Below are 72,089 nucleotides of genomic sequence, written 5' to 3' on the forward strand. Positions count from 1 at the left end.
GAGTATATACTAGTGGCCGTTGACTATGTTTCGAAGTGGGTGGAAGCAATTGCTTCACCTAAGGCCGATGCCAAAACAGTGATTAAATTTTTAAAGAAAAATATGTTCTCACGTTTTGGTGTGCCTAGGGTGTTGATAAGTGATGGAGGATCACACTTTTGTAATACACCTCTAGAAAAAGTTTTGCAACATTATGTGTAAAGCACAAGGTGACCACCCCATACCACCCACAAGTGAATGGTCAAACGGAGGTTTCTAACAGGGAAGTCAAGCGGATCCTTGAGAAAACAATCTCGAATTCAAGAAAAGATTGGTTTTTAAAATTGGATGAAGTTTTGTGGGCGTATCGTACCGCCTACAAAGCACCTATTGGGCTAACTCCATTTTAAATGGTGTATGGGAAGACTTGTCATCTTCCGGTGGAAATGGAGCATAGGGCATTATGGGCTCTCAAATTCTTGAACTTTGACTCCACTTTAGCTGGAGAAAGAAGAAAAGGACAACTCCATGAATTGGAGGAATCAAGGAACAACGCTTACCATTCGAATAAACTTTACAAGGAAAAGGTAAAAGCATACCATGATGGAAAGGTCCGTCATAAAGAGTTTCATGTTGGACAAATGGTATTGCTTTTCAACTCAAGGTTGAAGTTATTCCATGGTAAGCTGAAGTCAAAGTGGTCAGGACCGTTTGTTGTCAAAGAAGTGCGCAACTATATGGCCATTGTGGTCGAGGATCTCAAGTCACAGGAGAGCTGGACTGTAAATGGACAAAGACTCAAAGTCTACCATAATGGCGAAGTGAATCGGGATGTTTGTGTCATCTCCCTAGCCGGACCGAGCTAATCATTGAACCGTCGAGCTCAAAACGATGTTAAACAAAGCGCTTGTTGGGAGGCAACTCAACATTGTAAGTCTGCATTTTATATTTTCTCAATTCTGTTGTTATGATATTCTGTTGTGTTAATTTTTGTGAAACTTGAGTTCTGTCCACTCCCAATTAATTTTTTCAGAAATTCCTTCAGTTCGCCCCGTGAACTGAATGGAGAGCTTCAGCTCGCGCCGCAAACAAGGTTCGCCCAGCGAACGGTGCATGGCAGAACCACTTAAGTTCTATTTTAGGTTATTTTTTTAGTCATTCCTATTTTCACAAACAGCAACCTCTCTTTTCCACTCCCACTACCAAACTTCCAAAACTGAAAAAAATTCCCTCTCTATCTCCCAATTCATAATTGTTAACAAAGAAGCAAGTCTACTTCAAAAAGGTATGTTATTTTCTTCATTTCCTCTCCATTCCTTTTCGGTTTCTCACTTAGGTAAGAGTAGGGTTTTGCTAAGATTGGAATGTGTTATGTGAAACAACCTTGCATGTCTAAAGTGGATTCAGATTAGGATTAGGATAGGGATTGTGATTATGACTGTTGGAAGTGAAAACCTTAAAACCTTTGGAACCCTAGAAGGCTCCTGGAGATTTCCTGGTTCGCAGGGTTCGCGCCGCGAACTGGGAAATTCCAGTGTCATATTTTGTGCTGTTGATTGCTAACTCCCTTCATGTTTTATTGTGTGGTTGTTCTGATGTTTATTGCAGATGTCTAAGAGGACAAAAACCATGACTTCCGGTCATCCTCGTTCATTGAGACGGTTCACAAGTGACGAACATGAAGAACGATTTGAAAACTTAATCAAGAGAACTATCCAACCGGAAAGGTTCACCTGTTTATCACCGGGTGGGACTTATCGGAATTTGGTATCAAATTTTGAGAGAAGAAGGTGGACCAAACTTTGTGAACCAGAGGCGGCAATCAATTATGATATTGTACGAGAGTTTTATGCCAACGCTATGCATCTTGAAGAGGGAGTAGCTTTTAACTACCAAACAAGAGTAAGAGGCAGGATTATTTCTTTTGGCAGAGATGTAATTAACTCATACCTTGGTAATCCTCTAACCTTGGGAGAGAATGAGCGGTGCGAGTATCGTACCCAGGAATTGGCTAACGTTTGGGATCTTCCAGCGGTGAGTGCTACCTTATACCTTAAAGGAAAGACATTTGACCTAAAGGATCAAGGACTTCCAAAGTAATGGAAAAGAGAAAACCTGAATCTGGAAGCAAGGGTATTTCTGGTGCTGCTGTTGAACAATATCCGGCCAAGGAGCCACAGCACCACGATCCCTTTGGATGTAGGGTGTTTGATGTACTACATCATGATCGGAAAATCTGTGGATGTAGCATCAATCATAGCGGGAGAAATGCGTAAGATGGCTATAAGCGGAACAAAATTTGGTGGTAAAGCAGGTGTGCTTGCATACCCGGGGCCGATCATGGGACTTTGCCGACGGGCGAATGTTGCCATTCCGGATGAAGTACATTTCTTTATCACTAGTGTGATTAACGATGCTTATCTGAATAGGTTCTGCCAAAGCCAGATGGACAGAGCCGAAGGAGCTGGGACTTCGTCCTCTAGACCCCGAGCCCACACTACTTCAGTCTTCGACCAGATGGCGTTTGCTAATTATTGCTGTGAGAGCTTTGAGGCCTCTAGGAGGTCTCAATCATTTATCTTTGATGCTATGCAACAACAATTTCAGAACACATTCCTTGCACCCGAAGCCCACACATTTCCTTCTCAGGCGGAATATGTTGCTTATGCTAATTGGCCTGAGGGCAGGCCAACTTTTATGGGGGGTGCAGGAGGTAGTGCAAACCATAATGATGAGATGAAGGACGTCCTTGGATCTGTTGGTGGTGGCCAAGAGGAGGAAGATTGAGGAGTTGGTGAATTTGAGGAGTTGGTTTTATTTTGAGTTTTCGTTGTATTATTTTGCTTTTGTAAAATTTTGATTGTACTTTTGGGTGGCTCTAGTTCACCAAAACTTTGGTTTGTTAGTTGTTTTGATAATTGCATGAATACTCTTTGAGATTTAAGTGTGTTACAATCAATTTGGTTTACCAACATTTTTTTGGTTTAATTGTTCTTACTCTTAAGTCAAGCTTAAAGCAACCAAGAAATGTTCGCAAAGAAAGAAGCATAGGACACTTCGAGTGGTGATGATAAGAATTAGTGTCGGCATTTCAAGATACACTTTATCGCTTTCTAGACTTAACATGAGTAGTTTGATGGTGTGTGTGCAAATTTCATATCATAAATTCATTGAAATATATGTCATTTTTGAATCAAAATAGGACTTAACCAATTGTGAGGTAGATTTCCATTGTACACTAAAATGCGGGAAACCGAGCATTATTTCAACTCATTCTTATCATGCTAAATCATGCATAAATCTATTTTTGTGTGAAAATTTTGAAAATGATAGAGGCATTGTTTGTTATGAGAAAAACCACTTGACCAAAAAGTTTGAATCAACTAACCTTGTGAGGAGTGATCCTTAGTTAACCCCCTTTGAGCTTATTTTAGGATTCATTTGATTGATAAGTGTAAAATCAATTGAAAATTTTGTGAATAAATGAATCCTAATTTCTTTCGTGTCAATTGAACCCTCAAACCGAGTTGTTTGAATTTTTTTGCCTTTTGCTTATGTCTAAGTAGGGAGCATTATTGAATAGATTTGGTTTTGGAATCTAAAGTTGGGGAGAGTAAAGAAAAAAAATAGTTAATTAGAAACTTGGAGAAGTGAGTTTTTATGAAAGGGTGAAAGTATGAAAAGAAACAAGAAAAAGAAATCACCCTTGAAACCATAGAGCAAAGAAAAAGAAAAAAAAGAAAAAAACAAAGAAAACGCTCATGGTTGTGTGGATGTGAAAAGAAAAAGAAAAGAAAAAAGACGGGTATCAAAGAAATGGAAATTGTGTAGAGTTGAATGTTTGGGAATGCTCCCTTAAGATAGGCATTTTTTGTTAAAATCTCTTAATCATATCCTTTCTTGTAACCTAAGCCATATTACAACCCTTGAAAGACCTCTTGATTCTCATTTTTCACATGATTTGGTATTTGCTTTGATGACCGCATGATTTGAGTTATTGTTGATTTAATTGCTTGGATGAGTGAAAGTAACCATTCATGTTATTCATCATTATTATGATGTGTGTGTAAGTTTGATTCAATTTTGACATACATGGCTTTGAATTCCTTGGAATGATTTTTTCACTCAACCATTTCTCTTATTCATGTTTTGTCTAGAATTGAGATAGGTGGATTGAGAAAGTGCCAAACACTTTTGAACCATTTGAATGTCCTTGGTAAATCCTTGTTTCAATTTTTTGTGTCATTGCTTTGGTTGTGATGGTGGAAACTTTTGTTTAGGGACAAACAAAATGCTAAGTTGGGGAGAGTTGTTAGGGACCAATTAGTACTACTTTTTATATCATTTTATTGGTCCCTTTTACCAAGTTTTGATGTAATTACACACTTTTATTCTCACTATTTTGTATAAATGCAATTAGGTTTAATTTATGTTGTTTTGAATAGTTATTTCACATATTTGTTAGTTTTGTAGAATTTTTGGATAAGAGAGTTTTGGAATGCATAATCATAATTTGGAAGAAGTGTTGAATGCAATTTGGAGGCCTAATTTTGAAGAATACCACTTGGAAGACTAATTGGATGAAGCTTGCAAGGCAAGGAAGCTGAAATAGCTTCAGTTCGCGTTGCGAAGCTTGCGAATCCAACAAGCTGTTTTGGCCAAGTGTGTTGTTTTCAAGGCCATCTGTGTTTTGCCATTTTTTTTGTCTATCTTAGGGGGGCTTTTCAGCTTTAGATGAAAATGATCATTTTAGGAAATGTCAACCCTTTTAGAAAATCAGATGGGAAATTATTCATGGACACATTCATTGATAGTTTGATATTTTTGTAAGAGAAAAACCGAGTTTTATTCTCCATTGCCTTTTGGTTTCCAAAATGATGATGAAGAGCTAAACCCCATTTTGTCAAGATTGGAGGTAGTAGCTATTCCTATTTGTGTATGTATTTCATTTGACTCTTATATATGATAAAAGATTGTTGATGTATTGAATGATATTTTTGCCCTAAGTTGAATATCAGATTTGAGTAGTTGTTGAAAGAGATTATTTAAGTCTTGACAGAAAATATATTTTCAAGTAGTGAATAAGTTGTAGAGATAAATTTATTCACTACTCTTCTTTTGTATCAACCATTAAAGATTGCTATATTGATAGTTAGGTGGAGAGATCGTCTAAGGATCAATATAGTGATTATCACAATATCATTTAGACATAAATGATATTGAGAGGATACTTGAACATCATCAATAATCTTAAATCTATATAGTCATCATAAGGAATCATAAGCACTTGGAATAGTGAACTCCAATCTTGCCAAGCTTTTACATTTGATTAAAACCATTTTATTGTTTTAGTGACATTTTACTCAAAAGATAACTTTCCAAACAAAACAACTTGGTTACTTTCTAAACTTATAATAATTTGGATTATAGAACGGCGGTAATAACAACCAATCTCTGTGGATACGATATAAAAATATTTGCCGAAAATATACTTTTCAACAACCATATAGTGAATCATTCGAATATTTGGGTGTACACGACACCCAAGAAAAGGAGAAGGAAATATAGTGTTTGGACCATCCAGGAAGAAAACACAAAAGGAAGAGATAAAATCCCCACCTTGATCAATTTCCAATAATGGGGACTAGAGCATGGGAGATTGCATATTTCAACAAAATCCTTAAGAGACAGAGATATCATATGCTTCTTGACCTCATATGTGATGATTCCGTTTGCATATTTGAAGTTGGCGTAGAACATATTTACAAAAGTTGGATAAATATCCATCAGTGCATCACAGATGAAACTCCTAAGATTTGCTTCGTTAAACATATTAAAGAATTCACAATCTTTAAACACACTTACCTCCAAAAAGCATGAGGACAAGATTTCTTTGGAGGAATACTCCATATTGTATTTGACTTCTTGCTCCATGGTTGAGAAGTCTTGTGAGAAGTATGATGGAGCCGAAGAATTGATAGAGGTCCTGATTCTCTTTGATGCCATGATGATGGACAAGGACCAGAAGACGAAAGTGCACAAGTTTGCAAAAATATAGTAACTATTTGGATATATTTAGCTTGATCAATTGCTTTTGGAACCCTTATTTTTAATCATTTCACCATTTTCCTGGATATTTTAAATTTTTCTTTGCGGTCTTGCTAAAGGCTCATTAAACTCAAACCAAAAATATGTTAGTGATAAAACAATTATTCACTAAGCATGAAAAAACCATTTGCTAGATAATTTTCTCAAAGTTTTTAGATTCATTTTCTACCAAGTGTATCACCTATGAAACCTAAATATATCTTAATAAAACTCCCCCTTGTGAGGGAAACTACTAACTAATATCGAATTTTCATATCTACGGACCACTTGATATGCGAGTTGGGTAAAAGAGTTTCTCAGGAATGAACCCCATGACTCTTTAGCACCACCATAAATGTCAACAAATATCTTGGTCAATCACGATTGTTGAACACCTCCATCAATGCTAACAAACAACTTGGTCAATCACGATAGTTGAGCACTACCAACAATGTCAACAACTTAATCAAATTTTATCAGGATCATTAAACACCACCAATCATTGTATTTCTCTTGTATAAACATATTTTGCAAAACTTTATAAAATACATTATTTAATTAATGAACCTAAAAGTCAAAATTTGCTTATAAAAGAGAATTGAGAGAGTATTCATTTAGCTCATTCAAAACTACAAAACAATCCTGCAAAACAACTTAATTTTCACAGTTGATACCCAAATCCTTTTGGGTCTTGGTGAGTTAGTGGTTCTAAGAGGTATGTAGCTATTTAAATTAGACCATCTTAGTTCATTTAACTTTACATAATAGTAAGGATCTAAATGGCCGAGCTTATTACATGATTGTACTTAAAAATCAGAAGATTGGATTTCTTTCTATCATGACAAATATTTTATAACGATCTATTAGGTTTATAAACTAAACCATTTTTATTAATGAATCCTTTTGATTTGATAAAATTAAATAAATCTATATTCGCCCTTAGTAAATTTCTCTAAGGTTTCATGCAAGTTGGTTACTTTAATTTTCACAGATTACATGATTTACATTTTTTATTTATTTTACGGATTCACTTCTAATGCTAGAAATTTTTTCACAAAGAATATTATTGTTATTTTATAATAATTAAATATACTCCTTAAAATAAATAATTCACTTTTCTATTTTGTCATTATCTTTACTAAGCTTAAACATTTGATCATATATTAAAGAAGTTACCTCAGTGTCATTTTCTCTTGAAGCTTAGAGGCACTTATGATTTTATTTATCAAAGTTCCTTATTTGAGAGGATACTTCATGATGTTGGGACATCAATTTGGTGGTCAACATGAGGGATCATTTTTATATTGGGGTATTTCTTTATGAGTAACACACCTTGTGAGAGATACACCATATATTCACCAAAAAATTTAAAGTGATATGTGTGTGGGTTCTATCACTCATAACATACTCAATCTCCATTTTTATAAGAAATGTGGGACTTACCCACACTTGTTTCTCAAAACTTCCAACTCACACTTGTTTTTCTCAATACTCCTCATCAAGTACGAGTTTATCGACAATGCCCCCCCCCCCCCCCAAGTGGAAGCTCGTTCATCCATACACACTTGTACTGCCGTTGACACTTTTTTCAATGGGACATGGCTCCTACTCACCACCATGCATGGAGGACTTTTGATACAAGTGATCTGGTTCTTTACTCTGACCAATGGCTCATGATACCTCGTGTTGACCCGAGAACATGTATCACATGTTACTTGATAAATTATGATAAATTGAGGGAAAATTAAAGAGTGATTGAGGAAAAAGACATTATTGATTATTACGTATTTTGTGCATGTTTCAATTATAATTAAAGTTGATATTTATAGACAAACTAGTTACCCAAATCAAAATTAAAACAAACTGTCTAAAACAAAACTGATATACCCGCCCGAGTATATGATATACCCCCCAAGTATATTCTTAAAGTAGTTTCTCTAACTAAAACTGATATACCCGCCTGAGTCTATGATATACCCCCTAGGTATATTCTTAAAGCAATTTGAATTAAACACAATACCCTTCCTAATTCATATTTTTTATGCTTCTCATTTCCATTGACTTCTTCCTCTAAAGATCCATTGAGGAATGCCGACTTCACATCAAGTTGGTGCATATTCCAACCTTTGTAAGCAGCTATGGCCACAACCAGTCTGATTTTTTCAAGCCTAGCCACACATGCATAAACTTCATTAAAGTCCACTCAGAGTCTTTGAAGAAATCCTTTTGCAACCAACCATGCTTTGTACTTGGCAATTTCACCATATGGTTTCAACTTCAGTTTGTAAACCCACCTTACATCAATTGCTTTCTTACCTAAACTCTCAATTAACTCTCATGTATGGTTTTTCTCAATGGCCTTGAGTTCCTCAACCATTGCAACTTTCCAATTTTCATCCTACAGAGCTTGCATGTGATTGATTGGTTCTGCCTCATCCATCATTACTTCTTCAATCAACTCACCATTTTCCCTTATTCCTTGATCAGGAAATCTCTCATAGTCGTTTAGCCTGACTGATGGAGCTCTAGTTTTGCATGATCTTCTCACTCCTTGAGTTTGTGAAGGCTCAGCTGGTGCAATCTATTCCTCACATATCTACTTTGGAACTTCAATCTTTGGAAGTCTATACACCATCTTCTTAATATGCATCAGGATAAGACTCATGAAATTGAGATGGAAAAATCTTTGATACCAAACCCAATTTTTATCTTCAACTGTGGTTGATGCAAGACATTGGTGACCATGACCTTAAATTTCATGTTGGTTGACAAAGGTACCTTTAGAGTTAGCCTAGACATTTCATCAAACACCTCGAGTTTCCTTCCTTACCATTGAGGGAACATAGAAGACATCACTAATGATATCTTCATGTTTATCCTTCTTTTTCACCATGATGTTGCCCATTCTTTCGATGTTACCATGTTATTATCTTCAAAACATATTAATCTTCTAACTGATTCATCCACCTTGACAAACCAGTTCTTGTTGGCTGTCATATGATTTCTCCAACCTATATAAAGGTAGCACACATTTGCTTTCTTTGAAGCCAAATATGTTGCAGCCATCAAGATAACATCTTCAGATTCACTTCTACCAACATGAGTAAATTGAGCCATAACTGTGTCCTCATCATTGTTCTTATTGTAGTAGCAGTCTCTAGCATAACGACCAAGCTTCTTACAACAATAAACATCCTCCATGTCAACCTTCTTCTTGACTTTTTGATTTTGATTTGCACCATTCTTGCTAGTTTCACCTTGGCTTCTTGAAGCCTTACCAACATCACCATTATCATTCAACTTCTTCTTCCATTTTTATTTCACTTTGTTATTGCTTGAGAAATTTTCTTTCATCTTCTTGAAGAAATTTGCTTGTAATTCTTATTCAGGTACCTTTTTCAGAATCTATTTGCTTTAGCCTCATCTCATGCGCCTCAATAAATGCTTGCAGTTCTTCAAACTTCATCTTTGATAATTCTTTAGATTCTTTAATTTCCACCACAATGTGATCAAACTTGACTGGAAGAGCCCTCAACACCTTTTCCATCTTATGCAATTTAGAGGTTTTTTCTCCACATGACTTCATATGATTTGTCAAAGCCACCATCTCTGAGAAGAACTCATCATCTTTCATTTGCAAGTTTTCATATTGCTTCCTTAAAGATTACAACTTCACTTTCTTTAACTTTTCATATCCACCATACCACTTCTTGAGAGTATCCCAAGCCTCATTGGTCGTTTCTTGCTCGATAATCTTCTCAAAGATATTTGAATCCACACACAAACAAATCAAGAACAAACCTTTCCCATTTTTCTTGCTCAATTCATGATGCGCAACCCTTTGTGTCTCAGTAGCATTTGCCTATAATTCCGAGAAACCGCCATTCACGATTTCAAGCACATCTTGAAATCTGAATATGACTTTCATATGTGCACACCATCTATCATATTTTTCTCCCTTGAAAACTAGTATTTGGCTGGAAATTGGTTGAAGGTAGTGCTTCCATTTGCCGTAGCTAGAGATTGAGGACCGAACCGGTGCTCTTAATACTAATTTGTTGGGGAACTTGCATAATAAGTTACTTGACAAATGGTGATAAATTGTGAGAAAATTAAAGAGTGATTGAGGAAAAATAGATTATTGATTATTGTGTATGCTTCAATTATAACGAGGGATGTGGTACTTATAGACCCATGTACACTAGACACTCAAATCAAAATGAAAATAAACGGTCTAAAACAAAAACTGATATCCCCGTCTGGGTATATGATATATCCCCAAATATATTCTTAAAATAATTTGTCTAACTAAAACTGATATACCCGTGATATACCCGCCTGAGTCTAATGAACGCCTCATCCTATATTCTTAAAGCAATATGAATTAACCACAATACATGAGAGTCCTATAATGTATCATCGGATATATCTATGAATACATTGAATTTTTTGATATTAATCTCATTTGATAATTAGCTTATTTAGATTTCTCTAAGGGACCATTGGTCCATTTAGATCCATCGAGGATATTAAATTTTAAGTAAAATATGTTATTTCCATGTTACGAATATTCATATTATTATTTTTTATTCTCTTATTTTATTTCTTCTTGTTTCATGATTAATTCTAATTAACGGCAGTTGTGGAACCCACCATTAGAAATATTTTTTATTTAAAATTTAAAATATTAATTTTTTATTATTTACCATTTAAATAAGATATAGAACTTTGACTAAACAATTTGTAACGAAAAAATTGACTAAACAATAAAATATTTACTTTAATATGTTTTAGTATTAAAGGTAAATTTTATTGAAAAAGTTAAGTCTCCTTTAAAATGGATAAACAAGAACAAATTTTCAGAAAAAAAAAAAACAAAAAATTTATAGGAAAAAGGATAGAGTAGTTACAAAATATAGAGTTAATATTTTTTTAAAATCATAAAATTTAATGTTTACAATTATTTTAATATTATAAATTTCAACACTTTTTAAACATTTCTATAATATCCCTAAAAGCAAAAAAGTCATGTTTAATACTCATGATTTTTATTATAAAAAAAAATATTTTTTAGATTTCTTGAGTAATCAATATATTTAATAGGAAAAAAAGTCATATTTTTATTGTTTAGATTCATTGAATAATAATCTATATAAAAAGTTAAATATATTAATTATTCAATAATTTTTAAAATATTTTTTTTCTTATAATAGAGATAAGAGAACATTACTTTATAAAAAATTTAGTATTAAATATTGATATAGTCATTCTTAAAATATTTTTTAATTAATTTATATTTATATTTTTTTAAATTTTATTTATTTATTTCTAAGACACAATATATATATATATATATTTCATTTTATTATTTAATATTGTTTTCTTGAAAAATATTTTATTGTTTAATTTCAGACAATATTTTATCATTAATAATCTTCACATCTAAAAAAATGTTAATCTTATCTTAATTCACAACTCAAATGTGTAATGTTAACAACTTTTTATCTAGTTGTCACGTATACACTTGATTACATCAATATTAACTCAAATCTTCACTCACAGTCAACACATCAATATAAGACAATCACTGTTGACGATTCATATTTACTTTTCCCTTTATTTAGGTCTCTTTAACATGTTTGAATCTCAAGTCTTTTCTACAACACATCTCTACCACAATCCCTTTTACATCACTCAACAACGTAATAAATATCATCAAACCTTGCTAGCTAGCTTCATTCACTACTTGAAATTCAATCTCTTATTCTTTCCAACATGGATCCTTCAACTCCATATCTCACGTCTAACTATTCAATATTAGATAATCCCATGAATGCAAATTTCTCAACGAATCAACCTCATCAAGATTATTATGTTCCATTAGGGCAAAGTCTCAATCCTTCTATAATTCCAAATGCTCCTTCTCCGGTTCATGCTCAAAGAGAAGATGATCAAAAGAAGATGGAAGCAAAGAGGTGCAAATTTGCACGAGAACAAAGGAGACTAATATTACGGCTTAGAAGTACTCGTGCTTCTAAGGCCCCTGAAGATACAATAATTAGACCCGCAAATTATAGAGACATCCAAAAAAGAACTCCACATGTTTTCTTCACTTCAGATGGAAAGGTGATTGTAAGATTTAATTAATTTTCCTACATCCTACATTATATTTATGTGAAATTTAATACTCTTTTGATCTCTGATATTTTTTTTAATTTTATTTATTAAAATAGCAATTTGAAGAAATTTTAACGAAGAAGTTAACAAATAGCGATGTTAACCAGCTAGGTCGCATTGTCCTTCCAAAGGTAAAAGTTTCTTTCATCAAAGATGATGTTTGAATTGATCTTAATTAAGGGTGTTTATTGGTTCGGGTAACTCCGAATTAAATCGAAATCCAAACCAAATCATAGTGTTTGGTTCAAACATTTTTTTAGTTCAGACAAAAATCAAATCAAATCAATGAAACACAATATTAATTGGTTTGGACAACATATTTCTAAAATTATACCCGCGCGTCTGTTTACCTGAACCAATCATGATTAATTAGTATAATATGTATCATCATTAAATTTATATTATTTTAGAAACGTCATTTGTGATATTCACGGATAATACGGAGAAACGATTTTTTTTTAAATTTATATTATTTTAGAAAATGAGTTGATGTAAATTAAATGTTTTAAAGTATATTTTTCACATTTATTTCTAAATATATCCGATCAATCCAACTGGTTGTTTATCGGTTTAATTTGGTTTGGACTTTATCACAAAAATATGTAAATTCAATCAAAACCAATCCATATATTTTTGATCGGTTTGGATATTGAATTCTCCTGAAACCGAATCAAATCGGCCCACGAACACCCCTAATCTTAATTGGATCTTTATATTAGTAGAAACAATTTTATAGTTACATGTTTGATTTTATGTCCTCTTTATTTGCCTCTTTATTACGAATTACAAGTTGATAGAATGTCGATAGAATTAGAGTTTGGTCTAACTCATTTCTACAAAACCAATTTGTAAGGTGAGTTGTGTCATTATATATAAATCATCTGTGAACTCTATCTTTAACTAATGTGGGATTTAGATTTTTTCCCAATACACCCCTCATTCATAACACCATTGGACTTGATGCATGGATATAAATGACAAGTGACTATAATTATCAATATGTGGGACTTGATTTTTCTAATACATCTCCTTGCGCCCAATATATTTTTGGATTTGGAGCACATATATGAATGTGGATAGACTAAATTGATAGTCTCATAATACCATGATAAAAATATGGTTTAGGGCTAACTCAACCCTATAAAATTAACTTGTAGGATGAGGGGTACCACTCTATATAAATCATTCGTAGACTCTATTTTTAACCAATATGAAACTTGAGTTTTTTTCCTAATACAAGTGATTTTCACATGGTTTATGATTTACACAATTTAATATAACTAATTATTTTCATCACAAAATATAGTAAAGTGAACAAATAAATCAGATTTTTTTTTAAAAACATTTTTTAGTCATAATCATATTTATGCATTATTTTGTAAAACAATAAAGAAAAGATATTTTTCGTTGTAGATTGTTTTCATAGTTGGTCATAATTCAAATGTTTTACCTTTTTTATAGTGGTAGAATATTTCATTAACATGCTATCAAAGTATATACGCGTATCTTTGTAATGATTTTCAGTTCGCTTCTTTATGTATCAAGGTATCAAGGTGGTTAGGGATGATATAAGAAGTAGGTTTTGACGTGATGTTGGGGTGGAACCTAATATGTTATGTGTCTGTTTCTCATTTAAGAGCAAAAAAAAAAACTCCTGTGATGGGGTCGATAGGGGTCTGAGAGGAGAATGAGTAAGTTTGAGATTTTAGATAGAGGGTTTTCTTTTGGTCTTAGAAGAGAGCTTATGGCGGAGTTACTTAGTTCTATTGTTGGTGTGGTTAAGTAGGGTCGGGAGGATACCTTATCGTGGTTGTTTGATTCCACGAGAGGTTTTTCTGTGAGATATACTTATATTAGACTTTCCTTCTTGTTGGCTAGTGTTAAAACTAGGTCAACTCAGGCGATTCAGGTTTTGGATAAAGTTTAAAAGAGTTGAGCGTCTTCAAAAATGGTAATTTTTTCTTTCCAGTTGCTTCAAGATAAACTTCCAATTAGGAAGAATCATTTTAGACGTCTAATCGTGTCAGCTGATAGCATAATGAGGTGTGCGATGTGTGTAGGGTAGGCCGAGTCAGTAGTTCACTTGTTTGTCAAGTATTAGGCTGCTTCATTGATTTGATATAAGGTGCTTAGGTGGGTGAAAATGCCTTTACCTCTCCCACACTCAATTTTAGGGGTTCTAAAAGTTTTTCAAGGATTTGGTCATGGTAAGAAGACTCTTTAGGTTTATTTTCTATCTAAAATTTTGTGGTCTGAATTATTCAAAAATTGCATGATAAAAATATTTTTCGTCAGGAGAGTTTGTTGGTTAATCCTTATTGAATTCGATAATTGGCTTGACTTAAAAGCGAGTCCAATCTTATACTCTACCTTTTGACTTTTCCTTGTTTGATTTGGAATGCGACTCACTCGGGTGCCTTTTTGTTTGTTGTTTTTAAACTCTTTTCGTTCTTTCTGATATATTTTTTTTAACACTTTTATATATATATATATATATATATATATATATATATATATATATATATATATATATATATATATATATATATATATATATATATATATATATATAAAATCTTATAAAAAAATAATAATCTACTCTAATTATGTTTTGGATTACAAATCGAATAGAGGGAGGCCGAGGAAAAGCTTCCGACGCCAAGCAAAGAAGGGATCAATATTGTTTTTAAGGATATACATTCTGGGCTTGAATGGAACGTGAAATTCAAGTAAGTAAACATGATAGATTATTTTATACTTTGCACATTTTCTTTTATTAGATGTTTATTTTTTGTCACTTTCCAAACTCTAACGAGTATATGCTAGAAATTCTACAGGTACTGGATCAATGTTACATCTAGAATGTATGTTCTTGAAAATACAGGTACAACACCACTTATTATTGCAAATTACTATTGTTGCAGTTCAAATGATTTTGGCTTCATAAATAGTTTTATGTTTCAATATAACAGTGAATATAGTGAAGCATTATGGATTATGTATGGGAGATTATTTAAGCCTTTACGAGGACAAATCTAAAAACATGGTTAGTGCTACTTTTTTTTTTATACAATTTGATTTTTGTGATATCTTTTTATTAATTTCAAGAAACTTCTTTTATAGTAAAAATTGAATGAACAAACATGTTGGAGTATATGGTACTCTATTCTAATTCTATTTATAGTAATAAAGTTTACATATTTCATATCTTAATCATTATTTTTGTGTGATAATGCAGTATTTGTACACAAAAAAGGCTTCTGCTGTACCAATACTTGAGCTATTTCGTCGTGAAGCCTGTTTGGTTAACCATGGCCAACCATCACCCCAAAATAATGATATAGAATTGCTTGCACCATTTGAAGGAATTACAACTTCGTCTCTCTTGGATCAGAACATTGCTATGGATAATGATGGTAGTGGTGATGGAGGTCAACAAAATGAGTTGGATGCACTTTATGAAAATCTTGAAAATATTTTTGATGTTTATTGGAAGTAATGATTTTTTTACTTAAGTATTGATACTCTTATATCTTATATATTACCTAGCTAAATTTGAGCTTAGTCAAATATTATCATTGAAATTGCTCATAAGGTATCCCTATTTTGTTGAGTATTTTCTTATTTGTCATTTTGTTTATTACTATTAGCAATTGAAACTTTCACAATAAATTCTTGAACAATGATTATTTTTCACGCATAAAATGCTATTAGTGTATAAAATAGATATTTGACTAAAATTTAATGCAAAATGATTTGAAACAGAAAGTTTGTAACAATAATCAAGAGGATTTGTAATTTTGCATTGGAAATATGATTCGAGTCACGCATTGCTTGATTTGATTAGAATCAAACATGACATTTTGATTTTGATTTTCTTAAACGTGTTTTAAATATGATTGAGTGTGATTCAAATCAAACAATCAAATTTTGAATTCGTTGTCTCTTGATTCAAATCACTCTTTCACTAGATTCGAATCACTCCTTACTTCGACTCGAATTGAAATTTCATTTTTAAACTATTTTTTGTATCTTATCTCTAGCACTTATATAAACTATTTATGTCTCTAATTTTCATAATCACAAAATAATCACAAAATAACCTTTGATAAATTTTTATTGTTCATCATTCATACAAAATATTTTTTAAAGAAAGCTTGAAGAATTTTTTTAAGTGTTAATCTTCTGAATGAGAAATATGTTTTGTGGGAGATTTTCTGAAATTTTATTTTCAACTTCAAACCAATTCACGATTAAGGAGACTTGCTCAACTTTAGAGGTGCTAATGATTTTGTGAATATTTTTTAGATAGTACTATCAGGTTGCAATTTCTAGAGATTGAGTTTTAATAAAGAAAAAGAAAAAGTCTTCTCCAAGGGGTCTTAGAGTTTCTATCATTTGTTAATATATCAAGCTTCAGACAAGGGAATTATAGTAGAATTGAGTGAAGATTGCTGCGGACGGGATCATGGAGTGAATTGAAGATTTGTGTGAAGGTGTATTTGCTCAAGGCCATGGATTTTGGAGTTGTTAGCAGTCTTGTGAGCATTGTGTAGTTGAAGAAAAATTAAGAAATATAAAATCTCATATACTGAATAACTCTTATTGTTGATTAGGTTGGAAATTGTAATCTTAATTGATCAAGTTACATTCAAATATCTTTATTTAAATATGTTTAGATTAACTATCATATTGTTATCTAATAAATTCATTATTCTTTTATATGACTTAACTCCATTTGAACATTAATTGAATAAGTTTAATCTGTTTTAAAAGCTCTTCAAATTTCCGCCGTTAAACTCTGATTTCAAAATAACTTTTTAAGAAGAGAAAGATTTATTCACCATACTTCTAAACCATTCTACATCCATATAATTCAACCAACAAGTGACATCAAGAGATAATTTTTTAATCAAATCTTACAACGGAAAAACTTCTAAAAATGGATAAGGACGATTCTAAAAACAAGAGAGCTCTTATTTTCACTAAAAGGAATTACATTTGTTGGAAGGATTGTCATCGTTTTTTCTCTAAAAGTATCATATATGGCATTTTTATTAAGACATTCCCAAAAAATTGAATGATGAAGAAACTAAAAGGATGTTATAGACTTTGAAAGTGAAAAATATAATAATATCCGCTATATATTTTTTAATTTCACATTTTAAAACGGCTAAAATAATATCGGATGCACTCCGATTCTCCATAAACAAATAAACATAAAATGTTAATTAATCTAAAATTAACATTTTAACGAAGGAGTATGGACTATTCTATATGAAACTCAATGACTTTGTGACTTTCATGCATATGAGATTCTTTCATACAATCAATAAATTAGACTAATTTTGGTCAAAACTATGTCTAATAAGAAATGTGCTAACTTAAGGTCTATGTGCAGGGAGTGGTATCCAAGTGTAATTGCTATTAAGAAGTTCAATATTCTTAAATCATTTGATTTTTCTAGGAGGCATTTGAGTTATGCATTATCTATCCTCTATCGTGTAACATTATATTTTTGGACTTATGTATTTATGTAAATATTTATAATATGCAAACTTGCATACTATTATTTCGAAAAAGTTAAAATAGGTAATGATGTGATAATGACTAAAGTTTGTTTGTAGAATACTTTAGAGATTTAGAGTTACCCGGCAACTTTTTTAATTACTAGAATGATGGATTGAAATTAGGTGATTCTTTTTTTAAAAGAGAAATGGTAATAAATTTGTGATTTTGTTTCTCACAATATTTTTAGTTTAAAGGGACTATTTGTGGAAGTTTGGTTTTAATTTTATTAATGTTCTTGTAAAAATATAGAGCTTTTGAAAAGATAGATGTTTTATTTTATCTCATTATTGCTCTTTATGCTTTATGTGCAAACATATTTTGTCTTTTTTATATATATTTTTCACAAACAATAACAGCACATTTATCTATAGCACAAAAGAAGATATTTGAGATTGATATTCACTCCTTTCTCTATCTCAATTTTCTGCTTAATTGGTTTTTTGTTTTGCAATTTTATCTCTTACTGCTTTCTTTACTATGATTTCTGTTCTATCATCGATTGATTGAGAAAACTTGATTTGCCACATTAAAATTTGGCATAACCAATAAAGAAAGATAATTACTTTCTCCGTTCCACCATGAATGATCCATTTAAAATAAAAGAGTATTTCAAAATGAATTATCAATTTCAATTTTCAAGATTTTTTTTTCAATTGTATCATCTACTATTAATATCACTTTCATCATTCCCAATATTCGAAAATGACATTTTAGTAAAAAATGTCATTCTCTCATTTATTTATTCATTTTTCTTAATCTGTGTGAAATTGTCAACTTGATCACTCATTATAGTACATAGGGATTATATTATTGGGTTGTGTGAAAGTGAGAAAAAGAAGAAAAAATGGTTTTTAGTTTAGTATGCAGTTTCTTTTATGAGCGAGTGTCTGCATGGTAAAAAGTGAGCGAATCAATGGTTCCTGGGGTGTACTATAGTTAAACAATGGTTGGGTGTTGTGGTGATGAGATGATTGGGTGGTCATTGGTGGGGGGCTACAATGACCTAAATTGTATGAATCATCTGGACTATAGACTGTTGTGGTGGCTGTGTATGGTTGTTGGTGGGTAGGGTTTGATTCTTGGTTTTGAGGTTGGGTGTGTGGCATGAATGGGTTGTGAGGGTGGGTGTTTGGTTGTTGGGTGTATGTGGTAGGGTGATGGTGTGAGGTTGGTCGTTGGGTTTGGGTGGTTTGACATTGTTCTTGGACGGGGACTTGTTGTTAGGCGTATGACGATGAAGCTAGTTGGCGTGGATCAACCAAATACATTAGCTCAGACACAAATTGTTGCGTTGTAACCGATCTAAACCATGCCATGTACTATTGAGTTGGTCTAACACCCTGTATGACTGGTTCGTTTAAGATGTGTTGTCATCGATTCCTCCAATGACGACACATCTCTTTTGCGAAGTCTCTCCAATCGGAATAATCCCATTGGGCATCGACTCTTTTTTTATGTCAATCTCCCAAACACGTCGAAGATTCTGGAATTTGTTGCTGCATGCCGAACTGCAGTTTTACCTGGTCACTCTGGTGCATCTCCATAGTAGTGAACCGGATAATTGGTGTTTTTGCTGTCCAAACTGCAACATCATCATGGTTAACCTGATGATCAAGACCCAGATATGGCCTTCAAATAAACTGTACAATAATACTACATGATTAAATGATAAATAATTTGATAATTATTTTTAAATCAAAATAGAGTTGTGTAGTAGTATTACATCGTCTGGTCCAATGTGATCCAATAAATTGCGATAAACTACTATAACGTGTTTCAGACACCTATTGTAGTTCATCCCTCTAACTGACCACCTAGATCAAAAATAATTGAAAAATATTATTTACAGTTAATTGTAATATAAAGTCTAATTAATTATATTGTAAAGTTTTAAACTTACTTTGTTGCAAACAGGAATATGAATGGCTTCTCGTTTACCGGGGCGAGTGACGACATTCTTGACCTACATCATGCTTGTAGCAAATATGCGCATGAATAAAACATACAAGTATTTTTTTTTGCATTTTTACACATCGCACTATATAGATGGGCCAAAACAGGTGAACCCCAACTATATATGCTTACCTTATTTATGTTTCGTAACAATGGTAAATACATAATATTTACCGTATTACTAGTACTTTCGGGAAATAAAAAATTACCAAATAAAATTATAATATAACACCGAGCTTTAGTTATTTTTTCATACTCGGTAGATTCTTCGGTCAATGTTATACTCACATAATATTGTTTGAGATATCTTAAATTAATACCTTGCCCCATAGCTTGACCAAATGTCTCTCCCGTAGCTTGGTCGTCACACAAAGGGGCACCCAATAATTCATTGCAAATAGAGTTATCATGGTTAACTCTACCATTTACAACCTTACCATCGATACATAGACCCAACAACATGTAGACGTACTCAAGTGTGACGGTACACTCACCGAAAGGAAGGTGAAATGTGTGGGTCTCGGGTCTCCATCTCTCCAACAAAGCAAGAATTAATGTATAGTCAACCGAGTACGAGATTATGTTGAGGAGATTACCAAAACCGCATCCTCGAATATATGGTTCTATCAAAGGATCGTGGGGTACATATTCACGTGCACGACATCGAAATCGTTTTGGGTCCTAATAAAGCATAAGTAAGAAATAAAATAAGAAGAAGTAATATACAATGAAAACATAAATAAGAAATAAATACGAAATAAGTAATAACATATAAATGTCGAGATATTGTCGATTGTTCCTCGATGTTCATCACCCATAGTCAATAGAGGCATAATGCTGCAAAGGTTGAGTATGGTAAAGGTGGAGTGTTGCAGAGGTTGATTGTTAGTGTTGCAGATATTGAATGTTGTGAGTTGATGCCCTATTTATAGATGAGTAAGTGTTGCAAAGGTCGAATAGGTACGCAACATGTGAAACATTGGATAAGGTGCATGCATGTGAGATATGTGTAGGCGCCTAAGGTTAGGGAGCATGCCTTGCTTTATGACATGCATAGTCACATGCGCCAAGGCTAGTGGCACATGCATGTATTTTTATGCATGCAAGGAAGAGGCGCCTAAGGCTAGGGTGCATGTCTTGCTTTATGCGGCATTGGAATGAGCGTCTGCCTTGGATTATTAGGGCATAGATTCCTTGTGTGTAGGCGCATGCTTGTAGTGTTAGGGCAGAGATTCTTTATATGCAGAGATTCCTTGCGAGCGCATGCATTGTATTATCTTGTCTCTGCATGGATTCTTTGCATTGCATTATCTTGTCTTTGCAGATGAATTGCGTGATCAGTGCATACACCGTCTACCATATTTAACTACATGTGAATAACAGATCAATGCATTCATCATCAATACCCATACAGATAAGTAGAAACACTAAAGTTACATCTAAAGAATGTCTTCCTCACCATATTACATGATCATGCCCATACCGAAGGTGAAATATTTGAGCATCAATTATTCGGTTTTTATTTTCGCAACATAGAAGTAACTCGGTTTATAATAAACCGACGATCAAATTTTTCACATCTGACACAAAGAATAGAAAATAAATTGCAGTGTAGTTCCGTGGGCCAAATCATCTATAAAAATCCGGTGTGGTTTGCAGACAACCAGGTAAAGTTTTATCAGTTGAAGATTCGAGATGATGATGATGCTCATCATATGTTTGTCAGTCATAAACAATCTGGGTACAACGATATATACTTGTATATAATACCACAACAACAACAAGTGTCTCAGTTCATTGATCAGTCACAAGTGTTCTATGAAACTGATGACAACGAACAAGATGAGGTCAATGTTGTAGATGAGGATGAAGAAGAAGCCGAGTTATTGTTTGATTCAATGGTGAACGATGAAGAAGAAGAGGAGTCATTACCATCCAGTCGTGTATATTATTTATCTCAACATATGACAAGCTTGAATTTGGGTGTCGATGAACCTTCATCATATATATTTTACAATCCTTATGTGCAAATTCAAGGATCATTGAAAGAAGGAGACATATTTCGCACAAAAGAAGATTGTGTAAAAGCTATTAAATTTTTTCACATGGAACTATCAGCTGATTACATAGTTGATAAAACTAATGCAATGAGGTACAAGATTTATTGTCAAAATGAGCATTGCATTTTCAAGTTGTCAGCTTCGTACTGGAAGAGGAGTGATTCTTGGAAGATTGGATCCATAGGTCTAGTTCACACATGCATGCTCATGAACTCAATGCAAGACCACCAGAAACTTAGCTCTCAGTTAATATGCGATGAAATTTTGTATGTCATTAGCGACAATCCGTCGTTAAAGGTGAGTACAATAATCTCGCATATTGTAGTACAATACAACTATACACCATCATACAGGAAGACTTGGATATCTAGGACAAAGGCGGTTGAAAAAGTGTATGGCAATCAGGAGGATTATTACAAACAACTTCCAAAATACTTGGTGGCTCTTAAACAATATGCTCCAAGGACTGTTGTCAAGTTAGAAACGTTGTCAGCGTATACCCCAGACGAGACTTGTGCTATTGGAAATGGAATATTTCACCGTCTCTCCTAGGTGTATCAACCATGCATAAAAGGTTTTGTTTTCTGTAAACCTATTATACAAATTGATGGTACATGGTTGTAAGGGAAATATAAAGGAACGTTAATGATGGTAGTGACACAAGATGGCAACATCAACATTTTTCCAATTGCCTTTGCCCTAGTTGAACGGGAGACTGCCGAGGGATGAAATTTTTTCCTAAGAAATCTTTGAATGCATATTACTCCTCAACCTAACTTATGTTTGATCTTTGACTGACACCCTTCAATATTCAGTGCATACAAAAACATTGATAATGGTTGGCAGGATCCTTCGTTGACGCATGTCTTCTACATTAGACATGTCGCTCAGAATTTTATGCGGGAGATCAAAGACAAAACATTGCGGAAGAAGGTTGTCAATGCATGTTACGCAATATCAAAACCTTCTTTCAAACACTACCGTGAAGACATCAAATTGTCAAATGCAGATGCAGTACGGTGGATCGACAGTATTCTATTTGAGAAATGGACTAGGGCATACGACAATGGTCAATGTTGGGGCCACATGAAAACAAATCTTGTGGAATCAATGAACTCTGTCTTCAAAGGCATCTGAAACCTACCTATAACCGCTTTAGTGCAGGCAACATATTTTAGGCTAGGGGCGCTGTTTGAGACTAGACGTTCCAAATGGAGTTCAGTGTTGCAATCTGGGCAGTTGTTCAGTGATGCTTCAATGAACTTCATTAAACACGAAGCTTCCAAAGCAAACAAACGCGTGGTTACAGTGTTTAATCATACTAAAGGTTGGTACAATGTTTCTGAGTCCATGGATCACAATGAAGGTATGTCGATGAGACAATACAGAGTGGAACTAGATAGAGATTGGTGCGACTGCGGAAAGTTCCAAGCCTTTCATACGCCCTGCTCCCATGTCATTGCGGCATGTTCAAAGGTTCGAAGGGATCCATCTTACTTACTATCTGACATTTACAAAGTCATAAGCCTATCCAATATTTACAAAATTAGTTTTTTAGTAGTTGAAAAAGAGGATTATTGGCCAGAATATCAAGGGGACATTCTCTGGCACAATGAAGTTATGCGAAGAAAGAAAAAGGGTCGCCCAAACAACACCCGTATTCGAAATTAAAAAAGAAGAAAAAAGAAGAAGGGAAATCGATTTATCCAATTAGGTAAATCGATTTCCACTGCACAGACACCAAAAATAAGCCTTTTTTTTTGCACAAAGGGTATTTGGTTCCCCCCACTTACCCACTTGTTTTCCCTATAAATATATGCATTATCCCCCCCTAATTTTTCATGCTTTCTACCCCCCAAAAATTATGAAAAAAATCATTCAACCCCCCTCTTCTCCAAATCTAAATCAAAACCAAAAAACATTTCTCTCCCAAAAGTCACCCCCACCAACTTTTCTTCCATTTTCACTTTTTTTCCCTCAAAATTTCTCACTCTCTAACACTCATAACTCAGCCCCTTTACTAAGCTTTTACCACAAATATTTTCATCCCAAACCCCTTGCTTCACATTCAAGCTCAACACCATTTCTACCTAGCTTTTTTCACATTTTTTAGGTAATGATTTTAACTTAAACTTTTTAACTTTTGGGTTCTGTTTTTTTGATTAAAAAAGGTTGTTTGTTCTTGGTTGGTCTTTTGAGATGATTTAGATTCAAGCTTGTAAAAATGATTATATTTGATTTACTCTTTTTTTTGAGATTTTTTACTCTTACTATCTTTTTGTTCACCTTTTTGTGGTTGCTTTGTGTGTGTTACCATTTTCTTTTATTGTGGACTTGTTGTTGTATTTGTTTGGTTGTTGAGGTCTATTAGATCATGACCATGGTTGTTTAGAGTTGATTAAATCTTCAATGTTTCAAACATATTAATGGTTGATCAATAGATCATTCATGATACTTTGAGACATTGATATATTGCCTCTATTTTAACCATATTTGGGTCATTTGATGCATAGATGAAACCATGTTTTTAAATTAACTTGCTAATCCATTTACTTATTGTTACTAACTACTAATTACTAACTCCTAACATTTATATTATTGCATTTTAATTCCTTGCAATTTATTTTATTGTTCATTTTATTTCATTTACTTTATGTTTATGTTCACTGACTACTAACTTCTAACATTTATATTATTGCACTTTATTTTTTTTGCAATTTATTTTATTGTTCACTTTATTTCAAGTATTTTATGTTTATGTTTATTGTTGTCTAACTATATCATTTACATTATGCTAATTTATTTACTACCTTATTATCTTGCTAAATAAAAGAGGAGAAAAAATAAAAGAAAGAGAACAAAACACTTTTTTTTTTAAAATATTAATAGATGGACTTAAGGTTGCATAACTTTCTTTGTTACAAATTTATTGTTAGTTGATTTTTTAAATCATCTTCAATACTTTGCATCAATGATAAGATATCCCTTAATGTGTCATATTTTAAATCTTTTTGGCCTAGAAAAATAGTCTTAAAAAATATTCATTTTTGTACATGTTACTAATCACTAATTGTACTTGATTAATTTTGTTTATCATTAACCTTTGTTATTGTGATTTTGGTATTATTGACTTATATTTGTTTTATATCATTTATATTCACTAACCATTATTATTGTGATATTGTTTCTTTATCTTGTAATTTACTTTTATGTCATTACCTTGTAATTGACATTAAAGTACTCATCATCATCATCATCATTGTACAAATTCATCATGCATGTTTATTTACTTGTTATTTATTTTATTGTCATCAAACATTAAAAACAACAAAAACATGATAAAATGATAAGATAAAAATATTCATTCCACTCTTAATCAACTTGGACTTAGAGGGTTTCATTTTAGGACCCTTGCTTGGAGGCCTTTTCCTTATCTTTGTGATACTTTGTAAATGTTGGATTTTATTTGTAACTTACATTCATGTTGTAAGAATGACATCATGGCACCACCTTAGGGGGACATGTTTGTAAGACCATTATCCTTTGTTTAGCTTAGGTCACTTTCGCACACAAAAGGCTTTCTCTTGGGCTACCTTACAATGAGACCCCTTTAGTTTCTTGTTGGTTACTTTGCATTCATGTTGCATAAGCCAAATTTCATAATCAAATAAAACAAACCCTTGATTCAACGTCAAACGGCATTTTCATAACCAAATTCAAATATACTTAATAATTACGATTATTATTGTGCGTCACGAGCCTTAACTGGTGGAGAATGAGTAAGAATGGAGCATTCCTACCCTTACTCTGATTATTTTAGACGCAAGACGTTTGGCTTGTTATATAGAATAATCACCTCCGCCCATAGACTTTAGTACAATATAATCACAAACACTCATTTCATAAAACCTTTATTCAAGGTAAAAATAATACAACTCATCAAACTCATTTTTGTGCCTTAGAGCATCATCCAGAAAACCTTTTTTTCAAAGATAAAAACAACCAACACACAAACATTTTCTACTCCGAACTACGGAGCTCTGATTCCTCATCCCGAATGAGTGATACGTAGGCACAAGGGCCCAAATCCTTGGCGAGCACTATAATAACAAAAACACCCCTTTTTCACACATATTCTTTTGAAAATAAAACAATGATAGATAAATCTCATGTATGTAAAACAACCCAAATGGTTCCCATGGAGTACCATGGACGTAAGGGATGTTAATACCTTTCCCTTGCGTAACCGACTTCCGAACCCAAATCTCGGTTGCAAGACCGATTCCTTATTCTCTTTTAGTGCTTCCCGCGCGCGCCTCCTTTCCGAGGGTTTTATCGACTATTTCCCCTTTCCTCTATGATAGAGGTAAACTAAATAAAATTCGGTGGCGACTCTTCTGACTTTGCCTCTCTTTGACATCTCTTTAGTCTCAGTTTCATTATCGTGAAATCCCGGTAGCGACACATGCATGTGCAGTAGGGCCATGGATCAGATGAAAGTTGTATGGGGGTAGGGTGAAATTTGGGGGTATGACATCTTCAAGTGCAGACCTATCATAGGTTTGGATGAGTGTTTTTTTATAGGGCTATTATGATGGACAAATACTTGCAGCCATTGGGATGAATCCAAATGATCAAATGTTGCTAATAACATTTGTCGTAGTTGAGGGAGAACCCAAATATTCATGGAGTTGGTTTTTGGAGCTATTGACATCTGATTTGGGAGGTGTCAGATTATGCAGGACTTATACATTTATAAGTGATCAACATGTCAGAGGTGTGGAAGATTCCACCGAGGTTCTAGAGCAAATCAAGGTTTAGAACTATTCCAAGGTGTGATACTTTGGTGAACAACATGTCAGAGGCATTCAATTCAGTATTTGTAGCAGCAAGAACCAAGCATATTGTGACTATGATTGAAGAGATAAAAGTGTACCTGATGCAAAGGTGGGAGTCCAACAGACAAAAAATTTCCAAACTTGTTGATAACATTCTACCAAATATAAAAAAGAAGCTGGAAAAGGAATCACAAAGAACAAACAATTGGATTGTTAGGTAATGCTTCATATTTGTTTGAGACATTAACAATTAACTTGATATAACATTGACTTCAAAATTATTTTATGCATTTGTAATAGGTGTGCAGGTGAATTTGACTATGAGGTTACGCATATATAATTCAATGGAGAAAAGTTTGCTATTAATTTATCTGTCATACCCCAAAATTTGCCCATTAATATTTCAAGACATTTTGCAAGGCATTCCGACTCATATATAACACTGATCTTGAAGAAACAAAGGCCCAGCTCACGGATGGCCCAATCCAGAAAATGACCCAAACTGGCCTGTTCGCTACGCGCTCGCCTAGCGAAGCTGACAGACAACAAAAATTTCGGGCTTCATTCTGAACCAAAAAAAAAAAAAAAAAAAAAAAAGGAGAATTTTTTTTTTAATTAATTAATTAATTAATTAATTAATTAATTAAATAATTAAAATAAATAAATAAATAAAATATAACAAATTATTTTGGACTTGGGTCTCCCTCATTCCAAGCCCATTACCCACGAAATTAGTCTATAAATACTGAAGTTTCAGTAGGGGAGTGACACTTGGAGTTACACTGGGAGATTCACTGGGGAAAAAAAAGAGGAGGAGAACAGAGAAGAACGAATAGAAGTTTTGGCATAGGAACCCTGCCTACCCGGAGAATTCAGAGTAAAGAAACCCTGAAGGCAGCCCATCTGCACCGAAGCCATCGCCGTCCAATTCCCGCTGCCTAACTTATTCCGATACTACAAGTGGTCAATCCCTTCAACCTTGAATTGGCAAACAGGTTTGCGTATCTCTATTGTTTATACTTTCAATTGGCCATATCTACATATATAATGCATCATGATTAAATGTTGATATATAATTTGCTTTCGTATGGGAATTTAAATATGCCTGAATACCCTGAATGTTTGATCATGTTATTCCTGTGATAAAATGCCATAAAATTCAAAGTTCCTAACGTGGGGCCGTTTTCAAATTCAAAATCCGTGGCCGCTCGCTAGCACCTCGCTAGGCGAGCCTGGGGCGAGTATTCGCCTGGCCTTCGCTAGGAGAGGCAGAGGCGAACGAGACAGTAGCTGACTTTTCTATTCTGTTTTTTTTATGTTTTATCATAGCCATGCATTATTCATCCTATCCTATTTATTGTTGTGACATTTCTCCGGTGTAATCTTCGATTGCACCCTGATTTGGTGTTCTGACATGTTTCTTTTTTTTTGAGTTTCGTAAAGGTTCACATATCCCAGGAAAAGGTTATTGGCTAGGTATTCCACTTTATTTGTGGGATACCCTTGTGGAGTTTCACCCTAAATTAATTTTTAACGTATTAATTTCTAATGTATTAATTTTTTAATATATTATTTTTAATAATTTTAATGTGGAGTTTCATCCTAATTATATAATTAATTGTAAAACTTTGCCTTTGAATAAGTGATCTTGGACCTCTCTTTGTTGCCTTACGATTACGATATTACGGTCATGTCCCGCGAACGTGGGGATACCCTTAGCAAAGACCCTTCGGTTAAATCATCATAAAATAAATTATAGTCCCTCGGATGTTGCCTTCGAATATACAACTTTGTCCCTCGATGACCCTCCGATGTTGCCTACGGTTAAAAGATGATAGTCCCTTCGAATGCTAAGATATCCTCGTAACTGTTGCCTTCAATGACCTATCGATGACCCTACGATGACCCTTAAACATCCAAAGGATAAAACTACTTATTTCTCAATAATAAGGACAGTTTTACCCTCATAAGGATAGGAAATGCTCATAAAGACCTTGGGTCGGTATAACTCTTAATTGTTGGCTCACAATCTAAAAACAATTTTCACACCTCACACCTTTCAAAATATCTTTAGAAAATCACCACTTGGTATATATTCATACTAGAATCATTACCGAGTTATATTTTTCTAAACAATTTCCAAAACTAAACGAGATAACTACTTTGTATATATTCATACAAGAATCATTACAAAGTTAAATTCTCTTTCCAAAAACAATTTTCCAAACAATTCACAAACACTTTTTTTCAGACAAAAATAATATAAGTGATCGAGCAATTAAGAGCCCATGGATAACCATGGATACAAAGGGTGCTAACACCTTCCCTTTGTATAATGTACCTCCCGAACCCAAAATCTAAATTAAGGTCTTTCCTGTTCTTTTCCACCTTTCCTTATTGGATAAAAGAAAAGTCGGTGGCGACTCTTGCTAACCGCGACATTGCGATAAAAAACACAAAAAGTCCAGTTCACCGTATGACAGAACTGGCGACTCTGCTGGGGACCCTAAATATTTAAAAAGAGAGGTTACCTTAAAAACAAGATCACTTATTCAATTTGTCTGATTTATTTTTAAGGGATTGCTTGGGTATGTTATGCTTGAGTGAAAGATCCTACACCCGGATCTAGTGTACCTTAGGTAAGTAGCAAGAGATCATCGCGACTGTCCGGCGTATACTGGAATGGTCAAAATGATGGCTACGGTTAATGTGGCACTTTAGATGTCCTGATGTTCCTCATGTTAGTTGAGGAAATATTTGGCATTCGCGTGGTGTCATAAAAGCATTAACCAGACCTTTAGAACCCTAATTGACTCATCCTGGCCATTAGAAAGTAGTGAGATAACTGGCTTCGGTTCCGACTGGAGTTGGTTGAGACTCGATACTACACTCTTTGAGATTGGACTTTAGGGAAGCTTCGGTCAACCACTTGGTGTTGCACTGAAGTGGACTTAAGGAAAGGTCAATGATTTGAGATCCTTCTAGAACCCGGTTACTATTCTAAGACAGGTTGAACCAACCAAACTTCAGTGGGGAGGGTATTTACCTATGGAACTCACGCAAGCCTTAAAACCTAGGAATGATTGTTGTCTGACTTGCTTGTGCTTGTTATTTATCTAACAACATGACATCATAACAACATAACATCATAACATCATGGCATTGTACTAACCATTTCAAGGATTTAGGGATTTAACTCTGCTAAAAAAAAAACAGAAAAAACAAAAACAAAAGCAAAAACAAAAGAGAAAAGAAAAAAAAAGCTCTTTTTGTTAGTTTATGCAAAGTTAAATCCCGAAAGTCCTTGAAAACATTTCATACATTGCATTGCATCGCATAACAGGTATTCTAAAGGATCAATGTTCTCACGATTTTCCTATCAAACAGATTCCAGCAGATTCAAACAGATTGAACAATGGCTCTCGAACAAACTGTCAAAGATCTCCAGGCCCAGAATGCTCAATTCCAGGAAATGATGCTGAGCTTATCTAAGGGGCAGGAAGAACTGAAAGCTCTTTTGATGGAGAAGAAGAAGGACCAAAAACCTGTGGGTTACATCAACCCGGGGAGAAGGCTTAAGGGACAGGTTACAGGAGTCAAGATTAGAATTCCGAAGGATTCAGAAGAAGAGACCGAGAATGATTCGGAAGATGAGAATCCTAATCTCGTCAATTCTGAGGACGACGATGAAGATTATGAACATGAACAGTACTCTCCGAAGGATGATAAGTACAAGTTGCTGGAAGAACGTATGCTAGCTATGGAGGGGCAGAAAGTGCCCGGTCTGGATTTCGAAAACTTGGGTCTGGTCTCTGATGTGGTCATTCCCCGCAAATTCAAGGTTCCCATTTTCACTAAGTATGATGGTGCCTCTTGTCCTCAGATGCATCTAAGGGCTTATGTGAGAAAGATTCAGCCGCACACTACTGATAAAAAACTGTGGATCCATTTCTTCCAAGAGAGTCTGTCTGGCACACAGTTAGAGTGGTATTATCAGCTTGAGAGCTCTAACATCCGCACATGGACTGATTTAGCAACAGCTTTCTACAAGCACTACCAGTATAATTCTGAGTTAGCGCCTACTCGGCTACAGCTACAAAATATGACTATGGGCTCTAAAGAAAGTTTCAAAGAATATGCTCAAAAGTGGAGAGATTTGGCTGGCAGAGTCAAACCCCCTATGACTGATCGAGAGTTAGTGGACATGTTCATGGGTACACTGACTGGCCCATTCTACAGCCATCTACTAGGAAGTTCCTCGTCAGGTTTCACTGAACTTATCTTGACAGGTGAACGGGTTGAAAGCGGCATTCGAAGGGGAAAGATACAGGCAGCTACTTCTGCAAGCACCAAAAAGTCCTATCAGGGAAAGAATGAATCAAATGCTGTGTACAGTGAGAGGAAGCATAACAAGAAGAATCGTGACCATACTGTTGGGGCAGTTACAATTGCCGCACCGCCATCTCAGAACTTCCAACACAGACAAGACAGGTCGAGAAGACAGTTTACCAAGATCAATATGACTTTAACCCAAGCACTGCAGAGTATGTTAAAGGCCAATTTGATTACCCTCAGAGGCCCTCCTGCAAATCCCAACACTACTTCTCCTCGTTATAATCCCAACGCCAGGTGTGCCTATCACTCCGATAGCCCCGGGCATGATACGAATGATTGCTGGTTGTTGAAGAACAAGATTCAGGATATGATCGACGCTGGAGAAATTGAATTTGATCCTCCGGCGACCCCCAATGTCATCACAGCACCTATGCCTAATCATGACCAGAATTTTAATGTTGTGGACGACAATTCTCACGTTACTGACGTTGCGGATTTAGCATCTCCTCTCCTGATCGTTAAGAAGAATTTATTGCAAGCTGGTTTATTTCCAGGTTGTGATGAAGATTGCGATCTCTGTGTACTCCGACCCAATGATTGTTTGAAGTTGAAGAACGACATTCAACGGCTGATGGATGATCGTACAATTCTATTTGAAAGGGTTCCTAAGGTGGACAACTCTATTGAAGAGGTATCTGTGATTGCTAGGTCCAAAGCTCCAGTGAAGATTACCGCTACTAGAGTGCCTGTGAAGATTACCGCTGAGCCCAAAGTGGCTCCCCCGATTATTACCGCACCTGGCCCCGTGCCATATTCCTCCAGCAAAGCTATTCCGTGGAACTATGGAGGCGACGTTTACATCCATGGCATAAAGCAAGTTGGTAGTTCTGCTAATCCTAATGATATTGTGGGGACTAGTAAAGTTACTCGAAGTGGAAGGATCTACTCCCCAGAAATCTCACCTCCCGCTCCCGAAATTCGAGGAAAAAGACCAGTCAATCCTCCTCAGTCAGAGACATCGGTCGAAGTTACTTCTGAAGATGTTGCCAAACAGGAAATGGAAGAGATGCTGAAAATCATCCGTAAGAGCGATTTTGATGTAGTGGAACAATTGGGGCATACTCCGTCTAAAATCTCAATGTTGTCTTTATTGTTATCCTCTGAATCCCATGCCAATGCATTGATGAAATTCTTGAAGACCGCTCATGTGCCTCAAGAAACATCCGTCGATCAATTCGAACATTATGTTGCTAATTTGACTGTTGACAATGGCCTAGGCTTTTCCGATGCTGACCTGACGCCAGCAGGAAAGAATCACAATAAAGCTCTGCATATCTCCATCGAGTGTGAGGGGATCACCCTGGCTCACGTGTTGATCGACAACGGCTCTTCCTTGAATGTGCTCCCGAAAGCTGTACTCGATAAATTTGACTACAAAGGCATTGAACTGAAACCTAGTGATGTTGTGGTGCGTGCTTACGATGGTGCGAAGAGTGTTGTCTATGGTGAAGTGGTTCTCCCTATCAAGATAGGACCTCAAGTCTTCAACACTACCTTTCACGTGATGGACATTCGTCCCGCCTACTCCTGCTTGTTGGGGCGCCCTTGGATCCATGGGGCAGGTGCGGTAGCTTCGTCGCTTCATCAAAAGCTGAAGTATCCAATAGCAGGCATGGTTGTCACTGTATGTGGAGAAGAAGAGTATATTGTCAGTAGTGTGCAAGCCTTCAAATACGTCGAGATGGATGGTGAATTCTTTGAGACTCCTTCTCAGTCATTTGAAGTGGTTCCTCCACCCAGTCCTGTCCTTAAGCCAACTCCCCTTGTGCCCAAGGTTGTTCGTGCTCCCCCTGTCATGATCTCTCTGAAAGATGCTCAAGCCGCGATTGAAAATGGTGATCGTGCTGGTTGGGGTCAACTGATCAATGTACCGTACAAGTCTGATAAAGCTGGCCTGGGGTTTAACTCTGGAAAGATAGTCAAAAATCAGATTAATGCTATGGAAGATGCTGATAGTGATTGCGACTTGGATAGCTGGATTTTCCCAACAATTGGTGACGGACTCAACAATTGGAAGACTGAAGACATTATCCCGATTTCCTTTAGTCAGGAGTAATTGTTATTGTTTATTCTAGAATTGCAAATTTTAATTTTCTTTTACAATCAAACTTCTTAAAGCATTGTGTCTATGCCCGAGGCACAATAGCTAATTTGTTAAGGGTTTTGTCATTTTCATAAGCATATTTATATTCAATAAATCAATGGACGTTTTGCATTCAAATATTGCGCTCTTTGTCTTTCCTATTATCTTTCAAACGAGCTATGTTTTCTTACACACACGCACGTAACGAATTGCAGATCCCTATCCACTCTGGATCCTGTTGATAATAGTTCTACTACTGTTCATTATGACTTTGAAAATCCGATCTACCGAGCCGAAGATGGAAGTGAGGAAGATTGTGAAGTACCTGAAGAACTTGCCAGAATGTTACTACAAGAAGAAAGGACTATACAGCCGCATGAGGAGTCAGTTGAGACTGTAAATCTGGGTACCGAGGTGGACAAGAGAGAAGTCAAAATAGGAGCAGGCTTGGAAATCAGTGTCAAAAGAAGATTGATTCAAATGCTACATGACTATGTGGAGATTTTTGCTTGGTCTTACGAAGACATGCCAGGGCTGGATACCGATATAGTAGTGCATCGTTTGCCGACGAAGGAAGATTGTCGTCCTGTTAAGCAAAAGGTTCGTCGCATGCGTCCTGAAATGTCCGAGAAAATCAAGGCCGAAGTCATGAAACAATTCGATGCTGGTTTTCTGGCGGTTACTTCTTATCCTCAATGGGTTGCTAATGTGGTACCAGTGCCAAAGAAGGATGGTAAGGTGCGAATGTGTGTGGATTACAGAGATTTGAATAGAGCGAGTCCCAAGGATGATTTCCCACTGCCACACATTGATGTTCTGGTAGACAACACCGCTCAACACAAGGTATTCTCCTTCATGGATGGATTCTCGGGTTATAACCAGATCAAAATGGCACCTGAGGACATGGAGAAGACTACGTTTGTGACGCAATGGGGCACCTTCTGTTATAAAGTAATGCCGTTTGGTTTAAAGAACGCAGGAGCAACGTACCAGCGTGCTATGGTGGTTTTGTTCCATGACATGATCCATCATGAAATAGAAGTATATGTGGACGATATGATAGCCAGGTCTCATACTGAAGAAGAACATCTCGATCATTTATACAAACTGTTTGAGAGGCTGAAGAAATACAAGTTGAGATTGAACCCGAACAAATGCACCTTTGGAGTAAGATCTGGTAAACTCTTGGGCTTTATTGTCAGTGGTAAAGGTATTGAGGTCGACCCAGCCAAGGTGAGAGCTATTCAAGAGATGCCAGTTCCCCGTACGGATAAAGAAGTCAGAGGTTTCTTGGGACGTTTGAATTACATTGCCCGATTTATTTCCCATTTGACCGCTACTTGCAAACCCATCTTCAAGTTACTGAGAAAAAATCAAGAGATGATATGGAATGATGAATGTCAAGAAGCTTTCGACAAAATCAAGAAGTACCTCCAAGAACCTCCAATTCTGGTGCCACCAGTTGAGGGAAGACCTCTAATCATGTATTTAACCGTTTTAGAAAACTCAATGGGGTGCGTGTTGGGACAACATGACGAGTCCGGTCGAAAAGAGTATGCCATATACTACCTTAGCAAAAAGTTTACCGACTGTGAAACAAGATACTCACTGCTCGAGAAAACTTGCTGTGCTTTGGCCTGGGCTGCTCGCCGACTAAGACAGTATATGTTGAATCACACCACTTTGTTGATTTCTAAGATGGATCCTATCAAATACATATTTGAGAAACCCGCCCTCTCCGGAAGAATAGCAAGATGGCAGATGATTTTAACAGAGTATGATATCCAGTATACCACCCAAAAAGCAATCAAAGGAAGCGTGCTAGCTGATCATTTGGCTCATCAGGCCGTGAATGATTATCAGTCTATGAATTTTGAGTTCCCAGATGAGGATGTCATGCTTGTTACTGATTATGAAGAACCTGGACCGAATGAAGGACCCGAAGTGGGATCCCGATGGACTATGGTTTTTGATGGATCGTCTAACGCATTGGGCAACGGTATTGGCGTCGTGATCATTTCCCCCAAGGGTGGCCATACGCCTTTCACCGCTAGACTATGTTTTGAGTGTACCAACAATATGGCTGAGTATGAAGCATGTATTTTGGGACTCAGAGCTGCTATAGACCTGAGAATCAAGTTTTTGAGGGTGTATGGAGACTCAGCCTTAGTAATCAGTCAGGTCAAAGGAGAATGGGACACTAAACATCCGAACCTCATCCCCTATCGAGAGCAGGTGTTGACATTAATCCCATACTTTGAAGAGATCACATTCGAACATATTCCCCGAGAGGAGAACCAGTTGGCAGACGCATTGGCTACCATGTCATCTATGTTCAGAGTCAGATGGGACAATGAAGCTCCCCGGATTACCATTGAACGACTAGACGAACCAGCATATTGTTATGAACTTAACGCTGATGAAGTAGAAGAGAAGCCTTGGTTCCACGAGATAAAAAGATATTTAGAAGCTCAGGAATACCCTGAAGGGACATCCATCAATGACAGGAAATTTCTGAGGAAGTTCTCCGCTAAATTCTTTTTGAGTAATGGAATATTGTACAAACGTAACCATGATTCGACTTTGCTTCGCTGTGTGGATAGAAAGGAATCAGAGAAGATTATGGAAGACATGCACGACGGTATCTTTGGGACTCATTCTAGTGGACATACAATGGCCAAGAAGATTCTGAGGTCAGGGTATTATTGGTCTACCATGGAAACTGATTGCCACCATCACTCCAGAACTTGTCATAAGTGCCAGATCTATGCGGATAAAGTACATGTGCCTCCTGCTCCATTAAACGTGTTGACCGCGCCGTGGCCCTTTGCAATGTGGGGCATTGATGTGATTGGCGAAATTAAACCTACCGCCTCTAATGGACATCGTTTCATCCTTGTTGCTATTGATTACTTCACAAAGTGGGTGGAGGCAGCCTCATTTGCTTCTGTTACTAAGAATGTGGTGGCACGATTCATCAAGAACAGCCTCATCTGCCGATACGGCGTCCCTGAGAGAATTATCACTGACAATGGCACTAATTTGAACAACAAGATGATTACTGAACTCTGCACGCAGTTCAAAATAAAACACCATAACTCTTCTCCGTACCGGCCAAAGATGAACGGCGCTGTAGAAGCGGCTAATAAGAATATTAAGAAGATTATACAAAAGATGACGGTAACATACAAAGACTGGCATGAGATGTTACCATTTGCTCTTCATGGTTATCGTACTTCCGTGCGAACTTCGACAGGGGCAACTCCTTTCTCTTTAGTCTACGGAATGGAAGCCGTTTTACCAGTGGAAGTTCAGATTCCCTCTCTAAGGATCATGAAAGAGGCGGGCTTAGACGAGGACGAATGGATTCAGACTCGACTCGATCAGATAAATTTGATGGATGAGAAGAGACTTGCGGCTGTATGTCACGGGCAGATATATCAGAAGCGCATGACCAGGGCATTCAACAAAAAGGTCAAGAGACAAGTGTATCAAATTGGCGACTTGGTAATCAAACGCATCATCCTACCACAAACTGACCCCAGAGGCAAATGGACTCCCACATACGAAGGGCCATTTGTAGTTAAGAAGGTATTCTCAGGTGGAGCCATGATACTCGCTACAATGGATGGTGAAGACTTCCCACATCCCGTGAACGCGGACATAGTTAAAAAATACTACGCATAAAAGAGACCCGCTAGATCGACGTATCTAGGCAAAAGTAAGGGCATCCCGGCGAACCAAAAGGGTTCGGGCAAAAATTAGGGATATATAAAAAAAATGTACACCCGGCAAGTCGAAAACCTGAAAAGGCGGCTTGGGCAAAAAAGGGTATCCTGGTGGACTGAAAACCTGAAAAGGCGGTCCAGGCAAAAATTAGGGATTAAAGCGTATGACTATGTCCCGTTCTCAGTCAACTTTCATCCAAGTTCGAGGGACTGACCAAGCCAATCACTTCTATCCGACAGCAAGGGATGAGATGCTCGAAGACATAATGACAGTAGTAGGCTTAAAATCAATAGGACTTCTTCCACATAGCTTTCTCTTTGTTTTCGACAATTTCCTCTTACTAGGATTTCTGTCTCCTTGTACACAAATTGCCTGTTTATAGGCCTCCTTTCAAAATCAATACAACCCTCTTTCAAAAAAAGATGCTTTTGTTTTTACTTTTCTGTTTTGGTTGCGTAAATGTCCATTGATTTAATTTGAATTAATATGTGCATTTGAATATGACTGATGTTTACCAAAAATACATGCATAGAATAGCAATAGCAATTACTACCCGACTTCAGGATCAAGGAAAAGGTCTAATCATGCTTCCAATGAATCCGCTACCAATTCTCTTCCCCAGCAAGCCTGTTTTTTTTTCCTCAGAAAATGGCAGTATCCCCAGGCACAGCCAGTTACTCCCCAACAGAGGTCGGCGTCACCAGACAGATTGATCATCTCATCCATCCCCAGCCAGGCTCTGTTGAATATTTCCACCATCAGACAGAAATCAAGCATCCCCAGCCGAGAAAGGGTCATCGACACAAATGTCTCAAATCAGTAGATGGGGATTTATTTTCCCCAGTAGAGTCCCCAAGCAGAACTTCTCATACGCATAACTCATTCATTACATCCTTTCACAGCATACGCATGCATACAACATTCATATTTATTTTAGCATAACACGAAACATCTCATGCATCATGACATAGCATGAAGCTAACTTTTTCTTTGCAGGTTAATTATCCTCCTGATATAGTCAAAGTAGAAGGTTCATTCAGACAGACACCTTTATCAATCACATTCAAGATTCAGATACATATTTCAAATACAGTTCATGGGAACATTCATTCTGACAACACTTCGATATCCTCCTAACGATGGCATCTCTAAGCCCATCCCAGACATTTATTGCAAGTACAACATATACAGGTTATCAGATACAGCCTAACGTACGGTTCATTCTGATTCAGCCCAACATATGACTTCTTCAGCAACTCCAATGCGGTCTAACGTACGACCCATTTGGACCTTCAAATCCTCAGATGCTGCCTAGCGTACGGTACATTCAGGGGTGTAGTCTAGCGTACGACTACTTTCTTTTTCAGATGCAGCCTAACGGACGGCTCATTCTACAACTCGGATACGATCTAACGTACGATCCATTCTGAACTTCAACAACCCTAACGCGGTCTAACGTACGACCCGTTTGGATCTTACAACCCTCAGATGCTACCTAACATACGGTACATTTCTGAAGTGTAGTCTAACGTACGACTACCCCTTTCATCATCAGATCCTACCTAACATACGGTACATTTCTGAAGTATAGTCTAACGTACGACTACCCCTTTCGTCATCAGATTCAGCCTAACGTACGACTCATTCTGCAACTCAGATACGATCTAGCGTATGGTCCATTCTGATCCTTTATCCCCAACAGCATATGACACACTCCGACTCCCCAGCGAAGTCGGCAGCCTAATGGATGACTCATTATACGGTCTAACGTACGACCCAGTGTGGCACCCATGTCTTCAAATTGGCCTAATATACGGCGCGATCTGAAGCTTTCGTCATCAAACCTCCCGGATGGCATCTTTAAGCCCATCTCCATCAAGACCAACTGTCGATTCTCAAGTGCAAATTTTTGGGGCATTCTAGTGTTCAATAATCTTCCACCTCCAGACCACGAATGACGTATACACCATTCTAACTCTCTCGGTCCAAGAATATTGAACAGGGGCAGCTGTCATACCCCAAAATTTGCCCATTAATATTTCAAGACATTTTGCAAGGCATTCCGACTCATATATAACACTGATCTTGAAGAAACAAAGGCCCAGCTCACGGATGGCCCAATCCAGAAAATGGCCCAAACTGGCCTGTTCGCTACGCGCTCTCCTAGCGAAGCTGACAGACAACAAAAATTTCGGGCTTCATTCTGAGCCAAAAAAAAAAAAAAAAAAAAGGAGAAATTTTTTTTAATTAATTAATTAATTAATTAATTAATTAATTAAATAATTAAAATAAATAAATAAATAAAATATAACAAATTATTTTGGACTTGGGTCTCCCTCATTCCAAGCCCATTACCCACGAAATTAGTCTATAAATACTGAAGTTTCAGTAGGGGAGTGACACTTGGAGTTACACTGGGAGATTCACTGGGGAAAAAAAGGAGGAGGAGAACAGAGAAGAACGAATAGAAGTTTTGGCATAGGAACCCTGCCTACCCGGAGAATTCAGAGTAAAGAAACCCTGAAGGCAGCCCATCTGCACCGAAGCCATCGTCGTCCAATTCCCGCTGCCTAACTTATTCCGATACTACAAGTGGTCAATCCCTTCAACCTTGAATTGGCAAACAGGTTTGCGTATCTCTATTGTTTATACTTTCAATTGGCCATATCTACATATATAATGCATCATGATTAAATGTTGATATATAATTTGCTTTCGTATGGGAATTTAAATATGCCTGAATACCCTGAATGTTTGATCATGTTATTCCTGTGATAAAATGCCATAAAATTCAAAGTTCCTAACGTGGGGCCGTTTTCAAATTCAAAATCCGTGGCCGCTCGCTAGCACCTCGCTAGGCGAGCCTGGGGCGAGTATTCGCCTGGCCTTCGCTAGGAGAGGCAGAGGCGAACGAGACAGTAGCTGACTTTTCTATTCTGTTTTTTTTTTTATGTTTTATCATAGCCATGCATTATTCATCCTATCCTATTTATTGTTGTGACATTTCTCCGGTGTAATCTTCGATTGCACCCTGATTTGGTGTTCTGACATGTTTCTTTTTTTTTTGAGTTTCGTAAAGGTTCACATATCCCAGGAAAAGGTTATTGGCTAGGTATTCCACTTTATTTGTGGGATACCCTTGTGGAGTTTCACCCTAAATTAATTTTTAATGTATTAATTTCTAATGTATTAATTTTTTAATATATTATTTTTAATAATTTTAATGTGGAGTTTCATCCTAATTATATAATTAATTGTAAAACTTTGCCTTTGAATAAGTGATCTTGGACCTCTCTTTGTTGCCTTACGATTACGATATTACGGTCATGTCCCGCGAACGTGGGGATACCCTTAGCAAAGACCCTTCGGTTAAATCATCATAAAATAAATTATAGTCCCTCGGATGTTGCCTTCGAATATACAACTTTGTCCCTCGATGACCCTCCGATGTTGCCTACGGTTAAAAGATGATAGTCCCTTCGAATGCTAAGATATCCTCGTAACTGTTGCCTTCAATGACCTATCGATGACCCTACGATGACCCTTAAACATCCAAAGGATAAAACTACTTATTTCTCAATAATAAGGACAGTTTTACCCTCATAAGGATAGGAAATGCTCATAAAGACCTTGGGTCGGTATAACTCTTAATTGTTGGCTCACAATCTAAAAACAATTTTCACACCTCACACCTTTCAAAATATCTTTAGAAAATCACCACTTGGTATATATTCATACTAGAATCATTACCGAGTTATATTTTTCTAAACAATTTCCAAAACTAAACGAGATAACTACTTTGTATATATTCATACAAGAATCATTACAAAGTTAAATTCTCTTTCCAAAAACAATTTTCCAAACAATTCACAAACACTTTTTTTCAGACAAAAATAATATAAGTGATCGAGCAATTAAGAGCCCATGGATAACCATGGATACAAAGGGTGCTAACACCTTCCCTTTGTATAATGTACCTCCCGAACCCAAAATCTAAATTAAGGTCTTTCCTGTTCTTTTCCACCTTTCCTTATTGGATAAAAGAAAAGTCGGTGGCGACTCTTGCTAACCGCGACATTGCGATAAAAAACACAAAAAGTCCAGTTCACCGTATGACATTATCAAAGTATGAATGTTCATGTAGAAGGTGGATGCTGACAGGGCTACCATGCTGTCATGCAATTTCCTGTCTGAAAGATCAACATTTACAAGTTGATGATTTTATGCCTGAATATTACAAAAAGGAGTTCTATGAGGCTTTCTATGCACCTTTGATTTATCCAGTCAATGGAGAATCTCTTTGGACAAAAACAAATGATGTTGACCTGCAACCACCCCCATAAAAAGGTAACCTGGTAGACCCAAGAATAAAAGGAACAATAAGGCTGGAGAACAAGTGAGAAATGAGTCACAACTCAAACGAGCAAATTTTGGTATCAAATGCAGTCAATGCCATAAGGATGGTCACAATAAGGCCACATGCAAGCTGCCTACAACTTCAACTCAGCCTACCCCAATTGTTTCTGCTACTAAGCCTACCCTAACTGCTGCTGCTACTAAGCCTAGCCCAACTGCTTCTACTCAACCTACTCTAGCTGCTGCTACTACTCAGCCTACTCCAACTGCTTCTTTGAGTAAGCCATCACTATATGCTGCATCAAGTCAGCCATCACTGCATGTTGCTTCAAGTCAGTCAACCCTAACTGGAAGTTCAACTCAACAACCAACCAAAAAGAAAAGTAGACTTCAAAAAGGCCTAAAACTTGTTCTTAGCCAACCCTAATACTTATGCTTTATTCTTAACCACTTTTGTTGGTTCTGTTATGTAACATATGTCTTACAATGTCTATTTTGTTGTTTATGACTTATATCTTGTAATGCCACGTTTGTTGGTTGTGTTCTGTAACAAATGGCTAACAATGCCTATTTTGTATTTTCTGACTTATGGCTTATAATATCACTTTTGTAGTGACTTCTAATGCAACCTTTTGTTATGATTTATAAAGCAACCTTTTGTTATGACTTATGGTTATATGGTTCACAAACGTGTTCATTGGAAACAAAATTATAAAATTATGTATCTATCAACATTGTTATGACTTATGGTTATGTTCTGATATGCTCCGAGGTATCCACTTGTAATGACTTATAATGAAACCTTATGTTCTATCAACAAAATTATGGTTATGTAAATATTGTCACTAATAACATAATGACAAATTCATTTAATTCATAAACTCGTTACAAAAATTACATTGGTTCTGAAATATTCATTGGAAACAAAAGTAACATTTCACTAATAACATAATGACAATTTCATTTCATTCATAAACTCATTACATAGAGATACATTTCATGACAGATACACATAAAAGACAGTGATTTCATATACTGATAAAATTCAAACCTAAGAATACATTGTTACAAATACAACATTCAACACTAAGCTTAATATTCCAACCACGATGGAAACTTTCAACAATCCTCTAGTCTGACTGATTTCATTCTTCAATTTGTACACTCTCTTCTTTTGCCTTTGAATCTTCTGATCCCTTTCATCAATAATGTCGTCATCTAACCATTTGAAATAATTGCATCCCTTATGCATATGATTCCTATAGTTTCTACAACCCTAGGATTTCCCCCCAAAATTAACACTTTCTTCTTCGTAAAAACACTCCCTCCTCTTGCTTCTATGGATTACCGACCCAGTTGTTCCAATAGAAACATTGCTTGATAACTTTGACATTGGAGAAGATGGAGTTTAAAAACTAGAAACGGGTTGAGGAAGAAGGTAAACACAAGAGGATGTTTCGGTGGGATTGATGAAGAAAGTAAACATAAAAGGAGGTTTTTTTACATGATGGGATTAAGGAATACAATAAACATAAGAATACTCAACATAACCTAGACTCAAACGTAGACAACCTTAAATAATGGGTTTTTAAAATAATTTTGATGAGTCATTACACAGTTGGCACGCCATGTTGGCAAAAACTAACGTTTTCACATCCAAACTAACGGAAGAGACCAACATTGCTAACATAACTAATACTATGGGACCAAACTGTAATGACTTTTATTAAGGGACTAAAGTGGTACTTAAAATTAACTTATGGGATTTGTGGACTAATTATGCCAATAATCTAACAACTTCACCAAAATCAAACATGATCAATGCGAATGCACGAGTCCTTTACTAATTTTTCTATTAAAAATCAGATATTATTTCCATACAATTGTAAAATCTATCGGATATAACCATAATAGATGACAAAGCTCATTTTCGAGATTTTTTTTTAAAATACCCACTTTTTAAAATTTAAATACTAAAATAACGAATTTTTCAAACTAAATACCAAAATAACCACATTTCCCTACTGATGTGTCAGTTGAACTGACGCATCCAATCATCATTCAAAGGAGGCTCCATATGTATTGGTGCATGCTTGCAATGCTAATGGGCTTAGGCGTCCATGCATCTGACGCATGCATGTGTGCTTGTGAGTGTGCGTCATATGCATTGGCGCATGCATGTGCCATGTGTGTGTGCAATGGCGCATGCATGCATGTGTTTATCTATAAATACATTGTGCATCTCCCATAATTTTTCACACATTTCTTACCCTCCTTCCATTTTCCTTCATTTTCCTTCAATCTCATTCAATTTTCTTTTCTTTAACCATGTTTGAATACTCATATATTCACAAGAGAAATGACGATTTAATCTTTTCAGCAGTGCAAACTCCGATAAAGATTCAAATTTGGAATATAGAAACGTTCGAACGTCTTAATCTGATGTTGAACTGTTGATTAGATGGAGAAATTGTAGAGGGTGAAAGGATTAAAAGAATTCAATGACTAGACTAACTCATCTTAAATGGAGAGACTTTACAAAATAGATGTGTCGTCATTGGAGGAATCGACGACAACACATCTTAAACGAACTAGTCATACATGGTGTTAGACCAACTCAACATTATATGACATGGTTTAGGTCGGTTACAACGCCACATTTTATGTCTGAGCCAAGGTATTTAATTGATCCATGCCAACGAGATGAAGGAGAATTGCGACCCAAAGCGCAGCGGAAATTAAAATTTCTCCTTTAGAGATCCTTACGAATGGTCATGATCAGTGATAGAATATTTACCTCTTATGACGGTTGAAACCTTTGGTGAAGATCTCTTCTGACGATCAAAACCCTTTGATGCAGATCTCTTGTGACGATCAAAACCCTTTGATGCAGATCCACTAAACGATCACGAACGTTGAACGATGACAACGTCTCTACTCAGTCCACACGAACGGTTTCCTTCAATCTCAGTGCTAGCTGGTACGAATGAAGGCTTTTGAGTAAGAGAGAGAGAGAGAAAAAACGAAAAGAATGCAACCGCACTTAGTGCTTCTGCACAAGGGTTCTATTTATAGAACCACTTGTGTGGGCTTCAAGCTAAAAGCCCACTTAAGTGTATTTTGGCCCATATCTTATAATATGCCCAAAATCACTTAAGCCCATGGTACCTTACCATATTTCGTATTCTACTCAAGTACACCGTACCTTACGATGTTCTATAATCCACTTAAGGGCACCGTACCTTACGATATTCCTTAGTTACTCTATCTCTCATCAATCCGTCCTTTGTGTGTGACCCTGTAGGTTTTCGCGGCGTTGGCAATTATATTAAATCATGCATTTAACATAATAAACAGTGAGCGGTATCTAGCAACACATCACTGCTACCCAAGACACGAAAATGTCATGTGACCTGACAATTCCTTCTGTGATAATACTTATGTGTATAATTACCCTTTTGCCCTTATGTCTATATTGAACACAAGGTATAGACCGTGTCATCCTTGTCTAGTTCAATATTGGGCCCATAGACATTTATCCTGTTACGCAGGATGGGCAAATTCCATCTAGGACACTCATGTCCCTCAGCATGCTTTGTGGAGTACCCATTAACTGTCTTTATGGTTATCCAGTTACGGACAACGTTGGATCAGCAATAAAGCACTCGACTCTACATCTAGGATCCATAGTGGTTTCAGGTCGAAGAGTGGAATACACTATTATCACCATGAGAATAACTTATGACACCTTGCATAACTTTCTATATAGTATCCTCATAGTGGGTCAATCCGGTATAAATATTACTCCTAATATTCATACCTATGTTTAAGACTTGATAACTCTTTATCCATGATCCATGAGATGTGATCATCAGTCTACAAACATAATAGTCTTAATGCTTTAATGTTATCCCACTTCACACTAAAGCTCGACTACGGATACTTTAAGAATAATGTCCTTATGTTTAATGTGACCTCATGATTAAGTCATACTTGATACATCAAACAGACTAACTATTCTAGGGACTTTATTAAACAAACGTAATAAAGAAAAAGCCTTTTATTATTAATAAATAATTCGATACAAGTACCAAAAGTATTGGCCTCTAGGGCTTACACCAACACGAGATTCGTCATCAAACGCCCAACAAAAAATCCCCGCCCAAGAACAATGTCAGCCTATCCAAATCCAACGATCAACCTCACACCACCATCCTACCATATACACTCAACCACCAAACACCCAACCTTGCAACCAATTCATGCCACACACTAAAACTCAAAACCAGGAATCAAATCCTAACCACCAACAATCATACGCAGCCACCACAATTATCTATAGCTTGGATGATTCATACGATTCAACGTCATGCAATTGTAGCCCCCCAGTTATGAACACCCAAACATCACATCGCTATAACACCTAACCATTGTTTGACTTTAGTACACCACAAGAACCATTGCTTCGTTTCCAAAACGATTCAATGTCCCAATTCAGGCAACCATACTGTCAATAATCCACTCAACCACAACGACCAAACTATGACAACATAGGCACCGAACTCAATTACGGAAGCGTCGTTGGCGACAATCCCCTAACTACTGAGGACAAATGATGACAAATCTATCAAATACCGCTGGACCTCCCATCAGACCTTTACACCAGCCACCATTGCATCATGTCTGCACTCAAAGACCTCAAACACCTTAGGAAAATCGTGGGAGGACAAGCTAATGCACCTGGATGTGGAACATGAGGGTTTTTCAATCGGGCGAGTCATTGATTTTCTTGTCAATTCTATATATTTTTAATTTATAATATAATATAATATTTAATTATGTATTTAATTTACTTAATTATAATTATAACATTTAAAATTAAAAAAAAATGGAAGGTGCATGCGTCACATGCATTGGTGCATACACTAATGTAGTGTACGCATGCGCCAATGCACGTGGCATAAAGACATGCATGCGCCAGATGCATGAACACCTAAGCCCATTAACACTATAATCATAGTAATTAAATACACAAGTTCAATTGGCGCATTAATAAGGAAATACGGTTATTTTAATATTTAATTTTAAAAATTAATTATTTTAGTATTTAAATTTAAAAAAATGGTAAATTAAAAAAAAAATTCCATTCTAAAGATAGTTTAATACTCCTACTTATTCACATTTGAATAAAATAAAATGAGTCCAGCATATCCCATCTAAAAGAAAAAACCTTATCTCTGGATAGTTTTTGCATCCTTTTATCTTTTTCGTTTCATGTCATCAACAACCGCTCAACAATACTTCCTTTCAGAGTGAGGCATCGTCTTCCTCTCTTGTTCAATTCAATGGCTTCTGCACATTCTTCAGCTCTCAGTTCTTTCTCTTCTCTCTCTTTCCGGTCCTCTTCTTCCTCCTCTTGTTTCTCTCTCCTCCCCACAACCAACAAACTCACATTCCCTCTCCTCACCAAAACCCCACTCTCCATCTCCACAACCACCACTCTCTCCTTCACCGCCAAAGCCAACTCCTTCGACGACAACGCACCTAACTCCTTCGACGACAACGCACCTATCTCCGAAGAAGTCATTCCATTCAACCCACCCGAAGTCCCGGAAGGCTTCATCGCCCCACCTTCCATAGACGACGGACCAGTCGAAGACGAAGACGAAATCGCCGCCGCGTATGAAAAGATTTACGGCGTGGGGTACAGTGGAGTGAGTGTTCTCGGAAATGATATATACGCCATGGATGCGAAGAAGAGGAAGGCTACTGGGTTTGGCTCTGGAGCGAAGAAGAAAGAGAGGTTTAGAGATGGAATGGAAGAAAGAGTTGTTCAAGTGAGAAGGGTTACTAAGGTTGTTAAAGGAGGGAAACAGATGAGGTTTAGGGCTGTTGTTGTTGTTGGTGATAAGAAAGGACAAGTTGGTGTTGGCCTTGGGAAGGCTAAGGAAGTTGTTTCTGCTGTTCAGAAAGCTGCTGTTAATGCTAGGAGGAATCTTGTTAGAGTCCCCATGACTAAGTACTCCACTTTTCCTCATAGGTAACCATTTCTTCAATCTCAATTTTCCTTTCTTTTTATCATTTTTCATTGTATAGCATGTTACCAGAGGAAAGTTGATTCATGTAGCAGATCCCACTTAGCGGGACACAGCTTGGTTGTTGTTGTATAGATCTTGCTAAAAATGAGATTAATTTAGAGAATTATAATGTCATTTGAAATGGAAAACTTATTGATCAACATTAAGTTGATCCGCGTAGAATTGAAATCTTGGTGTAAGGTTTTGAATTTGAACTTTATGGATGGAAAATTGGGTTTCGGTTTGATTTTCTTGCCGAGATTAATCATTTGGAAAGTTGGGGAATATTTCGCGCGTATGGTATGAAGGAGACCCCTTTGAAGAGAATTCTTTCTCCAATTCACGATGGATCAGTAAAATTGTTCTTTATTGATGCTTGTTTCTATCAAGTATTCATTTTTCTTTTAGGGGTTCTTAACATTCTTTCCGGACTTTGGGTGTGACCTTGAGTTATACTATTCATATTTCACCTTGTATTGGAGCTTCATTTTGAAATCTGTATATAGGAATTATTGGATAGTTCATGTCAAATTCAGGAAATCAATTCTTGAGGCTTGATCTAAATTATCATGATTACTTTTTGTACTTGAAGATTGAGGTGCAACAAAACTAAGAGCTAATTCTTCTTGAACATGATGGAAGCCAAACATGTCTGATTAGGTTCTCTATCTCAGTGTTGTCAAATTCCTGGCATCACGGTACGGCATGATGGGTATTGTGCTAGGCGCCGCGCCATTGGGCAGCAGCACCTATTGTATCCCCATGTTTCTTCTATATGCTGCAATGCCTTATTTATATGATGTATTTTTGGCTGTCGGACATATAAATAGGTGTTGTTGTGGCATGTAGCCGAAGCTACTTTATGGATGATTATGCTGCTGCCTGTAATGATATGTTTGACATGTCCTTCCTATCAACTTCTTTGTAAAATATTGGAAACGAATATGAAATCTTTTGAAGTCTGGACATGCAATTGCTATTAGCATCGTAAGATTTTGCAGTCCTTCACTTCAGTATTTTACAGTCATATCAATAACTTCGATTGAATCCCCTGTGTTCTAAGATGCTAGCATTATATCATATTAGTTGGATATGAATTTTATGTTTCAAATTTTTAACCTCTCATTTTTGATAGCTTCTAAAATTTTTATGTTGTATAATGTTTTTCCAGATCAGACGGAGATTATGGAGCAGCAAAGGTGATGCTTAGACCCGCTTCACCTGGTACCGGAGTTATTGCAGGTGGTTCTGTGAGAATTGTTCTTGAACTGGCAGGTGTTGAAAATGCTTTGGGGAAACAACTCGGAAGTGACAATGCACTCAACAATGCCAGAGCAACTGTAGCTGCAGTGCAGAAAATGAAGCAGTACAGTCAGGTCGCCGAAGAGCGTGGGATCCCTAAGGAAGAGTTATGGAAGTAAATGGAATTTGTGAAGCCAAAGTAATTTTCATTCATCAATCATTTTCATGTAGAACTGGTGTTAGTACCTTAGAAAGTGTTCCAACTTTTTTTTTTAAAGTTACTTGGAACTAAACGACTTCTTCAAATGCTGTTTGTTCAATCTGAAATACATTATTCATTTGCTTGTTTTATCTGTATCTATGATCCTCCAATTCATGTTAAGCTTTAACAAAACATAGGTCATGTTCCTTCAATCAACATCAATACAAAATCATGAAAATTTACATCAAGAAACAAAGACTAGAAGTTTCAAACATTACATATATACACAGTAGATGGTGGCCTCAGTCTGCTGCAAAATATAACAACTCTTTTACTATATGACTAGCTACGAGAAAAAATTGCGTTTGCACAAAGATTATCTAACAGTTTCCTAAAACGTCAAGCAGGGAAGAAAATTTACACCAGGAACAAAGACATTAACCGAAACTTCATTTCCATATTTTCACAGTATGATCACTGCTACATGATGCGATGAATTGGTTTTGCACACAAGCTGCTAGTCCAGTAACTGTGGCCTTAGTATGGGAAGGAATAAGATATACTTGCTCAGTCTCAGGAATCCACAATTCAATGTCCTGCAATTTATGAAACAGAAAAGTTTTTCATATTCAAAGGAATAAACATATGAAAACAAAAAACTACAGTCAATAAAACAGCAAAACTTGACAGTTTAATTACCTGAAATGCACCAATAACTAGTACATTAGGGTATCTAGGATGAAATATAATGGATTGAAACCTCTTCCCATTTGCTTTATACTCATGAAGGTATTGCCCGCGCACCGCAATCGACCAAACACGTGCACAATCTTCAGTAACAGACGCAATCTTTTGCCCCTGTGCGTCCCAACACATCGAACGGATTTCTTTGCTGTGTCCCTTATAGAGATCATTAATATTTAGTCAGCCATACATGCCATGATACACAGTTACCCACAATTCACATTTCAATCAACTATTTAAAAGTGAACCTCACTTGAAAACGGTTTTGAACCATCCAAGTCTGAATATCAAGTACGGTGATGGCATTTCCATTTGCAATTGCCAAAAACTTCCCAAATACAGGTTGAAATCGTATTTTCTGCCCACCCGCCTGAAATTCATTCATTGTTATAAGTCATTATTAGTGAACCTTTTCGTGAAGCAGTTTCGAATCAGCTAACTAATCTTCGTATGATTGAGATTTACTCACCATAAAGTTTTTCAGCCGAATACACTTAACGAGATCCCATACTTCGATTACATCAAAGCTATCAGATGAGCAAAGAAGTGTTTCATTTGGATGGAAATCCAATGACTTCACCACACCCTTATGTCCAACAAGATCAAGCAACTCGGTTCTGGGCTATATAACGGAATGAATGCTCATGTTACAGAATTAGAGGAAGTAAACAAACATGAAATGAAAAGAAAGAGACTCTCACGTTGTTTGAATCCCATAATTTTACTGTTTTATCAGGAGAAGAAGTTGCAAATATAGTTGTTCTTGGTTGAAATCTAACTTCTGAGATGGGACCTAAATGTGACTCTGAAGTATTAATACATTCACAAGTATCCATGTAGCAAATGAAAGCCTGTGAATAATTAAAAACCATAATAAGCATTCACAAACACAAATAGAATTGACAAATCGACGAAATTGATAATTCACCTTCTTCCCAAACCCGCCACTTGCCAAAACCTTTCCGTCTGAACGAAAATCGCAGGAAGAAAGCGTGTTGCCGCCCTTAAAATCTTGTATTAGAAATCAAAACAAACATAATCAGTTTCATCAATATAATTTCCAACTCTTCTCAAATACAAGATCAAACAAAGTAAACAATATGTAGAGATTAGAATTTTACTTCCAATGAGTTGCATAGAATATCCATCTCGATATATTTGTGAGGTAGTAGTGTCCCTCGAAGCAACATTTTGGACCTAAATTTTGGTTAGTTACACTATGATGAATCAGAATCAAAACCAAGAACCATTAAAAAAATATCAATGAGCATTTTGTTAAGGCATAATCAATCACCTTATTGGGGGGTGGTGGCATTTTTAGTCTAGGGTTATACAATTCATCATGGAGTAAGGTCCAAAACTCATTCAAGAAACCATGTGGCTTTTTATTAATTTCTGAAAACATAGTTAAAATCAGCGACAGAATTGAAACAAAACAAGAAAGAAAGATATAAAGAAATGAGTCTATATACCAATGGGAGGTTTTGAAGTAACTTGGCCTTCTAGTCGGAAAACTTCAGCAGTGTGGTGCAATCCACGTTTCTTGAGGTAATCATACATATACATTCGGAAACTACACAAATTGAAAAACAGTTTAAGAAGAAAAAAATGGAAAAAAGTATGTAGAAATATTGTACTTACGTTTCTTCATCAGAACGTATTGGATTCATGAAGAATAGAGAGCATGCAGTGTCATGCAAAAGAAGAATTGAGAAATATATATATATATATATATATATATATATATATATATATATATATATTATTGTTTGTGATCAACTAGGTTTGGGGTGTGTTAATTGTGACTTTGATTATTGACTAACTAATTACTACACTCTTCAAGTGTTATTTCAGATTATTCTGCCACATACCACTATAATTAAGCAACTAATTTTCTTAACGTGTCATCTTTTTATTTACTTTTTCTTTTCAATTTTTTTAATTCAAAGTGTAAATTAGTATATCAATTTAAGTGTAAATTAGTTACTCCATCTTTTAACCATGGTAACAGTTTGACAGTTTTATTTAGGTACTTTTGTCTTTTAATTTTAATTTTTATCAGAGACAGAAAGTGGTGAGATACTTTTAAAGATGATATTCATAAAATTTATGAAATATTCTATTTATTTATTCTATAATAAATGATTTATTTGATCGTTTCATACGTATTAAAAAAAGTGAATAAATAAAAGAGAAAAAATAATCTTTTTATCAAAATATCCGTTATCAAGTATTATAAATGATAAAAATAAATTATCAAAAGATAAAAATAGAAAAAAAATAATAAATTTACATTGTAAGTTAAAATGAATCATTTATTTTAGAATACTTTATTATTTCAAATGGATCATTAATAGTGGGAAATAATTAATTAGGATTATTTCAAAGATGTTCTTACAATGATGTTTCATCTAGATGTGGATAGGTAGTATCATGCTATGTGTGGAAAATATGGATTACTCTTGTGATCATGAATGGTACTATGGTAAAACTTATTGTTTTTTTTTACATGGATTGAGGCAAGGGGTTCCCTTACTTGTGTATTATTCTTTGTTTTGGAGGTCTCTTGGCGCTTATCAAACAAGTTGAAGCTAGGGGAATATTCATGACATCAAAATTTGTTAGAATGCAACTATCATTGGATTTCTTGGGATCATATGTCTATACGTAACTAGGATCATTCTAGAGGTGTCCATTGGTTTTCTTGGGATCATATATCTATACATAAGAATGTGGAAGGTATGTGATTCAAAAACCTAGGCGTCATTAACTCTGTTATGCTTGGTAGAGAAGTTTGGAAGTTCATGACAAATCCAGGTAAACTGATCACTTGTCTTTTCAAAGCTAAATATTTTCCTAAGTGCTAATTAATCAAATTGGATTCAAAGTGAGATGTTTGAATAAAATTTGATTAATTGAATTGACAATCTAAATTTTAATTTTCCAAGAATAACTCCTAGATAGAAATATTTATTAGATTGGATCTAACATAGACTTAAACTTAAACATTAAATCACTAAGAACAACAGAACCTAACCACATGAGAACTAAAAGGAAAATAAAGTCTAACAACTTGTAAATTCTATATAAAAATTAAAAGAGGAATGGACAGAGAAAATATACATTGAGATTTATATTAGTTCGGTATTTTGTCTTGTATGCACCTAATCCAATCTCTTATGATAAATCATTAGAAATTATGGGGTCTTCTACTAAAAAAAATTTACAAGTCACTTTTAGTGCAACATATAATCAAAGACAAACTGAAAACTTAAAGCTAACTTCTAAGCACCACAAATCTAAATCTTGATTCTCCTACTACTGCACACAACTCACAAAGCCACAAATCTCTCAAGATCTTTAATCTTGAATCAATTCACCTTCTTAAAACCAAAACATTCCAAATTTTATCCACATCCATCTTCGCACGACTCTACCAAAAGTTTCTTATTCGAGTCTTTGAATTTGTTGAGCGAGTTAGAAACTCCAAGACTTCTTGGAGAAGAAACTATTATTTTCTTCACTGGAAGTCGATCTCCAAAAATCCACAATCACAATCTAGTTCTTCAATCTGTAAGCAAATAATCTTCGAAGAACATTAGAAGACCTAATTAATTACCCCACAACTAGAATTCACATTCTCTCTTTAGAGATGAGAAACACTCAACAATGGTGTTTTGACTAGAGGTGTAAGATGAGGTTTTTCAAACAAATCTCACACAACACATGTTCAAACTCATGAAATTTTTCTTCAAGGTTAATTTAAGAGAGAAAGTTTGTGTGATTGACAAAATCCTTAAGGTGTTTTAAAGATTATGAAAGTTATGAACTAGAGAGAGAGAATATTTTTTTGCGTTTATATGGGCTAGAGCCAAAGCACTAAAATAGAGTAAAAATAACACTTTGATTCAAGTCAATGGAAAAAAGATGATTCTAATCAAGTTAGAAAATGACTTGAATCAAGATGATAAAAATCATATTTCACGTATTTGATTCAAGTAATGACTCGAGTCAAGTGATTTGAGTCAAGTCAAAGTCCAATTCTAGTAATATTTCTAGTGATCAAACTAAAACTAAAAACCTTGTTCATGATACGAGTCAGACTAACATGTGATTCAAGTCAAATCACCTCATGATTCAAGTTAGGTGAGAGTTTAATTCGAGTCACATACCTTGATTTGAGTCAAACCTTTTCCACGTTTACCAAAGCAAATTCTGAAGAAAAAAAAATGAGATTTCATGATTCTAGTCAAGGATGTGTATGAATTAAATCATGATTCGAGTTAAGGATGTGTATGACTTGAATCATAGTTTTTATTCAAATCACAAATCTTTGACTTGAATCATTTTATATTGAATTATAGTCACAGAATTAATTTATGCATGCAAATAGATTTTAATGAAAAATGACCAAATCTAATAGATATGCAAATAACTAATGGGGAGAGACTCAATTACTAGAAATAGACAAACAACAAAACTCTAAACTCATGGACACACCAATTACAATAAGGAGGGGAAATTTTTAGTAGCTTGAACGATGTGGTTTTCCCCTATTATCAAGGTTGACGTAAGATAAATTTTAGGCCTTATTTCAACCCTCAAATGAGATGCGTGAACTCGACCCAAGTGGAATGGATTTGAGCTAGAATCTAACCTAAACTTTTTAGAATTTAGAGCTATTATCAATGAGTGTAAACACTTATTAGCTCTTTATTTTATGAACTCTCATGTAAGCTAAGGAGACAAGCTAATGATATTGACCATGTTTTGCCATTGGTGACCTCATATCCGGTTAGTTTTCACACTTTTATTAATATACTGATATGTATTCAACAACTTATTATTAACAAATTATAATTAATGAAATGAATTAAGTATTTTTCGTAATAAATAAATAAATAAACATGTGAAATTGTAACACTTATTATATTCAAATTAAATTTCTTCTTCTTCTTATTTGACCATATCTTTATTTATTTATTTTGGTCAAAGATAAACGAGTTACTATATGGCGAGTCAAAATGCTAGTCAATAAAAAATAAAAAGACGAAAGATGTTAAATTATCTCATAAAGCTAACAAGAGAGTTATTGTACTCCCTTCATGCCATAATGAGTGATCTAATTGACAATTTAACACATATTAAGAAAAAAGAATAAATGAAAGAGAGAGAATGAATTTTTTTGACTAAAGTATCTTTATCTTGTATTGAGAATGATGAAAGTAATATTAATTAGAGGATAAAATTGGAAAATATGCATTGAAAATTGAAATCGATCATTCATTTTGGGATATTATTTTATTATAAATGAATCACTCATTGTGGGACGAAGGAAGTATATGACATGACGCCTTGGAAATCGCCAAGACCAGATGGATTCCCTGCAGGCTTTTATCATAACTATTGGCATTTGATAGGTGGTAATGTACGTACATTCATCAATAGGTTGTGGACCAATGAGGCTAACATATCAGAGGTAAATAACACTGATCTTTGTATAATACCTAAAGCAATTAGCCCACAAATTATTCACCACCTCGTGCAAATATCCCTATATTTAGAAAAATCATTGTGAAGAGGCCGGAAAATTATATGGATAGAATTGTTTATTCAAACCAGACAAGTTTTTGTCCTAGAAGGAATATTCACGAGAATATAGTTATGGCACAAGTGATTCTCCACAGTATGCACAAACTCAAAGGCAAGAAGGGATTCTTTGCCATCAAAGTAGACTTAGCTAAGGCTTATGATATGATAAGTTTGAGTTTTGTGGACAAGGTCCTAGTTGAGGTAGGAAGACCAACCAAGTTGTGTGGCCTTATAATGGGAGCTATTACCGCTATAAAAATGAGAGTCTTATGGAATGGGGATAAAGGAGATTAAGTATTAAGACAAAGAGATCCCTTGTTGCCCCATCTCTTTGTCTTATGTATATATAAGTTTTCCCACATGATTAATGATGCACTAGAGGATAGGAAGTATAAGTGTATGAAAGTTGTGAAAAATGACCCTAAAGTATCACATTTGATGTTTGCTGATGATTTAATTCATTTTGGAAAAGCCACCGAGAATCAAATTCATTGTGTTATGGACATCTCAAATACCTTTTGTGCATCTTCAGGGCAAAGAATCAACCTTGAAAATCCAACATTATGTTATCTAGAAACGCTTTAGTCCATATTAGAAGTCAAAATCACCAAGTGTCAGGACTTAAATAAACTATGACAGGAAAAATTCCCAAGGGAAAGGACTACTATTACTTGATTGAAAAAGTCAAGAATAAACTCTCAAGGTGGAGAGCAAATCATCTCTCTTTTATAGGTAGGGTTACTCTTCCCAAGTCAATGTTGGAAGTTTTGCCTACATACACTATGATGAGTATTGCAATGCCAAAATATTGTCTAAAAGATATTTAAAAAAATTCGAAAGGTCTTTATTTGGGGTAGGGGTGTTCATGGTTCATGACCTGCACAGAGAAACCATATTTATAGTTCAGTTCAGTTTATAATAACCATTTCAATAAAAATACATTTAAATATTAAAATGATTTCAATTTAGTTTAAAATTATTTTATAACCTATTTGTGTTTATAAACTAGTTTATAATCAATTTCCAATTATAAAAAAAAATTATAATTTGAATTATTTTAAAATCAATTTTTTAAATTTCACAAAAAAAAATTAGTTTAAAATTCTTTTTTTATAATATTTGAAATTATTTGTTTTCTAAAAAAAATTCTTTTATTTAAAGAAAAAAAATTAAATTTTTTATTATTCTGAAGAAAAAAGAAAAAAAATCGAAATAAATTTTTTAAAAATTTTTGGCAAAAAATAATTAAAAAAACTATTTTAATTTTAATTTTTCGAGAAAAAAATTCAGAATACATTTTTTTCGGAAAAACAATTTTTTTTTTCAATATAAAAAGTTTCAGAATAATAAATTTTAAAATTTGGCAAGATAAGTTCTCAGTACAACATGGCCATAAAGGATCATTGGAAAGTTATTTGGAAACTGAATGTGTCAGAAAGAATAAACGTGTTCGTAGGTGGAAAAGGGGTCTCGGAGGAGCGGTGGCACATGACACTAGCTTTTTAAGGGTACCAACTTTTATTTATATATATATATATATATATATATATATATATATATATATATATATATATATATATATATATATATATATATATATATATATATATATATATATATATATATATATATATATATATATATATATATATATATATATATATATATATATATATATATATATATATATATATATATATATATATATATATATATATATATATATATATATATATATATATATATATATATATATATATATATATATATATATATATATATATATATATATATTATATATATATATATATATATATATATAAAAGCTTAAAATCTCATAAAAAAAATTAATCTTAGATTGAATCATATATAACAATGATAAAAAATGATAAAAAAATATTAATATATTAAAATCATTCTCATTTTGTAAATAAAAAAACATTCCCATAAAATGTGTAAAAAAATCTTCATATAAATGTGATTCACTATAAAAATAGAAAACTTAAAATTAGTGAAAATGAAATTTAGACTTTTAACATTTTGGAAGAAAAAAAACCTTGCACTACCTGCCTCTTTCGTTCCCCTTTTTCTATTTACATTTGAGGAGATCCATTATCGGGTATGTGAGTATATTTTCTGTATTGATCTCGTTGATTGTAGTTTTATCAATTTGTTACAATATGCCATTGTACACGTTTTGTAGTTTAGTTAGTTAGTTTGTTTCTTTATTAATCCATACTTTATATGTTGATAATTTTTTGTGTCTACCGTACATGCGTGAGTTTGTTTTGGTCGTTGGGGTATCTAGTAGAGGTTTAGAGTCAATCCAACAACGTAATGAGCCTATCCATTAGATATTTATGATCCAAGAACATGGAATAACCTTAGAAGTGATTTAAGGATTGAATTGCTAAAAAATGATCCTAAAAGAGATGTGTCAATTGTGAATGGTCCTTGGTAGGCACTTTTTATCCTCACATTACATACATTATTGTGCTAATGGAGAAAATTAAGATAGGAGTTGGCTTGTTTACTCGTAAGATTTGAGCAATATAACACATATGAGAATATTTTTGGATTTTTGCTTAATATTGAAAGACTTAGGTCATTTTCTGATGAGAACTTGAAATTGTCTTGCATAAATCTTGAAACTTATTTGAAACAGGGTAATTCTTATGATCTAGAAGGTAAAATTCTATATGAAGAATTAAAATTTATCAGAGAGATTTTAACAGTTGAATCAAAATCTAATTTTATGATATTTAGTTCTCTTAAGACATTCAATTGTTTTCCTAATGCATGCATAACTTACGGAATAATATTAACTATTCCTGCTAGTGTTGCGTCGACTGAGAGGACTTTTTCAAAATTAGAATTGCTAAAATATTATTTCTGATCAACAATATCGCAAATTAGATTAAATACTCTTGCTTTGATTTCAATTGAAGATGATTTTTTAAAGAATCTTGATTTTGATCAAATTATTGGTGATTTTGCAGAAAAAAATGCTAGGAGGATGATATTCAAAAATTAATAGTCGGAGGTTGCAACTAGTGTGGGAATTGAAATACTCCTAAGACATGTTCGAATTGATAGATACATTATAACTACTTTTGTCATAATTTTATTATAGTTTTGATTTGGTGTAAGCTATTCAATATTAATGTCATTTTTTACTTTTCTTACAATTATATATTTATAATTATATGACTTATAAATCTGGTAAAAATAATTATGAATTAAGAAAAAGGGTACCAAATTTATAATTTGGACAGGGCACTCAAAATCTCGGGGACAACCCTGGGTGGAAACCATTATGCATGCGCTCCGAGATTGTAAAGTTGCAAAACATGTATGAATACACTTTTGTGAGTAGTGTAAAAACAAATTTTCTTCCAAGCAAATTTGAAGGAATGAGTGGAACTCAATATGAATCATAATCAGAGCAAAAATGTTGTTGAGTGGCTAACTGTTTAGGCCAATGCGTGCTATAATATTTGGTATTGGAGAAACCTAAGACTTCATGTCTCAACTTATATAATGCCTCAAAATCGGGTACACGACATTCAGGAGCATGTGAAGATGTATCACACGAGTTTAAGGCTGTAGAACAAGGTGACTAACATTTTTAGAGTAGAGATTCATGTCAGCTGGAAGTCACTTGAAATAGATTGGATAGACCTCAACTCTGATGGAGCAGTTTAAGTGGATGGCTTTGCAAGATGTGGTGGAGTTTTCAGGGATCATCATGGTAATTGGCTAAGAGGCTACTCCAAGAACTTATGAAAATATAATATTGTTGTAGTTGAGTACTTAGGGGTGTTGGAAGGCATTAATACGACTCGCAAAAGAGAATACAAAAGGCTAGTAGTGCAAGTAGACAACAAGCAACTTTTTGAAGCTCTCACATTGAGTTTTGTTGAGAAAGGACCAGGTTTAAATTTGATTCGTAGAATTAGAAAAATTACAAGCAATAATGGAGACATATGTATTGTTCATATCTATAGGGAAGTGAACAACTGTGTCAACGTGCTTGCAAGGCATGACATCCATTTATCAGGAGGATTACTTGTTTATGAAGAATGTCCTTAATTTTTGTACCATAAATTTCTAGATGACTTGAGAGAAAATTTTGTTAGGAGATTTGTTCCTTTATAGTTCTTTTTTTTTTTGGGCTTAGGTCCTCCCTACTAAAAAGACAAGAGAATTATTAAAACTAAGAAGTTAGATTATGTGATTCTTATGTATCTCTTAGTCTATTATCATATATGGGTGTTGATTTTCCCCCCTATAATTTCAAAGCAAAAAGTAATAAACTCAACATAACAACAAAAATGCAAAGCTAGGAGCCCATTTACATGACTAGCTATCTTGAAAATTAGTAGTTTACATAAAAGCTATGTGATTCTCTTTTTGCCTTTCGAATTACTCGTGTTTTTCTTTCAACTTATGTATCAAAAGGTATCAGCGTTAGATTCGAACCTTGCATAAACAAACAAACAATACCTCAATATCATTGCACAAAACATAACTGAATAGGAGTGAAAAATAGAAATAACAATAGCAACTAAAAAAATTAAAAATTAAAAACATCGCACAAAAATGGTCTTGTTGAAATTATCAACAATCCCTGACAAAACTTGTTGGCTTTCTTAGCAAGTGTACTAATACGGTCGAAGTAATAAAAATAAATTTGTCTCCACAAGAATTGCAAAATTAATAAGGTTTTAACTGTGCGATTAAAATAATTACGAGGGTTTTCATATTATTTTTTGTGGAGAATAATCACGGGAATAAAATTGAATAGAAATTCTGATAATGAGAAATCAATTAGATCTTAATCGAATCCCTCAATTTTTCTATGTTGATGATTATGTATTACTTGAATAGAATTGATTTATATTTGTACATCGAATTAACAATATCAATGTACTAAATTCCTTTGTATACAACTTTCTAATTTAGACAACAACTCCCTAATTCCTTAGACGAATTCAAAGTAAAATTAGGTGATCTGTGTGCGTTAATTATGTAGCATAAATTATAATTACTTATTCCTAGTTAATTATTAAATTGAACAATTTCTGTATGTAAGATTGATACATTTACGATCAATAATCCATGCTCATATAATTTCACTTTGCGCGCTCGTCAACACAAAAGAAAACATTAAAAATCGTTCTGTTGTGGAACTAGAAACTGTGTTAATTATGGAAACTACAGTAGTGTGAAGTTTCCGATACAGTTCATCAATGCGATACCATGGTGTCATACCCCGATTTTGGTCCTGAAAATTTTTCATTTTTCATTTGGCACTTGGCCTAAATTTCATTTGCATACATTCATGTCAATTTCATATGTACCATCCATTCATATCAAATGTTGCAAGTATCCTCATAGATTCAAAAGTTTGTGGTTGGGTCCTTGACCTTGTATTCATGTGTGTCAAGCCTAAACCTTAACTTATGTTGGTGGAGTGTGCTCTTTGATAATAATATTTCACTTGATCTTAAAACCCTAGTTTTTATGGGACACTTTGGTGTGAGTTCATTTATGGGACTTTTTTGCTTGCTTTAGGGTGATCTTGGAAATCCTAATTCATGAATATTTGGACTAGTTGGTCGTTGAGGGTTGATTCATCCCTTGGCCATGGTTTAGGGGCTTGATATGTGTTTCCTGATACTTTGATCTAATGCTTTGTTTCATCCAATTTTATTCATGCTTTCATTTATAGGCATAGTCATTTGATTCATTACTTGTGGTGCATTCATATTCATACTTTCATAATGCATCAACTATTTCTTATTGTGGATTTACTAGTTCATGATTTCATTTGCATCTAAGATCCATAAACCATTTGTCCATATTTTAAATCCAATTTTCGTTCATTAACCATACCAAACCAAATTATCCATCCAATTATCCATTACCACATTAAATACAAACAATGTCTAGTTATCCAAATCCATTTCATTAACCCCATATCTATTAACCTAAGTTCAGGGTCCAATTTATCAATATCCAAATATCCAAAAATCCATTCAAACCAATTTCAAGCCATACCATACAACACTTCAATACATAACATTCACTTCATTCCCAGTCACTAAAATAAAATCATGAATACATAAAATGGAGTCACGAATGCACCAATACTAATTGTCGGCAAGAATCATTGTTGTATTCCACACAACCATGTAAATTAGTAACAAAATAGGTTATTCTCAACGGGGATGATTCACATGAACAATAATTGATCCCTTCATGGACTAATTGATTTTTTTTGTTAAGCATATTCATGATGTTTCCCTGCACATAAATCTCTGTCCTGGCTCATATCAAGTGAAGGTTCAAATACAGTTCGACAAAGAATTCTTCTAATACACATGCCATAAGAATCCTGCAGAATTTTGGCTAGTCACCTCTCACTCGAAAATGCTTCAGACAGTAGGCCAAATCGCAAAGACAAGAGGCTGGCAAGGATAGCCTCTCAGCCCCAGGTTCTAAGCTCTAGGTTGGTGAAGATCTTAGAGATTCCACGATTTATGTACCTGCCAAGATGAATGCACAAGTTGTAACACATGAAGAAATCCCTCACAAAAGAGAACATATCAAATTTCATTGAAATTCAAACTAATGTACTCTAACATCACCAACTCTAACTATTAATCTAATTCACTAGCTCACCAGTAGGAGAACTTTTAGTTTTAATACGAATAGTGTTGTAACCGCCCAAGTGTAATTATACATAAACTCATAATAGAATAAGTTATAGCATACTAACTACATCATAACTAATTTTAACTTAATTAACATAACTAACCCACAAAACCTGTATTTAAGCGACATAATTTCAAACGCAACCACCGTTTCTCGAAGACAACAGCAAACACCTTCCACGACGCCACCAAGACGGCAATATCAACCTACTCATCCTGCAAAATAAATTCGAAAGAACACTTAATGTGAATCTCGCGATAAGTCGGCAAGGTTCCATAATGCAACTGAATCTCAGCTCAATAAACAAATCAACATAACCTGTAGGAACCAAATGCAAAAATCAGCTTAACACCATGTCACACTTGCTGCTGCACACGGTTTTTGCTCACACGTTTCGTTCCTCATTTGTTCCACCGAACCTCAAAGTTACAAGAGTTTTCACTGCAGTAAGAACAGGTAAATCAGCAAGGCGGTAAAAACTCAGCAAATACCCCAAAAAGGATTAGGACAAATTAGAAGCAAGAAAGCGTAGGTTCATATTACCGTTTCCGAATTAAACGTCAAATAAGGCAGACCAAAATCTGAGCACCTTAAAGCACTTCCAGGAGATGCCCGTTTGATCTCCATAAGCCAACTCAAAACCCTAAGTTGTTGAGTATAAAAGGAGCGAAGCGGAGGCGAGAAAAAAAGAGGACGAAAAACCCTAATTTTGGAGACGGCCGAAAAACCCTAGGAACGGTATTTTCAGAGACGGTGAGGAGAATACGAAATGAAGGAAGGACAAGGAAATCGTACCTGTTCTTGGAAATTCGGTGAGTCATTTCTCGTTTCGATCTGAGTTTCGCCTCGGTTTTACGGTATATTTCGTTTCAGATTCAATTACTTCTGTTGAGGCTAGATACAATTAGGGATTGAATTTGTGTTTGATGCTGTGAACATTTGAATTGACGACTTGAATCCCTGAAGAACTTCCATGAATGATGTCGAATGCCATCCAAGAACACGAATCCATGAGCTATAGTGATGAGCGCGATGCTCTGATACGAAGCGCGATGTTATTATCGTAAACGCGAATCCATGAACACAGGTGCGTTGAACGGCGACGAGAATCGCGATGTTCACTCCGGCTTTTTTGGATAAGCGCTTTTCATCTGGATTTGGTTTCGTGGCCTATCTACACAAGCGGCTTATCTACATAAGCGTTTTTGGCATCGTATTATGAGCGCTTACTCATGGGGTCTGGGCTTGGTTTGGACTCAAGCCCAAACAAACTACTCCCTGCACCCTTGCAGATATGGGCCGGTCCCCTCTGTCCATTGCAAAAGCCCATGTTCATTTTTTGCTTTGTCAATTAGCTTTTAATTGGAAATTTAGAATATTCTTAATTATATAGTAGGTTAATTAGGAATATTAGGTAATTAGTTTAGAATACTAATTAGGGATTTAGGTTAATTGGATGAGTTTTAGGATATAATTAGAAATTTAAAATTAGATTAGGTTAATATTAGATTTAGATTAGAATAATATTAGTTTAGAATATTAGATTTTTTAGGATCATAATTAGGAGTTAATTACGTTAATGTTTTAGAATATTAAGAAATATTAGAAATATTATTGAGAATATTATAGATAATTAGGAGTTAATCGGATTAATTAGGATCTTTAATTTTGATTAGCTTAATTAGGTTTAATTAGAAATATTAAAATTAACTAGACTAGGATTTTAGAAATAATCAGAATTAGTTTAGGATGTAGAATATTAAAATGAGTTTAGGATTTAATTGATTTTAATTAGGATTTTCATGAAATAGAAGTTTAATTCAATATTAACCATAATTATGAATTGACGGTTTTACCCCTAGACTTAGGAATAGGCTAGTTATTTATATCTTTTATAATTTCTTAATATAACTTACAAAAATCTTTTCTTAAACAAACTCGAAAGAAAAGGACCGTTGGAATCTAGCATTCCAGTGTAACCCTTGAACAATTGAGTCCAAAAGCACATGTCTTGTTCTTATTGAGTTTTCATTTTCCATTAAACCATTTCAATTTCGACTTCAAATAATTTTTGTAACCAAGTCAAACTGTCTCAAATCATTTATGTGAATCCATCTTCGATCACATATTGAGAGATATTTCTTAAAATCAAATACAATATCCAAACTTTTTTCTAAATAAACACGAAAGAAAAGGACCATTGGAATCTAGCATTCCGGTGGAACCCTGAATTATCGATCTCGGGGCTTATGACTCGTTCTTATAAATATTCGTCTTTCAAACCCAAAAAATACTTAATTCCTACCTTAACACTTTTTCAATAAAGATGGAAATGGAACTCGGTGTATACCGTGCACTCCTGAGATTAAGATTCAAGGTGGATGCCTTGCCTATCTTAGCTCTCGCCATCATCTAAAATTGTCAATGCGGTTTCTTCAAACCCCTTTCTCAATCAAATTCAAGATACTTAATCTTTATTAAACACTTTTTGCCAAAAAAGATGGAAATGGAACATGTTGTATACCATGCACTCCTGAGACTAGAATTCGAGATGGATATCTCGCTCATCCAAGTTCTCGCCATTACTCAAAATAAATCCAACCAATTAAACTCTTTCTCGCCGCCGTGCGACTAATCAAAAACCTTTTTCATAAACGAAAGATATATTGTCTTAAGGTGATGCAAAACAATGTTTCGGCCATGATTGTTGAACCGAGATAAGTGACGTTTTTCCGAATGATGATTTATAAATCCATTCGATGTGTGGTATACGTCCGCTCCTCATTTGTTTTGGGTAAAACAATGTTTTCGTCGATTAATGCAATATAGCTTTCGCTAAAATCGACCAACAAACAAACATTTTTCTACCCAGAACTACGTAAGCCTTGATTTCTCTGTTGAGATACGTAGGAGCAGGATTTGTAAATCTTGTCAGGCCCATTAATAAAAAACTTAGGTTTAGTCCTTCGTTAAAAAATCCAAAAAAAATCTCCTTTCTTCTATTCTTTCTTTCCCTCATAATAACTTGAGAAGACTAACATAAGCTAACATTCAAAACGAAACTAACTAAACGGTTCCCGTTGAATACAACGGACGTGAGGGGTGTTAATACCTTCCCCTTGCGTAACCGACTCCCGAACTCTAATTTGGTTGCGACGACCAATAATCATTGTCGTTTTGTCTTGGGTTTTATCGATATTTCCCCTTTCCTTTTTAGAAATAAATAAAGTTCGGTGGCGACTCTGTTCAGTCCATCATTGCGAGCGTGCGATTGCGCTTCGCTTAAAGTCGTATCCCCATTTTTCGAGGTGCGACACATGGATCGAAGGTTGCGATCACAGTGCTTCTTGACGTTAACTAGTGCTTGCAATCTCCGATACGGTGGACCTAGGGGGACACATGCATGGTTATCACTCCAATGTCCAAGTCAGTTCAGAGTTCAAGATAAATGGTAGTGAAAGTGGAGATTAGAAATTGTGTACCTTATAAGCTAGGTAATGGGCTTCGTGATATTGGGTCTTTGGCCAACGTGGAGCAGTAAGTCCTAGGTCTTTGGCCGACGCATAACAAGAATAAAACCAATTTAATAACAATTATAAATTCAAAAACTCAAATAACATTGAGCAGTCATATAATCCAACAAAGTAAAATCAAGTTCATCTCTAAGACCTAATCAAGAGAAATCTAGCTACTCATAGTTAACTAATGAAATACCATGAACTTAGATGAAGAAATTATGAAAATCAAGGAAGAATAATGTCTTCTATTGCTCCAAAACTCTCTAAAATTGCATTTGATAACTCCTAACCGTCATTTTGCATCATCAAAACCACAACCCTTCCAAAAATCTCATTTTTCTCCTTTTAAAGAGTTAAAAACATGTAAAAAAATCTATCATGCATACGATGCTCCCGTTCGTGCTCACGATGCTCTATCAACTCCCCATGGTGCACACGTTGCACGATATCATGCACACAATGCCTTTTTCTTTTCCTGTCATGTACACGATGGTCAACGATCCTCACACGATTTTTCCAATGGCTCTTTTTCTTTCTGCTTGAAAATTTTATACTTTTTCATCTATGTTCCTTTATTCTTCACTTTATCAAATATTGACCATTTTTTCTCCAATTTCCTCTTGATTAACTCAAAAACACATCAAATTAATAACAAATGCTTATCAAATTTACGTAATGTAAGAGTTTCATTAAATAACAACAAAAAACTAAATCAATAGAATCAATAAAAATTAAATCTCAAAAACAACAACAATAACAAAATCAATAGAATAGTTAAACATTAAATCTCAAAAAAGTAAATTAAATCGATAAAATTGATAAATATTAAATCTCAACAACAACAACAACGACAATAAAAATAACAACAAACAACAACAACAACGACAATAAAAATAACAACAACAAGAAGAAAACGAAATCAATATAATCGTTAAATATTAAATCTCAACAAAAAGAATCACAATAATAATAATAATAACAATAACAACACCAAAAAGAATAACATAAAAAAATTAAATCAATAGAATCATTAAATATTAAATCTCAACAACAATAACAAAAATAACCATAACAACAAAAGTAAAATCATTAAATATTTAATTTCAACAACAACATTAAATATCTTAGCTGACACAACAAGAATAACAAATAACATAGCTAAGTTGAATTCATACTTTCCTTGCCTCGTTCGAGTTTGAGAATAGATGATGGAGTTTTGAAACTCGTTAACGGAAGAAATGATGTTTTCGAGTTTCGTTTATGGAAGAAATGATGTTATTGAAAGATAAAGTTTAAAGATAGAAGATAGGGCACAAAAGATTTCATTTATGTAAAAGTGAATGAGCATAAAGCGTTATATATCTTAGAAAAACTTTCCTTACAATTGAAATTTTCATATGTGAAAAAATGTAATTTATTTTTAATTTAAAAATAAAAAAAGAAGACACTTTTTCTATTATAAATAAAACACAAAATTATTGGCGTTAAGAGTCGAACCTATGATCAATGCAATTTTTCATCACGGTTGATAATATATTTTAATTTAAAATAAAAAAGGAGTGTAATAACTTTTCACCTCGATCTTTTTCCCAACCATGAAAAGTGGTTTAAGAAATAAATTAAAAACTAAATTGCTGATGCTTGGAATTTGAAGAATGTCTTCAAAGAACCTTCCTCCACAGTTCATAACATTGATCGAAGGAAAAAATGAGTTAAAAATTAAAATGAAAGAAAAACGCCTAATGAAATAGATTTTACCTCAATGGAATAACTGGTCGAGGTAAAAGTACGAAATCTAATATTTGTTGTAGGGAGTATACATCAATTCCGAATAGTGGTTCCATGCTACTCCCACAGTCCAAATACATCATATCATGGACATGCTAATCTGAGTTAACATGAGCAATGCTAATAGTGTAACAATTCCATGCTGAATAATTGCAAGCTGAACAAACATGACTTGAGTTCTTCTTTCTCTGACTCTCAATTATATAAATCTATGATTGGTGTTCTTCAATATGTCACCCTAACTAGAACAAACATTGCATATTTGTGAATAAGGCATATCAGTTTATGTTTTCTCCTTTGAACTCACATTGGTCTGTGGCAAAAGGACCTGAGACACCTTTAGAATGACATATGGCCTACTTCTATCGCCTTTTCCATCAACACGCAAGTTTTCCTTAGACAAGTGATCCAAATGTTGGCAATCGAGACTTGACAAACACCACTTCAGAACTTTTATGGTTAGAGTCATTGCTACATGAGCTTGCTATTCCCTTCTCACCAACTTGAGTGCAGTACTTCTTTCCCATCCAATCTTTCATGCGCGTATCAAATACATTGAATTTGATATATATTTTGTGAGGAAGTGGATTATAGTCAAGAAGATGTTGATCCAATGTGTTCCAAGCACGGTTCAAATGGTAAATATTCTCAATAAACCTCTTAAAACTGAAGCATTCCATAATCTTCGGATCAAGTTCAAAGTAGTTGCTTTCATATCTCCTTGAACTTGTAGGAGAGTATTAGAGAAGTTGAAGTTGAACTTTAGTGTGTATGTGTCTTATGTTAGTGTTTGTATACCTTATGCTAGTATTAGAACTAATATAAGTATAACAGTAGGTAGATGTGTACATGGATTATAAACCAAACCAAATTGAACCATATATATGGTTCGGTTTGGATCTTAAAACCATTTTCATAAAACCAATTTATTTTCTTAAAACCGGTTTATAAGTCGATCGGTTCGGTTTTAAACCGGTTTTTAACAAAAAAAATAGTTAAAAAAATAGTTTTAAATCAATTTCTTTAAAACCAGTTTTTTATTTTCTTAAAAAAATCAATTTCAAAACCAATTTTATAAAAAAAAAAACAATTTTTAAAACTATATTTTTAAAAAAGCAATTTTATATCAAAAATAATTTTATTTTCTTTTAACTAACTTTTTTTATTTTCACTAGTTATAAAACAATTTTATATTAAAAAATATTTATTTTAAAAAATTACTTTAAATTTGACTTTATAATCACCACAAATAATATCTCGATTAAAAACAATCCCAAAATATGATGTGTTACATAAAAACAGTCATAAAATAAAATAATTATGAATCATATCTCTATAAATCATAGTTATTCATAAAATAAATAATTCATCAAAAAAAATGTTCAAACTTTTAAAATCTCTCATAATTGTTCATAAACAAATTTTATGAGGTTTTAAAATATATATTTTTTTAAATTTAAAAAACATAAAAAAAAAGTCTTTTTTAGAAAAAAAATAATAAATATTCAGAAAAGAGAAAAAAAATTAAAAATAATAAAATTATATTCTGAAGAACTCTTAGATATGAGACCCTACTCACCCCCCTCAATCACATTAGTGATATAATAACAAATACAAAAAAAAAGGCACACTTCAAGGACACATACTTGATCTTGCTTAAAAGCTTCAACCAAGTAAACAAATAGACTCGTACTTCAAAGCTTAGAGTGGACAAATTACAACACAAAAGTCAGTCCAATTCATACATCATGAATGAATGACTCACAATACACAAGTTCACACAAGACTAAAACCCTAAAACTCTCTCACTTTATCGTTCATTTCTTATGTGTCTAAAACAGGTTTTACATGGCCTTTAAATAGAAGCTTTTTGAATGGGCCTGGGCAGCATGAAACCCTAATTCTATTTTACTTGCGTATCTCCTAAGATACAGCAGCTAATCATTCCTTTTTGTAAAATAGAATATTCTGGTTTTAAATATAATTACTCCTTGAATAACGCATGCAATCTCCACATAAGCACACAAAGATTTGCATGAAAAACGCAGCAACAAAACACATAACACTCAGACTGAATATTCTGTGTGCACATGTCTTAACATCGGGTCTGACATCTTGACTAAATCCTACACAACCATATTTAAACATCCTGCAGGAAGCTGATATCACATGTCAAGGCAACACGCGTGACATCTTGTGATAATTCTAAATTTTACCAAAATTGATGCCAAAACATAGAACCAACACCATTCGTAGAAAAGATTTAGATCGATGATTTTTAAAATTTTCATCATTATCTTTAATCACGTGATTGTATTAAAGGCTCGGTAAACTATTGTCCAATCATAATGGAAGACTACAAATTTTAAATGAAAAACCATTTGAGATTAGATTAGGTATAAAGAGAGGAGGAACTTATTGAACCAGTATAAATTCAATGCCCTCTCCCTCTCCCTCCAATCAAATTGGAATACATTAACATAACCAAGCATTCATTTGCATTCTCTTAGGAACAAGAGTAAAAACTAATTAGTTATTTATTTAACATTATATCATCATAGATCTCTTACCCGCAAATCATAAAAGCTTAACCATTACAACCATGACAAGACAAGTACACGAATTTAAAGCCAGACAGTGATAGATCATGTTGTGTGTGAGTTCAACCAGAGATTTCAATGGACTTAACATGAGGCTTCTTAACTTGTTCTTTTGGAACGGTGACAGTGAGAACACCATTCTCAATGGAAGCTTTCACTTGTTCAGTTTTTGCATTCTCAGGTAACCTGAATCTCCTCATGAACTTTCCACTACTACGCTCCACGCGATGCCATTCATCGTTCTTATCTTCTTTCTCAACATTCCTCTCTCCGCTTATCTGAAGAACTCTGTCATCTTCAATCTCAACCTTCACTTCCTCCTTCTTCAGTCCAGGAAGATCAGCCTTGAACACGTGTGCTTCTGGTGTCTCCTTCCAGTCAACTTGCGTGCTCACAAACGCAGAATTCTCCCGAGGGAGTGAAGCAGAGAGTGCAGAACTTGGAAATGAAAAATCCTTGAAGGGATCCCAAACATCGAGAGAGAATGGATCATATACGATGCTCCTTCGGCCATTAAAAAAAGTTGGAATCAAAGACATTTTTGTTCTAGTTGAGAAATCTGTAAATAAATTTAGAATAGTGAGGGAATAGATTAGATAAGGATGCTTAATGTGAATAACATAGTTGAAAGGGTCAGGGTATTTAAACGCGATGGAAGAATAATCTTGTATTATCGAGAACCTTCTGTTTATCGAACACTTTTGTCACCATCAGGTCTGGAAATATCAGAAACATTCTAGAGACAGTCCCACAGTGAAATTAGGTTTAACAATTCACTAATAAAGTGTTGTTTAACAATAAAGTGCGGTTTAACAATTTAACAATTAAAGACGGTAGGATATTTTTTTTAAAGGAAATAGGTTTGGAATGAATAAAAATAAATTCTCATAAAACAAGATTGAAGTTTCAATTTAATAAATTCTTTGATACTAATACGAGCTTTAATTAATTGGGTATCACTATTTTTAGTTAAAATTAATTTAAAATTTTAATTTATTTTAAAATAATATGAACTAAAAGGTGATAAAATATTAAATAGCATTGTTTGATTGAATACTAAATATTTATTTAATAAAATGTATATGATACCAAAATGTTCAAACGTGAAAAAGAATATAAAAATAGTATATATTCTTGAGTTTTAATCTTTGAAAAATTCTTTAAAATTTATGTACTATATTTATTTTTAGATAGAGGCTCTAAGATCAATTTATTGATTATTTAGTTATAAAGATCACATATATTAATCAAAGAAACAAGGTTTACAAAAGAAATAAGGAGCGCAATTTGGATTTTCAGCTTTTAGAAAGTTAATAAAAAATGTCAGCTAATAAAAAATGTCAATGAAAAGATGTTTATTGAATAAATATTAATAAAGTGTCTTTAAGAAAAATATTAATGACGAGTCGTAGACAAACCAACGATGATGGCTTAACCGAGCCATCGACACAATGAGATACGATTTGGAGGACTCTCAGGGATAAACCCCTTAAAATTTCAGATCCACAGGAATCATGTCCAGAATCTTGAGAAGGACAATCGACAGAAGCCCTCATTCCACCAAAAGGGTCGATCGATCAAAATAATATGGTATTAAAGACTTGGTAATTTTATAGGTCTCAGAGCTTATAGGCATCGACGACAACACATTGGAGCGGTTATCGTCGAGAGATCGTGAAGATATGGAAGAAGTGGAAAAGCAGTTACCAGTCAATGTGGGTTACAAACATATATCGTCTTGGAGGACACATAAGCGCCCTAGTGGGAACCTGAAGGACTGAATGTGGAGCAAATGCAACGAATTCCCTAGTGGTTATCTTGTAAGTAGAATAAATAACAGAGTCATACATTAGATCAAAGGTCACAAAATTTCATACATACTCTCCATACCACCGTAGTACCCGAATCATATAGCAAAACAGTTGAGCGAGAAATATGTATGTGTCTGCGTCCACCTTTTTTGAATATATCTGTCTCCTTAAATAGAACATGTACTTTTTGTTGGAATTAAACCCAAAATTTTGAGTACTTCCGAGTCAATCTTGATGAACAAGATCCAATCAACCGATGGAATTGCCACTTGTTCTTCACTCTTCACTCGAGTAAATCAATCAACCTTGGTTGCAAGATTATATCGCTGCACAATGATGATGAAAACAAGAAAACAAAATTGAATAAGAAAGAAAATTAGGATTTGACGGAAATTGGGGAAGAAGATGATTTCTGTAGAGTCTCTCTCTGTCCACAGCCTGTGGAAAATCTCGTTAACTTTGCAACTATAAATGATTACAAGATTGTTATGAAAATAGGGGTTACTCTCTTTATTTATAATTGAGCTAACTTGCTCCTTAAGCTAAAGCCCAAAAATTACAAAGGCA

General features: G+C 34.6%; 4 protein-coding genes across 4 annotated transcripts; 2 read left to right on the forward strand and 2 right to left on the reverse strand.

Moving 5' to 3' along the window:
• The first annotated feature begins 11,696 nt into the window (after positions 1-11,696).
• LOC127102899 (putative B3 domain-containing protein Os04g0676650) lies at positions 11,697-41,655 on the forward strand. Its single transcript, XM_051040219.1, has 7 exons — positions 11,697-12,192; positions 12,300-12,374; positions 14,875-14,972; positions 15,081-15,127; positions 15,216-15,289; positions 15,482-15,738; positions 41,319-41,655. The coding sequence occupies exons 1-7, from the start codon at positions 11,842-11,844 to the stop codon at positions 41,653-41,655; spliced, it is 1,239 nt and encodes a 412-aa protein (XP_050896176.1). The 5' UTR covers positions 11,697-11,841.
• Positions 41,656-46,411: 4,756 nt separating this feature from the next.
• LOC127101305 (30S ribosomal protein S5, chloroplastic) lies at positions 46,412-48,904 on the forward strand. The gene is made up of 2 exons (XM_051038680.1): positions 46,412-47,268; positions 48,477-48,904. The coding sequence occupies exons 1-2, from the start codon at positions 46,574-46,576 to the stop codon at positions 48,724-48,726; spliced, it is 945 nt and encodes a 314-aa protein (XP_050894637.1). The 5' UTR covers positions 46,412-46,573; the 3' UTR covers positions 48,727-48,904.
• A 189-nt stretch (positions 48,905-49,093) lies between these two features.
• On the reverse strand, positions 49,094-51,190 carry LOC127101304 (transcriptional corepressor LEUNIG). Its single transcript, XM_051038679.1, has 10 exons — positions 51,135-51,190; positions 50,966-51,066; positions 50,788-50,888; positions 50,615-50,690; positions 50,422-50,504; positions 50,195-50,344; positions 49,963-50,115; positions 49,747-49,863; positions 49,449-49,649; positions 49,094-49,345 (listed from the first exon to the last, which is right to left on the reverse strand). Exons 1-10 carry the CDS (start codon positions 51,161-51,163, stop codon positions 49,199-49,201), a joined length of 1,158 nt encoding a protein of 385 aa, XP_050894636.1. The 5' UTR covers positions 51,164-51,190; the 3' UTR covers positions 49,094-49,198.
• Positions 51,191-69,677: 18,487 nt separating this feature from the next.
• On the reverse strand, positions 69,678-70,339 carry LOC127101306 (18.2 kDa class I heat shock protein). The gene has a single exon (XM_051038681.1). It carries the CDS (start codon positions 70,248-70,250, stop codon positions 69,774-69,776), a length of 477 nt encoding a protein of 158 aa, XP_050894638.1. The 5' UTR covers positions 70,251-70,339; the 3' UTR covers positions 69,678-69,773.
• Positions 70,340-72,089: the final 1,750 nt, after the last annotated feature.

This window comes from Lathyrus oleraceus, chromosome 7, assembly GCF_024323335.1.
Source record: "Lathyrus oleraceus cultivar Zhongwan6 chromosome 7, CAAS_Psat_ZW6_1.0, whole genome shotgun sequence".
Lineage (NCBI taxonomy): Eukaryota > Viridiplantae > Streptophyta > Magnoliopsida > Fabales > Fabaceae > Lathyrus > Lathyrus oleraceus.

Bases quoted from the DNA above. Each gene is read 5' to 3' on its own strand.
- LOC127102899 (XM_051040219.1), top strand. From the start codon at position 11,842: ATGGATCCTTCAACTCCATATCTCACGTCTAACTATTCAATATTAGAT. The intron at 12,193-12,299 runs GTGATTGTAAGA...TTATTAAAATAG, and splicing joins TCTTCACTTCAGATGGAAAG to CAATTTGAAGAAATTTTAAC. The intron at 14,973-15,080 runs GTAAGTAAACAT...GAAATTCTACAG, and splicing joins GAATGGAACGTGAAATTCAA to GTACTGGATCAATGTTACAT.
- LOC127101305 (XM_051038680.1), top strand. From the start codon at position 46,574: ATGGCTTCTGCACATTCTTCAGCTCTCAGTTCTTTCTCTTCTCTCTCT. The intron at 47,269-48,476 runs GTAACCATTTCT...ATGTTTTTCCAG, and splicing joins TACTCCACTTTTCCTCATAG to ATCAGACGGAGATTATGGAG.
- LOC127101304 (XM_051038679.1), bottom strand. From the start codon at position 51,163: ATGAATCCAATACGTTCTGATGAAGAAAC. The intron at 50,889-50,965 runs GTATATAGACTC...CTATGTTTTCAG, and splicing joins TACTTCAAAACCTCCCATTG to AAATTAATAAAAAGCCACAT. The intron at 49,864-49,962 runs GTGAGTAAATCT...AATGAATTTCAG, and splicing joins TTCGGCTGAAAAACTTTATG to GCGGGTGGGCAGAAAATACG.
- LOC127101306 (XM_051038681.1), bottom strand. From the start codon at position 70,250: ATGTCTTTGATTCCAACTTTTTTTAATGGCCGAAGGAGCATCGTATAT.